Raw genomic sequence first — 66,047 nt, 5'->3', positions numbered from 1 at the left:
CATCTAAATTTGCTGTCCCTTCAAAATAACACATCACACGGCCACTAATGTCTAAACCGCAGAACTGAAATATTTTTATAGAGTTTATGTTCATTCTTTGACACTTTTAACAGGTAGCATTGAACACAAAAACAACGATACCAGGCACGGCTTAGGGTAGAGCAAAACCTGGCCAGCTAACAGACAAGTAAGACTATGAGTGGATTCACAGCTAGAGGTTTGTTTCCTGAATCGAGCGAATGCCAGGATGATACATTGTTTCAATTTTCCAACTGGTCCAGTTTGAGTTCACAAAGGTAAAAACTCCAGTGGTCCAGAAAAGTGAAAACAAAAGCCATGTGGTGGAAATGTCATTTGATTATTGGTCATACAGTCAGCAGGTAAAAAGACAACAAACCCCTCCCAATGTTTTTAACACATCGTGGAGCACATATCGGCAGACTTTAGAGGGAAGTGCATATGTCTAAGACAGCGGGTATTAAATAGGCTTGTTTAATAATACAGGAAGGAACTCGATTTTGCTATCTCTATATATCCATACTGAAGTGAGTTTTTTTTCCTTAATGCATTACTTTTAAAATGTACAAGTGTTCACATGTGAAATGAACACATCGGCAGTTAACATGTAAAAAGCCGACTTAAAACATGTCAAAATGTTGTTGGCTGATCAAATTTCAACTTTAAGCACATGTTCTTTTTGGACACATGATTTAGGTTTTTCAACATGTGAACTGAAAACATCGTGTTGGTAGTCCTACATGTGAACTGAAAACACATGAAATAACGTGTTTACATGTGAAATAATCATGTTACAGTTCACATGTGTTAAAACCAACATGAAAATATGTCCAAAAAAAGTTCACATGCTGGGCGTCAACATGGTTCAAAATATGGGGGGATTAAGATTTGCACCCCCCCAAAAGAGGCAGAAACAACATTACAAGGTGGTCTTTCTTATCTGAAATTGTAAATATTACAATAAAATCTTTCCCATATTCATGCCTCAACAATCTTGAAATATGATTTCAGACATCCCTAAAATGGACAATACCATTTCCTAACCTTGATGTTAGTTGAACATCGATCCGCCTGTATCACCCCCACAGTCTATGATCACTCTCAGTGGCTTATTGTCCAGTGTATAAGTCCACGCTAATGGAGACACTGTAGGGTAATGTAAGTAGTTAGATTCCAAGGCATTAGATTGACTAAGGGACATTGGAGGGGGGAAAGTAAATTAGATGACTAGATGAAAAATAATATGAATACATACAATATTGAATATCAAATGATACAACAATATAGTGGAACAATATATATATAAAGTAGCAATTTCAAAAATAGAAAAAGTAAAATTTAAATTGAAAAGAATTATGCAAAGTTAATACAAAGGAGGAGAAAAGTGTTCAAATAAGTATCAATGCATAGGTAAATCCATTATTTTTTAAGTGTTCTCAACTCCAAAAATTGTCCTTTGTGAATTAATTTCTCTTTCTTTCTTTAATCCCTCACAAGCTCAAATGTAAAGAACAGTTTGAATACTGAATAAAAATGAAAAATGAAAAATGAATCGGTAAAGTGCAGAGAATCTACTAGGGGGAGCAATTGCTCTCTCTCTGAAGTTCCAAAGCTGCACAGATGCAGCATGAAGCATGAATGATAGAACATCTCTGAATTTAATTTTCATGCTCTAAAAATGGAGACATCTTTTTTTACCTCTGTTGATATAGAATATTTTTCCATATTTGCTCTCTGAGGGGAAAAAAAAAATCACGAGCCACAGGAGCTTTAGGCCAATAAGAGATATCACAGGCATACAATGGTGCTCTCCCCAGTGCACCGTGCTGAACTCTATATTGCCATCTCCATTCATCTACTCCTTCCTCTCCACATTTCCTCCTTATCTTCTCCCTGCATCCTCCCTATTTCTATGATATCTGCATCCAAAAACACACACCCCTACCCCCACCTTATTTTCCATATCACCATTCTGCTATTCTTGTTTTTGTGTGTGGGTGGGAAGAAGAAAGGGAGGGTGACTGGAACTGGAGCTTGAGATGGCCCTTAAATAAATGCAGGATCTCTTTAAAAATAAACAGTGTGCAGTGTTTTATATTTCTTATTATTATATTAATGTTATTGGTGACGGCAGTGATGCAGGTGGCACTGGGGGCCTAGCTGCTGTTGTAAGGGTGATCACAGCAGTTGTAGCAGAGCAGGAGGCTGGCAGGATGATAAGCAGCAGATAAAATCCAGGGCTTCCATGAATATTTAATTTCTGGAGAGATGCAGGCAAGAGAGGGTGAGAAGGAGTTTGGGGGGGAAAGTGGCAGATTGACTCGTCTGTCTGTTACTGCTTCTTCATAGCTTTCTCTCACCGTGTCACATGGACTAATTTTCATTTTCTGATTGGCTTTTGTAATTAGTAAGATGAGCCCAACTGTAATGTAATAAATTTAGAAGCAGATGTGGGAATGTCACTCTTTTCTCTGCCTCATTACATGTAAAAACTGCCAAAACACACATGCAGATGTGCTGAAAATAAAACCAAAACCAAAAGTACTTGCATTGGTAGATAGAGGTAAATGATAAATATGGCCCTTTGGGTGAACCGGCCCCTTGAAGGAATAAAAGCTAGTGCTTTTATTAAAAAGGTAGTGCAAAGCTGTTGTGCAACCAAGTAGGAAAAAGCCATAGACCTCAGTTTTTGTTTGTTCATTGTTCATTGTGTGTGCTGTAAATAAGTCTTGTGCTGTGTGTCATCCTATAGGTGAAGCTAAGGCACACACCCTGCTCCCTGTGATCCTGATCATTATGTACTCACTCTAGAACATTTTATCTTGAATAGGTTACATATGAACCAGCTCAGTCAAATGGAATAAAGTATGTACTGCGTGTTGAAATATTTGTAAAATCAGGGCTAGTCCTTCTGATGGTTGAAAGAGTGACATGCTCCTAAAATACTTAAAACAAACTTTGGAAAACAAGGAAAACTAAACTAAAAAATTGCTGTGAAGCTAAAAATAGTTCCCTCCTGGCTCCAGAAATTAAAATAAATACATAATAGGTTAGGCATATTAAAAATAGTTTATGTACAGCTCAGTGGTTTTGCCATGTTAGCATGCCAACATATTTTTATCCTTACCCAGACTGATGCTGTGCATGTCTTTAACCTTGATTTATCCAGGGAAGCTTCATCCAACTTCCCACTTTAATCATCTGACACTTTCACACATGGAAGCTGCCCAGAAAAACTTCCATTTTCTTCCATTTGCCAAAGAGAAACACCACTGGAGCAGTTAATTAATTTGCTAAAGGACACTTTGATGGATGTAATTTGCTGAATAGGGAAGTCATGAGCAGCTGTTGATGCTAGTTTTCGTTTCACTTCAGTTATCTTGAACTGTAACTTTATTTCCTTGTGATCTTGTAAGTAGCAGAAATTGGTTTCAGTGTCTGCCTCTTGTTGACTGCTGTAAAATATGATGTGTTGGTCAATCAGATTGCTTCCGTTGCTTTAACTCTAAACTTCTGGTAATTGCCATAAGTGGCTCTAAAAATCTGAATTGCAGCTGCACACAAAACCAACAGAGTAACTAACACCAGACAGAAGCCTCATAACATAGAGGTTGACCTTGAGCATGATCATCAAAAGAGCAGGTTTCTCCAATGAAAAATCGCAGCCACCTCATTCATTTCAATGAAACTGTTGGCGCAGCAGCTGTGATGACACTTACATTACATGGTTGTTAAGCAAAAACAGTTGAACCTAACTCAACTTTTGCTGTACCACAATGTGACATGATCCGGCAATGTATTACTCTGCAATGCTTTACAGCGATGTGGAATACAATTTGTAATTCAGTAATTGCATTACAGTTACCAATCCCAGTAACAACTGTGACTTTAAATTGTTTATTTTTTTAAGTTATCAGTTGAATGAGAGGGTTCGATTTCAATTATATTAGCTGTGTAGGGTTACAGTAGGTTGGCGCATAAGGTGTGGGGGTGCAGATAACCTCAGCCAAAACAGGAGAAATGCGCATACCTTTAACTCCAAAGTTGTCGTATTTACATGTTGTGTGTTTTCTTAGCTGCTAGCTACCCACGAGTAGCTTTGTAACATTTGCCAAATAAGCCTATGTTAAGGAATCAGCGGTATTTGTTATGTGACTTGTGGAGCACTGCCTACAGTCATTGGGACTAGCAGTAAATCTGCACAGGAGGTATTTCAGCCATGTTTTTCAGTATCATAGACACTTGGTACCACAGATACGCTCCTAAAAATGCAGCATGAAGCATATTTTTATGATTCAAGTATATTTTCTTCCCTTTTCTGTGCGTAGCTATTGTGATTGTGTGCTGTCTAATACTGCATAATGCATGTTGGCTCAGCTTATAGTGCAATGTCTACATTTTCTGGAGATGATGTGTCGTGTGGGTGTTAAAACTTTGGATTGGTGTTGTGGCCTAACTGAGCTACTGAAGGTGTAATGAAACCCCTATATTGTGCTGAATATAATGCTGCTTTTTTCTGGATATTGCGTTTGAAAAAGCAGGTTGAGGATTAGCATTTAATTCACAACAGTAGGTGTTCTCTTTATATAGAAAGTACTGGTCCCTGCATTAAAATACATTATGAGACTGTCGCATTTTGTGTTGTTTCTAGCCTTAATGTTTCTAGGCATGCAAGTTTCTTTAGGTCTTTTAGCACTAAAAGTTAGTTACTTAATTTGTTGCGGAGCTCACTTTAACCTGCAGGAGTTTCTGATTGCTTCAGTGTGCATGTTCAGGACTAATTAATTTCTGATGACTGCGTCTTCACTGCAGAAAATGATCTGGGAGTTATCTATCAAGGCTTCTCACCGTTATGTGTAGCAACATACCACCATCAATGATCCACTGTTTGTTTTTGCCGTAGGGCTTTTTTTTGTTTGGCCACATGGTAAAAATGACGTTCCTTGCTCCTCCTGGCTATAGCTGGATTGATTGACAAAAACAGTGCCACGTCCTCTGACATCTTCGTATTGGTCAGATCCATATCCATATATGTGCATTTCACACTTTCACTTTCTATTACTTATTTTTAGGGGTGTGACGGTACACAAGAAAGCTCCAGTCCTACAAGCAGTGTGTCTTATCTGAAGAAGAAGTCTACCAGCATGTCCGGCAACCAGATGTACAGAAGGTGTGTTTTTTCTTGCCCTTGGTACATCACGGATGGAGATTCTCATGAGATGTGTGTCTCATGTTTGGGGATGGAGCACGCCCGGGCAGCTCTCGAGGGGGCTGCCTGCGCCCGTTGCGAAGCCCTTTCCGTGCGGGTACTGAGGTACAGCATGGCTCACTTTTCCGAGGATGGCCGGATGTGTTCTCCCTGTGGCGTGGGCCCTGCGGCCGCTGAGGCGGCCCGGCGGCTTCACTCATGGGGTTCACAGCGTGATCTGTCGTAGGATTTCGGGACGGCTAAGGCTTTTTCCCGACCTTCATCTGCTGGCTCCGACGCTTCCTTTCCTCGTTCAGGAGCCCGTTCTCGGCTTCTCCCGCTCGCGGTTTGGATCCGGAGACGCTGCAGCAACGTGCTCAGCGTAGTGGACGATGACTTCCGGGTGTCGGGGCGGCGTCATCAGGCGGCGCCCGACTATGACGTGCTGCTGGAGGTGGTGACTAGAGCTGTGGCTAAGCTCAACATCAACTGGCCACAGGAGGAGCAGACACCACAGGCTAGTGGTAAGCTTGATAAAAGATTTCTTAAGCACCACGCGCCACCTCCACGCCGGTCTCTGCCATTCTTTCCTGATTTACATGATGAACTGAGTAATCATGGGGCAGATCCTTCTCTACACGGCTTTCCACACCCCTATCACTGAACTACAGTAATGTGATGGGGGTTAGGGACCGTGGTTATGGGAGGATGCCTCAGGTGGAGGATGCGCTTGCGAGCTATCTCTCCCCTCGACTTGCGTCCTCCCTGGAGAAGCCGGCGTTACCCTCCAAGCCATGTCGCACCACATCTACGCTCGTGGGGAAGGCGTACATGGCAGCAGGCCAGGAAGGTGCGAGCTTGCACACCATGGCGGTGCTTCAAGCCTACCAAGCCGACCTGCTACAGGAGATGGTTCAGAGGGGGGGTCCCTCTGAGGAAGATCTGGCGGAGCTTCGCAGAACCACGGAGCGTTAGACGCAGGGCGAAGCGTTCCGCCAGTACCTCCCTCGCCGGTCTGGACCCAAGGCAGCTGAGGCTGCCAGGCGTAGGTCCCTTCCCTCTACGAGCTCCTATGGAGAGGAGAGGAAGCAGAGTGTCGCTTCTCGGCCCCCCCCCCCCGAGCAGCTGGGGCAGCGAGACGGCGCTCTCACCCTCAGCCTTCTGAGAGACGCGATCTGAGGACCGTCATCCAGAGGTTACTATCGCTCAGGGCGATGTATCTCCAGGGGACGCAGAATCAGGGAGCAGACCTGCTGTCGAGGCAGGGGCTGAGGCCCGGGGAATGGAGACTTCACCCCAAAGTGGTGGCGCTCTTGTGCGAAGAGTTCGGCCCCATAGACGTGGATCTGTTTGCGTCTCAAGAGACTATGCACTGCCCGCTATGGTTTTCTCTCGTTCCTCCAGCCCCGTTGGGTCTGGACGCCATGGTACATTCGTGGCCGAGGCTACATCTGTACGCTTTTCCCCCAGTCGCTCTGCTCCCGGGGGTTCTGGAGCGGGTCCGCCAGGACAATGTCAGCCTACTGCTCGTAGCCCCGTTCTGGTCAACCCGGGTGTGGTTCTAGGACATCATGATCGCTCCTGGACGGTCCGCCGTGGCGGGTCCCTCTGAGGAGAGACCTGCTGTCCCAGGCGCAGGGCCGGGTTCTTCACCCTTGCCCCGCCATATGGCGACTGTGGGTCTGGCCCCTGAGGGGGCACAGTACCTAGAGGCGGGTCTAACAGCCGGAGCAGTTGAGACCCTCCTCAGCTCCAGGGCCCCATCCACACGGATCCTCTGTGGTGCCCGGAGGATGACACCTGCGACTCGGTCCAAGGTTCCCACTTGGGATCTGGCGGTGGTTCTTGGGGCGTTGGCTGAGGCCCCCTTCGAACCCCTGGAGTCAGCTGAGGCTAAGCACTTGACCCTCAAGATGGCCTTTCTCCTTGCTATCACCTCTCTGAGGAGGGTGGGGGATCTCCAAGCGCTTTCTGTTTCCCCGCAAGCCTGGAGTTTGCTATCCTGCACCCTCGTCCAAAGTGCCTTCTTGTGTGGCAGGGTCTATTTCACTAGGAAACCAAAGTGTTCCCAGACAGGAGACCTTAATAGTAAGGGATGGTCTTCAAGCTCTGGCTTTTCTGCACTGGCTATGATGCTCAAGTCGCTAGTTAGCGAGAGGCTGGGCTGTAGCGCCCATAGACTGTATATAACCCCTAAGGTCCACTGACTCCGGCTATGGCACGTTACAGCTGTGCTGTTGCTGGTTGCCGGAGCTAATCGCGGCCATTCGAGTCAATGCTTGTGGGTCCACCAGATGCAGCCGCGGCGCATCCCAGAAGCAGCTCCCCTAGGCAGCAGGCAAGCCGCGTCAAGCAGCACCGAGCAGAGAGAGAATCCAGGCACCCTGTGAAGACTCCCAATCGTAAAACAACAATATACACAGTTAAAACAGACACAAAGAAATCATTTACCTACGTAGCCTACTTAATGATAGTAGAAGCAAAAAATGCTGACACTGATTACCAAATCAACAAAATCTAAATCTGTCAGCAAAATCAGGCAGGCAAAACGCTCTGATTCTGAAATACTTCTTGTGGAATATACAGCCTGCAGACAACGGAACGAAATGGGGTCACTCACAGTTGTGAAGAAGGTAGCAGCACAAATAGAAGACGCTTCCAGTGGACTTTGACGTCGGGCTATGGACGCATCAAAACTGCGGCACAGCCGTAACGCGCTGTAGTCGAAGTCAGTGGATTCCTAGCGTAAGAAGGTAGCGCCGCAAGCCGGAGATTCGGTCCTCCACTTAATCTGTCTGTGTGGAAACTATGAATTTACGGATGTTCCGCACACAAAACAAGGCTTATAGATGATGTTAAAGATTATTATGCATTATTTGCATTAGTCACGGATGAAAACAATGTTCTTTGCATCTCAGACTGTGACTTTTCCACCATTGTTTTTGAGGGCGTGACTGACCAGCTGCTAAGCTTTTGATGCGTGTTACAAAGTGATGCAACTTGTTAACGGAAGTAAAGGCTGGACTACAAATGAGCTGTTTCAGGCAGTTCAGAGCAGCAGTTGGGAGGAATTTGGACTTTTTCACTTTGCAAACCTATTACATGCACAAAAAAAGCTATATAACTCAATAAAGGAGAGGGAAAAAGCCAAAAAAAAGACCTCTTTAAAATCAAATTGACATCAAAAATAACAGAAGTCACTCACAATTGTTTCATTTCAAAAGCTCTTTAATGAAAACCATGTTATTTTCTGTAAGTAAAAAAGATTGATCATATGCATACTATTTATAGCTTCAATATAGCAGGCAGTAGAAAAAGAAAAAGTTTACATTTAAAATATTCAGAGCATTCAAAAGCAATCATCATAAATTGACACTGAGACATTCCCATTCATCATCGACTCACTATGGTTCTACTTTTGCCTGGTCTGATTGGTGGTGGTTAGCGCCTTCGGTACAACTGTATGCAGCATGCAAGCCTGGACTCAACTTCTATCCAAAATTCATCCAGAGCATTGCCAGAATCGGGCTGTTATGAAGAGGCTGTAATGTGCTGGTTGAGTTCAATCAATCACTATGAAAAGTTTTAGAAAAAAGATATTGACTCAGGTGATTTCACCCTCTTTTTGTCAGCTGAAATGGCTAAGCTTGGACGTCCAAGAGGTATTTGATGCCAATGCATTATCACCTGGTATCTGCATTTATGGAAGACTTTTGTTTGTGCATTAGCTGCTGTTTTGAAGGTTTGTGTTCTCTTAATGCTCTCTTTATCCTCACTGGATCTCATGTGTGTTTATTTCAGTGTTTATTTCAGACCACTTGCACTTATTTTGTTCAACAGGGCCAATTCACGTCAGCGTATTGACATGCTGTTGGTGTTGCAACTATATCATGCATAAGGTATTTTGTTATATGCTGTAGGCTATATGAGCTATTGCAGAGGATGAATTTAAATTTGGTGTACACAGTAATGGGTTCGGCAATGTGGCACTAAAGAGCTGGAGATGATTCTATGTTATGATAAATATTGTTGTGTTTGATATTATACTTGAAGGAAATGTGCCTCTTCTCTTTTAATTCTCTGACAGAATTATTTTGTGCTATTTCATTATTATAGAGACTTGCAAATGATAGTCCTTATCTTTCCAGACTACAGACGAGCGCAGGCGGTTTTGTCACCATCTGGCACTGCGTCCACACTAAGCCAGCTCATTTTTAAAATGCTGTTTATGTGCATACTGGTGTTTTCTGATCATTTTCATAAAAAGTCTCTTCCTTTTTGTCCCATACATTTGTCATTTAGTTGCAATACCAGCTGAATTAAAGCACAGACTAATAACCGGTGTTAGAAAAATTTCATATGCTGTATTTAATAGACTGAAATCCTGCACAGTGTCTACTTTATAATCAGTTTTGAGTGGCTTTCACTAATATAATTGTACTAACAATAATTTACACATGAGTTACTATTCTGTTTTTTTCTGACATAAGATTATTAATCTGTGCTTTCATTCAGTTGGTATAAAAGATTACATTAAATTACCACTATCTAACCCTTTACGCCTTTTATTCTGTTAATCAGTCCATATCAGAAGTGTCATTGTTCCTATGAGTGCAATCTGACTTAGTACTCAAAGTCCCCTTACAGATAACTAATCCATGAACACTATTTATTAATCAGTTTGCTCAGTTTATCAGTCCATTTTCACAGCTGACAGATTTTCACATTCACAACGTTTTCTTTCTACAGGCTCCATATGAAAGCTACCAATTAACTAGACAAACAGTTCAATCCTGCTAAGACATGGATGAAATTACAATTACAAACACAGCTTAATACCAACATCTGTATTGATTAATCAGCTATATTTAGATTAAAAACTAGTGATCACTGAGGTGTTTATGGGCAACAAAAGCCTTAACTTTATCGCCATACAGCTGCCAGCCAGCCATTTAAAGTAATATACACCACCTGTGTCAGACGTATCCATTCAGGAGACCATTTTTGAAAAGCTCAACTTTCAGGTGAGAAAAACAACAGTGCACACTGTCTATCTACACAGCCCACGTATCGAAAGCAGCACTTTCGCAGGGCAGCAGCTTCAGTGCTCCATCTGTCTACATAGGATGCTTTCAGGCACAGTATTAATTGTAGGTCACCCGCAATCTGTTAATGGGAAGGATTGGTGTATGACACGCACTCACAATTGTGATTTTGGTGTATGCAATGCGCGGAGTTTGAAAGGGTAAAGTAATTTGTCCGTAGATTAAAGAGAACGGGCTGTTGGCTTTGAAGTGGACGGAGGGCCAAAATGCAACAAAAATGGTGCATTTTCAGATTTTGCTGGCTTAGTGTGGACGTACTCTGAAATTTAAAACGGTCAGGGAGCTGCAACATCTGTGCATGCTCTTTAAGATAAACTAAGATGTAGAATTAGAACTTGAGTTACATGGATAACCAACTGAGCCTATTATACACTTTTTTCTTACTTACTTACTTACTAGTTTCACAGTAGTAAAAAAGTACTCTCACTGTTCTCTCACATTAAAACAAAGGCTGGTGGACTTTCAGTCTCTTGTGAAATATACATTTTATATAATTCTCAACTATATTCATTGCCAGACATCTTCAGGATTTTTTAATTTGTAGAGAGAAGAGCAAAAGAGAGAATTATATGTAAGTAATTATCACAGCATTCCTCTATAGGGAATTTAGACTATTTCAATAGGTTTGGAAGAAAAGCAATCTAAATGAAGGGATAGAGAGAAGGGATACATTAAAAGGTAGGAAGGTGATAACAAGATTATTGATTAAGTAATATATTTATTTATATATTTAGATGGTATGGGGAGAACTGCATATATTATATTAACCTAATGAATGAATACATTATAGAACTGATTGGTCAAAAGCCTGGGAGCACACTCAAGCAGGCACAAAAATGATGAAATAATGAGTACATATGTGAAATACTAAAAGGGGAAGACTGGTTGTGGTGTTAAAAGAAGTCGCTTAGGATGTGGGGGTGGAGAAGTGTAGAAGGAAGGAGAGAGAAGGTGAGAAAGAGAGGAGGTGGGGTGAGAGGGGAAGAAGGTGGGATAAGCAGGTGGGGTTGGGGAGGAGGGGAGAGTGAAAGCATGAATAATCCATTGGAGAATCACGACAGGATTAAGACAAGGTGGGAGCCAAAAATATCCCCAGCCAAGGCAGCTTGGTGCAATAACGTTGCAACAGAGCACAACATGACAGCAGCCACTCCTGCTGCCAGTGTCCATCAGCTCAGGAAGTAAAATGCTATGGGGATTATAAAAAGCCACTATGATGTCGCTATGTACAGTAAAACTTCCAGTGTCATGCAGTAAAAAGCCTAGACTCACACTAGTCTTCCTGTATATAAAACACAGAACTTACTCTGAATCCAAACTTTGCAACAAAAAAGTTTAAATTTCAAAAAGTATTTTAATGATCTTTAGATAGGTACTCCAGCAATATTCAGTGTACTTGTCATGAGGAGTACTACTCACTATTAAACAGCTATATAATATATTTTGAGGCTCTAGAGCTGCAACTAACCTAAACCCTGATAATGTAATTTTGGTCCTCTAATTTTACACACTTAAGGCCTGGTAGCGTGACGGCTGAGATGGTGGCAGAGTGGTAGAAGCTTTCGTGGATCTATCCTCCAATTTACTCAAAGACGTAGCATCAGAGATTTAATCTGCTGTAATGTCACACACTTCTTCAGCTTAACGCAAAAATGAAGGTTGCCCGCACATTAGCCTTTCGCAAAAGAAGGGAAAGATTGAACAAGAAATGGCAGACACCATAGTAGCAGCTGCGCTCAAGCTAGCTATTGAGAAGCGAGGCTTTTTGACTGGAAAGTCTATTCAGGAGCAACTTTCTTCAACTGTCTCCCCGTTGAAATGCAAGACATAAAAGGTACAATACAAAACACGGTTAATAGAGTCCGGAAAAGATCCAGTCTTTGTTCTGGAGCTGGCAAAAATATGGAATCCACGCCTACCAGGTCTACCTGAAGAAGAAGAAGATGAGTGGAAAATGAATGCATTCGGATTCAGCTAGGATGATAAATTGTGCTTTCTGTATATAACCACCTTTGAGGTTTCGGTCACAGTTCTGTTTCTTTTATAAAATGCTTTACATTACTAAATGAAAGGAATTATTTCTTTTTGCAAAAACCTTTGTCTGATCTGTTGATGAAACTTTTGGACATCGCAATGGGGAAAGGACTTGTGGATGTTGCATGGTAGATCATCCTCACTTAAGCTGACTCCTATGGAGTATGGACACTACATTCTTATATTTCTTTCTTACAATAACCAGATTTTCTAATTAGTAGTGTTTATGGCTATAACAATGCAAAGGAAAGGAAAGAATTGTTGGAAACTTTAAGCAGTAATATAGATGATCTTTTAGAAATACTGATCTGAAGATTATTTTGGGTGGAGATTTCATTGTTACTGATGATGTGGCCAAGTAGACGTAAAGAAAATTCTCTTATGATTTATTTTATGAATGAAAGAGGCTGAATTGATGGAGAGTCAGCAATCCCAGCTTTAAAGAATTTACTAGAAAAATCAAATCTGGCTCTTAACAGTGAAGACTAGATTTATGGTTAATCTCTGAATCCTTGTCCTACTCACACTGTAAAGTTTAAATTATTAGACACCTCTAACAGACCATAAAGCCATTCTATTGAATCTGAGTACCTGAGAATGGCAGAAAGTGAAAAAGCTTATGGGATATATTGGGGTCTTTTAAATTTAGAGTTAAGGATACCTTTATTGGAAACAGGTGCAAAAATTTATGACGATAAGAAGGAAGGAATTAATTTCCGTCTCTTGTTGCCTGAAAATATGTCAGTGCCTCAAAAGCACATTTACAAACACTACAATTGAACCGACATCAGTTCTGAACAAAGTAAAATGTGCTTTTATACTTTTATGGGCTGAATGGATCGAATGTTATTATTATTTTGTCAAGCTAGAGAAACAAAGGCAAAACAAATATGGCACAACAAGACTTTCCCTAAATGGCACAGTTATTGACCAAATTAAATTATTATAAAACTCTATATAGATCTAACCTGTCAACAGTTTTACTGGAGGATTTGAATTGAAGAAATGGCCTTAAATAAATGGGTTGACTTCTGAATTTTACAAAATGTTCCCAACAGAGCTTGTCCCCTTTTTGCTTGATGTTTTTATCAACAATGAAGAACTCCCTTCCTCACTTTGCCAGGGTTTCTTAATCCCCAAACCCCAGAAAGATGTCTTAATGTTGGATAATTGGCATCTTATCACATTCCTAAACACTAATTATAGACTCATCCTTGATATCTTGGTACTACATAAGAGTTTCATTCTCAAGGCCTTTGACTCTATAGAGCTTCAATTTATGTTTAAAGCTCTTGATTTATTTTGATTTGGAGAACACTTCAAAAAATCAACATGCACCTTATATGCTTTTGGGAATAATTTGATTGAATTGCTCTATCAAACTTTGAAGAGATTTAGAATGGACCGTGAGATGCGTCAGGTGTCAGGGCTGTCCCATCTCCCAATATTTATTTTTACTTCCCATGCAAATGTAAAAAGTAGCTCAAACGGAATTTCGACAGGATAATACAACTTTATTTTTACAATCTAGACTTATTTATGCTCAGCTCTCGATGTCCAAGAAGAAGTCTGCACAAAAATTGACAAGGCATTGTTTAATTAAGATCCAACCGCTGATCTTCTGAACCCCCTCTACCTCCTGAACCACAGCCACTCCTGAATGGATAATGCAGTGGTTGGCAATAGGCGACCCGCTGGCCAAAACTGGCCCACCAGCAATAATATTACTATATTATTACTATAAATATACTTTGTTAGCGGCAAAAAATATCAAAATACTTTGATAGCGGCTGGTGCTGAAATATATCCCTCTCATGCCAGCAACAGTTGCCTACAAATTAAAATCGTGTGAAAACATTTTTTTGTTTTATTTTGAGTATTCAAAAGAGTCTGACATAGCCGTCAGGAAACGTGAGATTGGATTGGTGGAATTTCTTCTGCTTGGGGATGCTGGGCAAATGAAAATCAAACGAATGAAAGCATCCATAGGTTGATGGATGTTGACCAATCTCTTTCATTTACATTTACTTTTATCCAAAGCGACTTACAATTGCAATACATGTCAGATGTCGCATGCCTCTGGAGCAACTATGGGTTAAGTGTCCTGCTCAGGGACACATTGGTGTCTCACAGTGGATTCAAACCCAGGTCCTTCACACCAAAGGCATTATGTCTTATCCACTGCACCATCACCACCACCACTCTTTTGCATGATGTGGGTCTCGAACACAGGACCCTTCAATTTAGAGGCCTCTGCTTTTCTGACTGAATTTACCAGGAACTCTGCTAATAAAATTAGAAACTCAACTTAAATTAAATATTTTTTGTGATGAATGCCTGTCAAGAAAAGATTTTATTAATCTTATTTCTTAATAAGCAAAATTCCATATAAACGCGAGCAAGTTTGCAAAACAGAAACCCAACCCTATTGTTTTCATGTCTTACTTAAACTTGATTTGTAATTCAGTTAATTTAAGTTTGTTTGTTTTATTTTTATTTATTTATATTTTAATGTATTAATTTTCATTTTTATGTATTATTTTTATTTTTATGTATGATTATACGCTTTTTAAAAAAGCCATTTTTACTTATATTTTGGAATAGTGTTTACACTCACAAACTCAGCAAATCTGGGTTGGGGGTGATTTGATGAGCAAACATTGATTGATTAAATTTTGCAGAATCTTGACTGGTCCATGGAAGTATGTGACATCACATTTTTCACTGAGTCCTGCCCACTTCAAACCAATAAGAACAGCACAGGCCAAAACAGAAATAAACATGTGACATAACCAAATCTGCTCCAACTTTGGCAGAAAATTGTGTGTCCATGTAGGACCTCATGCTCATAATAAGAAGCTGACAGACAAAATAGTTTTTCAGGGCATTTAATATTTAATTTAATTTTATCCTCAAATGGTGCATTCCCTTACTCAAATTACTCTTTAGTCGAATTCTCACAACCTAAGTGACATACAGCAAACCTCAGGCAGGGTTATATATAAAATAGATTGTAATAAGTGCATCAAGAGGCTCAGTATGGTTAGTTTGTTAATCTGACCCTGCATAGTAGAATCCAAAAGTCAAGCTATCTTTTATTCAGAGCATTCTGAATTCATTCTTTATAGAAGAGCAATACTAATGTGCCGGAGTACCCATTAAAAATGTTCCTTTAAGCATGCTATAAAAAAACAGAGATAATTGTGAGGTAATTCCATTTTCCTCCCAGGAAACTGGATTTGATCCAAGCATGCCTGAAAACTGAGAGTGACATTGTCATTTATGGAGGAATCTGCTCTTTTCAAGATAGTCACTTTCCTCTGAAACAAGCCAATCTGCATTTGTCACAACAGACAGCAACTTTCTACGTGCTGAAAGTAAAATAAGCCGCTAACACTCATTATATCAGCAAAGGGCTCAACATGAACATTTCTCCCAGTATCCCCTATTTATACAACATCTCCCTTTCCTGAAATTTTTTCAATCTTCTCAAATTCAAATAAGGGCTTACCTCCTGTTTTGCCTGCATCGTTTTTCTTTATCTCTTCCTCCCTCTAACACTTCTCTCATCCCTGCCTACTCTTCCTCTCACTCTTTTTCCCCCTGTATTTCTCTCTCTCTCTCTCTCTCTCTCTCTCACTTCAGTCAAATGAGGTTAAATCTTCCTGCTGCGAAGGTAAGAGGCATAGATAAGACAAAACAGAGTTCAAGCTCTGCCAACACCTAAGAACCAGACCAGAAATACAAGCAACACAAAGAGTCAGCCAGCCATTTCCTGTTGTTCTTTGAAGACCATACCTTGGCAACATATGTGCACATGTGTTTGTGTATGATACAAAGCCATGCAGGGCTGTACACAGGTCTAACAGCTGAGTGAAATTAGCATTTACATGACACAGGGAATGTTAACAGTGACTAGAGGTGGAAAGAAGGGGATTACAATCCAAATATGTGAATACCATACCATAACTTCTGGGCACAAACATGCATGCTCTTCTCTCAGTTTTACAGCAACAACATAGGTACAACTTGTGATGTGACTGTGAGTTATTATTGTAAGCTTAATAGTTACGAGAAAGGCATTAAGAATGAACAGCATTTAAAAGTCCACAGTATGGTGACAGTATTAAATGACAAGTTATGCTCCAAGTCAACACTCTTCCACTCACCTATTCAAACAAACAACCAACAATATTTGACAACTTTGTTATCTCATCACAGTGTACTGCACATGGTTCTAAAGACCTCACATTGACATCTCAGTCACAGTGTAAGAAATATACTCAATCTTAAAGATATCTACATCTGTACTGAAATCTTGGGAAATATATGAAGAGCACAGACTTACGTAGCCACCATAATTAACCTTTCTGCCACAAGCGTCACTTGTAGACACTTTTGCTGTTAAGCAACTCACTTTAAAGAATGTACTATGAACAACATAGTTTATTACACTCAGCAGATGGTATCAAACGTTATGTAAGACTAATCTAATGTTGCCCTTGGATTGGTGTAATTGATGTAGTTGCACAAAAATACTGACCAATTTTAAACCTAAAAGATGTGTCTATAAAGTTAGCCTCCCACACGATATGACTAAGCATAACAGTTAAACCTGCTGACAGGAAAACAGCTACATTTTTGGTTTGCTAACAATGTTGCAGAGTGAGTAATAATACGGTACAATTTAAAGATACAGCAGAAACCACTTTGATTTTTTTATTGCTTCACACAAATTAGCAAATTTACGTAGTATACGTCCTTGTAAATGAAAAATTCCTCCACAAGGCACACTTTTTCAGCAGGAGTGACTGGAGTTTAGCAGCTTGAAGCCGTAGCTCACTGTTTGTAGTATGATTTTAACTTACCCTGACTTGAACAGAAAATGAGTTAAGATATTCCAGAATTAGAGAGGTCTGCACAATAGATGAACTTCTATCTGAAGTGTCTTTGTTCAAGATTGTTAGTTTGTGTCTCTGTGAATGCTGCAGATACATTACATACTTTTTTTAGGGATATGTATGGAAACATTAAGTAGTATGTAAACATTCTCCCAACCTCAAAGAGGCATTCTCTGAACATTTCGGTAACAATTATTTTTGGGGGTATTGTGTGATTTGAGGGAGAGCTCATCATGCTAATAAGACTGACTGGACTTTCCATAGAGACCACAAAGCAAATGTACCTTCTTAAATTTAGTGGTATACCCTTTTAAGGCTCAGACTTTGGGACAAAAATCAAACTGAACAGAACCCTCCAAATACATAGGTATAATAGGAGCAAACAACACAGTGTACTCTTACTAGCGTTACACTCATGTATTAAACTCATGTATATTATCCTAGTTCTAAGTGTTTGGGTCACAATTCAAATCAGACAAGGCATGGGCAAAGATAGGGAGTAGCACAGAAATTGTTTTTTGACAGCAACGCAAACCTATAGATAGATAGATAGATAGATAAGAATTTGACTAAGGTAGGACTGGTTACTAAAATAACCTTACTTCCTTTTGAGCTTGTTACCTTCTGCACAATGTTGAAACTGAAAATGAAAAATGCTGAACTAGATGCCATTAAATAGTAGGTTTGATAAATGAGGCCAACATGAGCCTATGTTTTGGCTCAGTTATTTGACATACAAGATAGATGACTTACAATAAAACAGTAATTTGTCCTCTGAGGCTGTGGTTGAAATGTAGATTATTCAACAAGCGAAGTGGTGATTGCATAATTTTATTGCCCTGTATTGTGGAAATATTGTGCTGTCCCTGGTTGTACAAACTGGAAATGTGCTGGTGCATGGTCAAAGGACTCCATGAGACTTACGGAACACACATCTGCCTGCTCAAACATGGATTTTCAAAGTACCACTAACAATTTTCACATTTATTTCTATTTTGATTCTGTTTTTTCATTAGTGAAAAACAGATTCCGAGGTAACCACCGCTAACATCCCTTTTGAAGCCCATCTGTCACATGGATATTTTAGCTGTATTGTCACAGTATCACATACACTTGAGTTATAATATCCCTACAGAAGACAAATTGTAGCAAAAGGGCTACAACACACCATATAGCAGAGCTTACAGAATGGACCCAATTAAATAATTGTTTAAAACTGCAACACTTGAAGAGGTATGATGATAAAATGGTCACCATTATTTTGTTTTTGAGAAGAATGCATTCATGCATTTATGTTAGTTTTGATGACAAAGTGGGTGAATAAATGTGACTCAACTTTTACTATAAATGTATAGTAGTCAAATTATATTTGTACACAGCAATACCTCTGATGAAAATATGAAAAAAAAACATACAAAGCTTCGGTTTTTAGAGCAGAAATCATGTAAACTACCTCATCAAATTTAGATACAAAACACTCCAGGCCTATCTACTTTTAAAGAATAAGATTGGCAATATTCTGTATCTCACTGTCAACAAATCCCACGAAAACACTAATATCACCAATTTATAAGTATAGAGTGTGTATCCAAAGCATGCCTTATTGTACTACTTTGTGCCATAGAGTTCCATTGTTGTCCAGAAACTTTTAGACACTAAGCCACACCTTTGCTCTGGGTGACATGTTCCTTCATTATCATTTACAATTTTAATTTAAAATTTACTATGAACACACACACACTGTAGTTTATTTTAAATGTGTCCAGCTGTTTTAGGAAATCATTCAGCCTATTTAAAAACAAAACAATATATTTGTGCCCCTGTTTTTACAAATGAATTAATTCAGTGGGAACCAATGGTCTTTAGTGACTTGGAGCTGAGCGCCACAGACAGAGTTAAGTCTGCTTTAGCCTTTTCAAGGGATTTGCTTACACTAGGAAAAATGTTTAATAACGCTAAACTCTTAACTTTAGGCTGAATTTTCGTCAAAAGAAGACACTATAAATATGTGTTAAATATTGTATATAACATAGTGTTTCAATAACCCATTGGTAAGACTCAGTGGGTTGCCATAGAAGAATACTTTCTAGTAATTTCTAATGATGCTATTTAAATATGCAGTAGCCTAATCACATGGCATTCGGCATAGGGAATGATGCTTCCTGTAAGACAGCTGAATAGTGGTGAATGTGGTTAGATAACAGCAATAGCTTTCTAGGCAGCAATGATAGGTTGTCTAAGAGGACACCAAGTATATTTAGGAATGATGGCCCAGAAGGGTTAACAATAATGCTAAATATTCTTTGCTGCTAAACTTGATCTGCCGTATACTAAACAGTAATAGATGTATTTCAGACCTAAATTGGAGATTCCATTTATATTCTGTACATTTTCAACCTAAAGCTTTTGTAATAAGTGATCATTACAATGTCTGATAGACTGTTCTATTGAGTAATGAACGATTTCCTTAACTCCCTCCACTGAAATGTAAGAATAGAAAGGCATCAAGACACACAAACATACAATAAAATGGTGGCCACAATTTCCCATATAAAAACATAAATCATCAGCAAACGTTGACACTGCAGTGTGCAAGGAATACGATCTAGTATACTGGTAACATTCCACTGTTTATTACTGGCCTACTGTGTTCAACTTTTTTCCCCTTTTTAGTCTTTTTTTAAGAAAATTCTGTCATTAAAAATCTTTCTATAGTATATTCTTTTCTTAGAAAATATAGAAAAGAGTCATTTACAGTTATTTTACACATGAAACATCCTCTGGCTTTCATTTTGGAACAGATATGACTCATTTTGTTCTTTTGCAGCACATGGTGTTACAGAATATGCATTGAAACAACAAACATAAGTCTCTATAGAGTAGCAAAAACTAAAAATACGCAGACTTCATACAGAAAAGTAAATACATGCATACATACAATACAGTACCATGCAAACACAGTCCATGTAAATTATTTAAGATTTGCATTTCTTTCCCATGTTTCAAACATTTCATGCCATCTTACTATACATACATGATGTGGTGACATGGCTTTTACATAATGTGATGTTCATTGCAGCTGCTGCAGGAAGTAGCTTGCCAAAAACTCCTCATTTCTAAGTAGAGCAATGTTTGGTTTCTCAAAGTTATATGGTTCTCATCATTGACATTTAAGCACTTAAAATGACTTTCTAATTCCACAAAAGCAGGAAATGTGTTTGTGGTAAAGTATGACAGGTAAAAGATGATTTTTTCCACCTTTGTCTCTCATTTGTTCATTGATATTAATTTACACAAGCTGGTTTAATAGCCTTTTTTAAAACTAGTGACTTGTCACTGAATGACAATCTTCTTCCCTCAAATTACTGTCAAATATCAACAGCTATTTCTCAATGAAATATGGTACAACATGAACAATCTAATCTCCCCCAAACTGCCAGATTAGTTGTCCAGTGTGAGAGCTATTCACTCTCAGTGGTAGCACAAAGAAACAAGACAGTAGTTTCACTACAATGACAGCCCCTTAAGAGCTAACAATCCCCAAAGAAGGTATTGACTGGTCTGCAATCAGCCACATCTGCTCACATATGGGGCCTCTCTATCACATGCCACCAGCCAAGATCTGCCTGCCAGAGGTCAGGGAGAGATTTGTATCTGTAGGTGCTGCTGACCTTGAATCTGTTTGTTTTGGGACAGCAAGAGAGATTCTTATCAGGCTATGGCACACATAGATAATACCGTTTACCATCTGGGGAGATGGCAGCCATTTTGGATTTCTAAAAGTGACTGTTGAAGAAAGAAATTTGTGGAGTAAAACTCCACAAATCATATATAAATTATTATTATTATTAATATTTTGATGGAATGTTATTTTTAGTATTCAGGCAATATACACAGTTACAACATAGACAAGTCCAGCTCAAGGCCTACAGGAGGCAGTAGAGATCTAGTAGTGGTCTGCACCTTAACTTTTTTCTAATAGAGCGCCGAAATCTTGATGTCAATTCAGGCTAGGTGCTGTTCACTTACTTCTGTTGCTCAATGGAATCTATTAGGGTGTCTTCAATTGGCCTTTCTGAAAAAGTGAAACACTTTCCTGGGGTTTACTTTCCATATTGTGATCAATAAGCGTCTTTTACAGTACTTGCTTTTAGCATTTAAACCCTTTTGTGATTGTGACAAGGGATCACAGTGGAACATGCTTGAAAAATTACCACCTTGTTCTGGCATATGAGTTAGTGGATACGTAACCAGTGGTGCAACATTAGCATTTACTTCCCAATTTGTTTCTGATTGCCTGACTAATAGAAGTCAAATATTTCCTCTTTTTCTAACTGTGTTTTGGTCTCCACCAGTTCTGGAAGGACATATCTAGCTCTTTACCCTCTAAATGGCTGGTAATAAAAGATATTAAAGAAGACCTATTATGCTTTTCCACATTTTATGACTTATCTACAATATTATAATGTTGCATGTTCATGTTAAACATGGCCAACGTTTCAAAAATGAGGTTAAAGCATTTATAAGACATCCCTATGAGCAAAAACCTCAGATTTCCTCCTGTTCTGAACGATCTGTTTTGAACTGCTTTTTCTACCAAGGGCTCTGTTCTACGTAGTCAGATGAAGCGGGTGTTCCATATATGGTCATGTGCTGCCACACGCTCAGTCTGAGCTTGGTAACATGCTTCAAGTCTTGGCCAATCAGAAGACAGTGGGCTTTCACAAGGGGTACCTTAAAGAGACAGGAGCACCTACAGCTTTTTTGTCTGAAACGAAGTCTGAAACGAAGGCCTACATGAAGAGTCAGTATAACAAAAAAAAATGGTTTTTTGAACTTTGAATCATGCAAAGCTGCCATACAAGCGTCACAGTGCTACAATATAGGACTGGAAAAGCAGCTAATAGGTCTCCTTTAAATACATAGAAAAATATTTATGTATTATTTGTTTATTTTTTGGAAATGTACTATCCCTGTCTAGACAAATGAAGTGAATGACATGCTCATGAGCAAGGTTATGTTGTTAGGCTAGATTTTCTGTAATTTGTTTTATGACAAACCTTCAATGTGATTTTGAGTTATTTTACTTCTGGACCAAATCTCGAAGTTCTAGTTTCCCTTCGGCTCTCTATTAGCTTTTCACACTATTCAGAGACAGTGTACTTTACAAAAAGTGCCTCATTTAAAGCCTGCTTCATGATCTGTGTCACAAGCCTGAACACCACTATAGAGCAATCATTCAATTAGCTTGAATAATTCATGATTCATGGCTCATGTTTGTGAAAGTTCAAACTTACTTAGACTTGTTTGTTTTTATAGAAATTTGTCAAGCAAAAAAAAAATCTGTACACTATTTGGCACCACTGCTAGTTTTGAATCACATTCAGACCTTCCAATTACCAATCCCATGCCAGTAAGCTTTTGTAAGTGGATCAAAGAGACAGTCATACTCTAACAGAAACTTTTCATTGTTATACACCTGCTATAAAGTTCAATATTTCAAGCCTAGGAAACACTCTTCGCTTTTGGTTTTACTGGTCAGGTACAAAAGCAGTTTAGGGTTTACTTAAGTCATACTCAGGCTTACTGCCTTTTTAAATACTGCTGCACTTCAGTCAGTTATCACTTCCTCTTCATACACTGCAGCCCACTGCAGTTCCTTTTGCCATTGCCTAAGACCTTCTATGACCGCTGGAATAAAGCAGGAATGTATGCCTCCTGCTAATTTAAACTTTGACAGTTCTATTCACACAGTGCAATGTGCAAGATAATTCTTCATAATGGACACAGTGTATGCCATCTGCCCAGTTCAGCTGTTCAGCTATTTTTATTGTTACAGAAAAGCATGTGGTGTGCTTTCTGTCCACAGTCTCTCTCTTTCCACTTGGTTTTGTTTCTTGTTTCTGTTATCTAGGTGTGAGGAGGAAGGTGTGTGCACGGCCTGCACAGTTTAATTTGTACAATTTTGTATGATAACACTAACCACTTTCACCAACTTGTCTGAGTGTCCTTGGCTTAAAAGACTGCTATGCTCCTCACTTCTGAGATAACGGCCGCAAGAGATGAATATAGAATTCTTAATATTTAAATGGACTAATACTGTATGTTTAGAATTCACTTACGGATTTAGCAAGCACAAGTTCTGGTAACTAAATTGTTTTTATATACCAAATAGTTGGGAAAGAGCTTCAGAACCATGAGCATGTTGCAGTTTGTGGATACACAAATGAGATACACTGTCCAGACTGAAGGACTGAATGACTGACCAGTGGGGCTGCGCTCTACTCTGGTCAGCTTAGCTGCTATTGGTTGAGAGTGACCAGTTCCCACTCCTTAGGGGCCATCTCGGACTCCCTTGCACCTCAAGAGGTGCCTGCCCATTAGAACACTTCTAATCCGCCAATAACTGACGGATACCCGCTGATATTCAGTGCTAAAATTACAAATTACTCAGACGTTTGTGACATGATCTGGATTCTCCCTGACTTCGATGCACTCTATCTCCTCCCTTTCTCGTTCCCTCTCCCTTTCCCGCTCCCTCTCCCGCTCTTTACGTTTGGCCCGTTTCTTTTTCTTATGTCTCTTTTTGGATGGCGGGAAGAAGGTCAGGAAGACGGGCAGGATGACAAAGCAGTGCAGTACAGTGCAGCCCGCAGTGAGGAGGGAGCACTTGAACAGTGTGTAGGTCAGATTGGAAGGCACAAACACTAGGGGCATGATCCCGATCACAAAGCAGGATGTGTTCTGTAGGATGGCTGCTCCGTGCTCCTCCAGTGCCAACTTGATGCACTGCGTCCTAGTGTGCTCGGTGGCTAGCACAAAAGTGTACAGGTGTGGTGCACAGTGATCCATGGCAAAGTTGAGGGTATAAATAAGGCACAGGATTGAGATGCTGTCCATGCCAACGTTCCAGAGGGTCATCAAACCCAAGACGCCCAGCTCCACAGATGTTACCGTGAGGATGAGCCAGAAGTTTCCCAAGGGGTTGATGACCAGGAAGAAAGTGAGGATGAGGATTGTGAGCACGCTGAAGCCTGAGGTCAGGATGGGCGAGATGACAGAGGAGCTGTAGCGGTCCATGAACACAAACGTAGGATTGAAGGCAATGAACTTGATGCTGTTAATCAGCATCAACGGGCGAAGCTTTTCCAGAAGCTCCACCACCTCTTCACGCTTCTTCTCGGTTGTCCTTGCCACCAAGTACATGCGTGAGGCGATAATGTCGTACTCATCAGTCTCACGGTTTTTGGAAAATATGATGTCCTCAGTGAAGTGCTGGTACTCCGGGCTGCGAAGGAAGGAGCCTTTGAGGATGGTGATGAAGTCACTTTTGGTTGACGCACTCACATTCACCACTCGTAGGTAATGGAAAAAGTTGTCCATCCAGGAGATCTTGTTGAAGCCATGACTCAGAGTCTTCAGGTGCTCCTGCACCGTGGAGTTCCAGTACTCGATGGGCTCGTAGATGTAAAAACCAATTACGGGACTGTAGTTACTGAAGTATTTCTGCTGGGTCAGAGCGTAAGAAACACTCGGAGAGTTACTTGCCAGCAGGTTCACAATATTTGATCCGTCACTGATTTGTAAACATCCCATGAATGAGAAAGAGGCGTAGATGAGATACAGGATAACCACAAAGGGTTTGACATAGGTGTTGGTAATCCATTCTGTGTAGTGCTCACGCAGGAAGTGCTGGATGAAGTGGTTCTGGTACGGGATGCTGTCATGGTGAGTGGACAAGTCATGGCCGTCACTCATCATGGTTTTAAACCATGTGGGCTGGCGGTCCAGGTACTCCACAGAGGGGATTTTACAACAGAAAACACTGTGGTAGCGGTTCTGCTCCAGCTGTCCAGCAAACACCAGGCAGGAGCCGTAGAAAGAGAAAACGTAGAAGTAGTTGACCAGGATGGCCACGCACATGCTCTGGCAGAAAATTTTCACAGACTCGATGTTGGTGAAAGGACTAGCTCCCATGCCAAAGGTGATGATGTAGAGTGAACTGGTCATGGTGTAGCACACCATCACGTCAGCAAAAGCATCCGCCACGCGCTCCTTGAAGGGGAGATTTTCCCTTGTTCTCCTCCAGCCTGCCAGCAGCTCGAACACCCCTTTAGTTCCATGGCCTAGAAGTAAAGAGAGAACAAATTCAGTAAGACTTGTGTTAGCGCTGTGGACATAAAAAATGGTATGGAAAATCACTCTATTTTCATTTTAATAATTCTTAAGAAGGAAAATGTTCCATTTCTCAGAAGGATTTCAAAAGCTGTTTTTTTTCAAAAGCAATTCCACTGTTTGCAAGAAGCACTGCTAGATACAAAAAGCAAGCTACAAAAGTTGACCCCAAAAAGCAGGAAATTACATCCATAAATTAAATGAGACAGAGAGCGACAAGCCATGCCACTTCCACTGGACTAATAAACTCTTCAGAATTTGGGCAACGTGGGTGTTTTTAAAAGAGAAGTTAACTGACAACTATGGCACTATGTTTTCGCTGCAGCTTTGATTTAAATGTCTGACTGGCTTCTTATCCAGGATCCTTCTTTGTTTCTATGTTAAAGAACATTGAAAAATTAAGAAATTGAAAGAAAATTGAAAGAGATATTTAGTTTTATCAGTCAGCAACTGCATGATAGAGCTGGTAAAAAATTCTAAAGGTTTTATGTGTTATGTTAACTTATATGTTTTTATGAGATTCTTATATACATTTTGGAGGGCTGTGTAACCAACCAGCTGGCATCACAATTTACTGTAGTGTGTAAATAATACAGGAAAATATGTATTTCACTGATTCTACATCCTTTCGCAGGTCCTAGAGGCTGCCATGTTAAGCGCAGCAATGCAGTGATATATAGGTATTTTTAGTAGCACTGGAAAGGCTGCTAAACAATTTCAGCATGACAAGAGAGATTAAATATTCAATTAAAAACATTCATTTTACACCTAAACAGCCTTGGTTTGTCTCCTTTAATAGAGACAGGGGCTTTCCTTTTCTTTTCATATCTGAGATAGAGTTCTACACAGTCCTCACTACCATGCATCAGTAAACATCATCCATATCTGTCTGCAGCAAGCCCATTCATGTGAGTCAAATCTGTGGGATTTTCACCAGTCAAAAATATAGACATGAATACACAACGTTCAAAGGCATATGCTCCATAGTGCAAAATCTCCCACACAGGAACACCCGCCCACCCACTCACACTGTTCATTTACTTGTAAAATGCTGGAGCTGCATTTCTGATGGGAGGGGGAACTGCTGCGATGGAATGTGTTATGGATTTCTGAACACTAGAACCAATTTAATGTTTCTCAAACATATATATTTCAGTACAAGTGAACACTGGATTTGGCCCATCCATAAGTTTCTCTGCCAACACCAGGGTGGAAAAATTCCTTTCAAATCAAGCAGGTGGACAGTAAAGTGAGAGCGATTGCTAACCTTGACAGCATTATAAATTTCCCCTTGTCTGACACGGAGAAAAAAAGTTAATTAACTCTAAAGGATATGTCCTATATAATGAGTCAGCTAGATGGCTTTTCCTGCTTTTAGTTTTATTAAGCTGTGCTGCAAGTCAATTAGTTAGTGTCAGTTGGTTTAAAGGGTGTGGAAAGAGAGGAAATTCATGCCCACGGTTTTCCCAACAATACGCCAGAGGCATCCGCTTGCGTTCCCCTTCGCCAGTTACCAAGTACGATGTTTAGTACTGTAATTTTCTAGACATGATTGGAATTGCTCTGGGATTCATTACAGTGATTGATTACTAGCAGGTGGAGGTGGATAATAATGAGCCCATCTGTTAATGCGTCCCTGGTCAGTATCATTACTAACACCACTGAAGAAGAACAAAAATCAGATTAACAGCATATATTTACTAGGATTTGTGTTAAAAAAAATCTATATTTTTTGATTTTTAAACTCACCTGCATTACAATCTATATAGTTGTATCTACTGTATCTAAAATGCATAAAGAATTGGTGATTATCAGGATGTACATGCTGAGTGTTTTTTAAAAATATATTTTATTTATTTATTTGGAGCGAGAGAGAGGGCTACAAGATGCAACACAGGTCACTGGCTGGAAGCAATCCAGGGCCGCCAGGACACCCTGAGAGTTTTTATGATCAATGGCAGAAGAATTTTCTGTAAACCAAAATTGATTATGTTTCAGGACTACATAGGTTGACCCTTATTATTCCCGAAACTAGTGTTTTTTTATGTTTAGCTTTTATTTCAAATCAGTTATACTTTATGTTACTGCCAACAATCACAACATGCTGCACCAACGGAAGCCAGCGCCATACTGAAGGCTGGATGTTAACATTCCTAAGCTTCCAACTTAAAGAAACTGCTCGAGTCTGCTACAACCCCTGCGCCCTATTGATACCACCGTTAGGAGCAGAAAGAACTAAGTCATCACATGGTACACGCTATGCTTGTGTTGACACCGCCACCAAACAACTAGGTGGTAAAGAAAACCTCGCTATCCTACAGTCCCGCTGACAGCGAGAGGAACGGAGAACACGAGAAAACTCTCAGCGCTTTAAGATGAACCATAAAGGTTACCTCTACTTATTAATGCATCTAAAAGAGGTGGTGTCATGCTTTTTGGCTTTTTCCCTCTCCTTTATTGAGTTATATATCTTTTTTGTGTATGTAATAGGTTTGCACGCAGTCAGACTGCTCTTTTCTTTCATCTCTGGAAGTTTTAATCAATGACAAAGAGAAAATAACAGGAAAGAGGGGAGCACATGGCGGACAGCATGATTGACACTCAGTGCTAATCAGCTTTAGAGGAAACAATTCTCTCAATGTCTGAATGGAGATAGAAAAAACTGAATGCCCATATTTTTACTAGGGCCTCACTGACTGATACAAAGGAAGGCCAGCGTGAGTTAACATAGCAGCAGATTCAGAGATTCAATTCCCGATTATTGCAGTGGTAAAACTAATTCAGTGTTACCGAGATGTTCCCTAAACAATGGCACAAACACATAGTTTGACTACCCTCTTTACAGCCACAACTATGAGCGTGCAGGAAATATCAGACTCTCATTTGCTGTTGCTCTCGCCAACAAACACACACACACAGTTACACAGTCTTGTTTCTATCACTTTCAAGGACATTACATTGACTGACATTAATTCGCTTGAGACTTACCCTAACCTTAAACCTAATTACTACTTGCCTAACCCTAACCCTGCCCCTAACCCTTAACCAAGTCTTCACCCTAAATCTTTATAATTTGCATTTTGGGGACATTTTGTTCCCCTAGGGAAGGCAAGTCCCTGCAATGTAGTGTAAACAGCCTTATATCCCTAAAACATGAGTTATGAGTATAATACACGCACACACACACAGCCAGCAAATGAACAAGTCTGACTACTTTCCCTTCACTTTTTCCTTTATGTATGACACTGCAGATGGTGAAATACACTGGCAACTGCAGTGAAGGCCTTCAGCACTTGGTCCTCAAAACTGTTCTGAGTGCACTAACTGGGGATTGTTACCAGCAAGGCAACCTGCAAAAACAATCATCATGTGGATTTAGCTTTTTTCAGAGTGCAGCTGCTATTGAGGACAATGGGATCATGTCATTCTTTTTTTTTTTTTACAAATGTTTTGGTTTTAGCATCCGTGAGTAGTAGGTTAGTAGTAGTTCTGTAACTTAAAAACATCAACTCTAAATTTGAATTACGGCCTGCTTATTCAATGTCAATTCTACTTGTGACCCAAGCTTAGTCTTTGACACAGTGGTCAATACTGTTTAAGTATGCAGACGATGCAGGTGTGTGTGTGTGTGTACCTTCGCCCAAATAGCAAAAGATTCATAAGCGGGCTGTTTGTTTATAGCGTTGATCTCTTATCTGGAGCGTAACTTGTGCGGAATGGCTAACCTGCTCTAGACCGTAAGTTACCAAGGCGAAGTTTCCCGGTAAGAAGTGAACCACCGTTACCTCACTGAACTGCAAATGGGAATTAGCTTTTAGCTAAATCTGGTACAGTATATATATTGTGCATTGTCCCTGTTAAATAAATAAATAAATGAAAATAAATGAAATCCTGCTTTGTAGTACAGGCCCCTGGTCTGATTCATTCCACTAGAAATCTAACTGAGTTCATTATTGAGCAAAAACCTTGACAACCCAGAGTTCTGACCAAGAGACAAGAATCGCAGTCCTACACGCTGACCCCATAATGATGGCGTCTGCCCCCTGACCACTTTGATTAATTAAATCATTTTATCAAATCCTTTAGTCCTTTAAACACATAATGAAATGATTGTAGTTGATTTTAATATTCATGTGGACGTTGACAATAATTACCTTTAGTACTATATTTATCGCACTGTTAGATTCATTTGGTTTCTGTCAGTGTTTATAATCCCAAATACTGTTTAGACCACACCCTCAACCTTATTCTGGCATATGGCATTGAAACTGAACATTTAGTTGTCAACATAGACAAAACAAGAATAATGCTCCTACTTTATTTGTATGTCTTCTACATAGATCATGACTTTTTGGCTGGGACATGCATCTTAAGCCTCAGTCTCTTTCATAATTACATAATTATACCATGTATGTAGCCATCACATTTATATTTAACCCTTTGACCTCTGCAATAGCAATGGTCCACCAGTTGTAGCATTGGTAGTTTTGCTTATTGAGATGTCATTTCTTGGAGTATCTTCAAAAGATTCATATCCCTAAGATCTAAACTAAGAGGTTATGTATGTCAATAAACCATAATAATTAATAGAATTATTGAAATTGTGTCATAAATTAAGAAAATAAAAAATTGGACATGTTTTTCCATCAGATTTTCCTAAATAAACTCATAAAACAGTTCATGTCAACTACTACTAGTATGTAATAGCAACTATATTAACTATAAACTATGTTAAACTATGCTAACTATGCTAAACTACTGACTCTTAGTATTTTTATCAATCTCTCATTTACATTCCTATAGACCTTCATCATTGCTCCTCTGGCGGCACCACACGTTCTCACTATAGACTGGCTGTCATGCGATTTTTCAAAGCTTGCAATGTAACGACGTCATCATTAGTGCAAAAAGAATTTTATTTTATATTTAACCAGGATCTTGCAGATCGGGGCCGCCCATGGGGTGGTAGGATCCATTTTCAAAGGGTTTTCACAGTTTCATTCAATTCAGCTGGAAACATTAAAAAGTCGGCTAGAGATGGATGTTCTTATAAACTCAAACAGTTAGCTACCAAACTACAGCTGATAGAATCTTTGAGCAACAGTTGTTAAGTCAGACGGAAACAGTCGGCACTAAAAATGAGAAGCCTGCTTTTGTCTACCTCTGCCTTAAATCATTCTAAAATAAATTTTTAATGGTAAATCTGCCCCTTGCTGCTGGATTTGATCTCTGACCGATCTTAAGTGCTGAATCTCCAGTTGAATAACTCTAAATCAAATTACTCCTACGACTGGTACCAGTACTTGCATTATAACCAGTCTGTTTTTTTCTCCTAATTTTTTAAGCATTATCTTTTTATACTTTCTCTTGCATGTTCGAAAAAAGATTTCAATTTAAATTCAAATAATTTGTTGGCTCCGAGCAGTAAAGTGATGCTCAGGTCACTAAAGTACTGCAGTCTTGTTTCATTTGAGGCATATCACCAAAATTACGTCATTTGCAGACTCATTTGCAGAACTGGAGATGGTCATGTATACTTGTATCCCCTCCAGGCTTGAGTATTGTTAACACCTTATTTGAGTCTCAGCCGGCACTTAGACAGTATTTCTAAAAATCCTGGCTATGCTCCAGTTATCACCTAATTCTGGTAATTCTCTGACCATAAATACAGTTTTAGCTGGTTGTAACAGTTCATCATTTACCTACAACACTGATGAACTATTGCGCCAAAACAACAGCTACAAAGCACAACTTCAAAGCTTCTGTACACTCTCTGCAAACCTTTACTGAATCACGTGTTCCCCTTCCGTCCATTGAGGGACAAATGTGGAAAAAAACAATAGTCTCACAGCCTGACCACGTTAGGTCTGGGCTGCTTTTGCCCTCCTGTCTTCACCTTGCCCACACTAAAAAGCCACAGAGTCATTAAACTAAATTACTGCTCTAAAACTTCTGTGGCATGCAGACCCTAAAACACATTCATCACATGGCGAGAGAGCGTGTCAGTTACTTCCGCCCACCGGTCAGGATGACAGAATAGCCAATATCGCAAGGAGTGATCCGAAAGTGATGACGAACACAGGGAAGTCCATAAGCAAGCTTCACATCCAAATCAATATTTTGGTTCCCTTTTATAAACCATAGCATTTTGTGCAATCAAGAAGGACATTTGTCCAATTTAATTTCAAATACACATTTCCACAGTGCTGCTTACATTTGTTGGTCTGGCTAATTGCAGCTGTTAGCTCATATACCATTTTAGCTAGCTGTGAGCTTAAACCTTAGGCCCTCCTCAAATTTTGCACGATCTGGACACCTTTGTGGCAAAAATGTACATGCACATAAAAATTGCTATATAATTATTATATATCAATATATCTGTTTCTGTTTTCTTTTTCATAATTCACAACTTCTACACTGCTCTAAAACTAACTAACTCTGATCTTTAACCCAATCAATGCCAGTTTATTTGAATTATTTCATTATTTATTACAAAAAAAACAAACAATTTTTTTTTTCCATAAAATAAATTGTAGGGGGATGGAGCTTTGGTGGTAATAAGAGTCTTGGATATGTCAAAGATAACCAACAAAATCTGATGGCATTGGTATTTTTTTGTAGTGTCAGATTTAAAATTAGGCACCCTCTGGACACCTTCGTGGCAAAATGTGCATGCATAAGAAAACTAAAATCATTATACATCAATATTTCTTTTGCTTTTTTCCCCATAAATCACTTAAACAACTTCTACCCTGCATTGAATAATTTTGCCAGAACCAAATACTTACTCTAACCATAACCATACCATAACTGGGGAAGATATTGCAGAAAGCAGAAAAAAAATGAAATTCAGTTCAGAGTTTTGAATAATTCTCCTACATCTGTGTTCTTGTCTGGCTATAGGTCACATATTAGACAAAATGCATTTTTTCATGTCTTTTCAACATAAAAATGTATTCCGCTTGTGACCTCCAAAGTATGAAAAAAAATAAAAATAAAACAGTATCTTTCAGTCAGCTTTCAGTAAATGTGTGTGCAAACGCACAAATTTGGCTGCCTTTGAAACTTCATGAACAGATCTGTCTAGCATAGGACCTCTCCAGCCCTCGCTGAACACGTACTGAATACACCGCTCTCAGACATGCCAACACAACAAGCAGCACATTCCATCGCTGAGCTAGAGCTGGAGATTGTTTAGTATGTCTCGCAGAAAATGTTTTAATAGTTGTGAAGGAAAGTTAAATATTTTCTGGTTTCCCGTCTGATGTCCTCCAGCTGCTCTGCCTCACCTCTCTATGATATACAGAGTTTCTTGATGGACAAATAACTTTACTTGTTGCTGACACTACAGTAAATGTAAATCACTGAAAGTATAGGCCGAGTAACCCGGAGGACATAAGAGGGAAAGCCAGAAAAACATTTCTCTATAAAATATGATCCAGTTTCACCAGAATCAGTGAATAAAGTTATAAAGTTGTGTGTTGTAAAGTAGTTGTAGTTTGGTAAAGTTGTGTTGAAACACTGCGCTCCAGTGGCTTTTTATCCTTTTTGTAAATTATTTCTTGTCTCATTTGTGGTTTGATAAAAAGTAAATTGATCAAATTCAGTGCACAATATCACCATTTTCCAAGCTAAGCTACTGTAGCTGTCGTGTCCATCAAGCACACCAGCAAGAGGATGAGGTGGTGCGTAGACATGTTTCGACAGAGGCAATTTTGGAAAAATATGTTTTTGGAACATTAAAGCATGTTAAAATTTTCTAGTAGACCCCCAAAATAAAAGTATGAACCTGAAACTGTGCATGATAATGTTAAACATTGAATTTCCATGCTGAATAACAATGTACCTGCCTGTGTCATGACATATATATAGGTTTAAATGATTGTTCATTAAATAAGAGTCACTTCAATGCAGTCCATATGAAAATTCAATGTGCACCCAAGATAAAACCTCTATACTGCTCTGGTTTTAATATCTGCAAGTTTTGCCACATTGCAAAGATTGCCATTCTTGTATTTGTCTGGTATGAGACACCCTCACCCACATACACTCACACTTCCCCCTAAAACAGTTCAGCAGCAACATTATCCTGGATTTTGAGTAGGAGTCTGGCTGGGTTTGAAACAGATTTTCTGGAATTGTCCCCAGGTGAGAAACAGCAAATTTGTCATTTGCATTTTCAAGTCCTCTTCTTCTGGAATAAATGTACTGTTTTTCTGTAGAAAAAGATGGAAAACACATCTATGTTTCTTTCTTTGTATCCACTTCCATTTACTTATATGCTCCATTTATTTATAGTCTTTTGTTTATGCTTTTGTCTTTCTGCAAATGCATAATTCAAAGCGTTGTCCATAAGTCACATGATACCACACTAAAACAGCACCTAAAGCATTAGCTTTAGGACAGTTAGGACAAGTAAACCATCCAAGCTGTTTAAAAAGACATGTCATTATTTGGATGGTGTTACGCTTCGAATCAATAAAATAAGAACCTGTTTGTTTCGAACTGCTGATGCCACTTGCCACTGCTGATGCTGTAGCTGTGCCCAAAACTACCAGGTCTCCAGCTTGAGACATTAATCTGTCTATACAGAATGAGATTTATGATTCCCCTTGACTCTAGAATAAAGCGCTACCTTACAAGTTAATTAATTCACTGGAGATCTTTAATAATACACTGAAGTGTCTTTTTTTGCTGTACAGCTTTTTGTTGGAGTTGTGTAGAAGTTTGGGGTCATGATTTTCTGAAAAAAGAAAATAAGGAGTGAAAATGGGCTTTGGGACGGAATAATTTATTTGATGCATTCTTTCTTCAAGATGACAACCGATGTCAAAGCACAGAGATCACAGGGAGAACTTATTGTTACACCCAGCAATCCAACAGATCAAATGCCTTTTATATTACAAGATTATAATTAATTAATTAATTAATATTTCACAATGTCAAGTAAAACCCACATCTATCAACATGAGTCTGAAATAACATAAGAGAAAAGCACTGCTGTCACTCTTTAATCTTTGATGTGAAATGAATTCACAAGCAATTAGTGACATGCAATGCACAAAAATAACACAGCAGACTAAAATATACAATTACAGGAAGCGTGATGCACAGGATACAAAAGTTAGACTTTTTTTTTCCTGTTGATCCATTAAAAATGCAAGCCTTCACCGCTCTTTCATGCTATATTTAGCATTGTTAAGAAGGGTCCTTTTGAAACCCCACTTCCTGCTGAATGTTCCATTAAAAATGGATTAGCCCCAACACACCTGCTCATTGAATCTCATCAGAAAAAAAGTACCTCTCATCCCTGTCAATATTCACTCACAAATGGAGCATCTAATGAGAAGGTGAAATGTAAGGAGCAGCATAATGTGGCTTGATCTAATTAATTATTGTTGTGAGTTTTTTCATACTGTTCATCATCAACAATATACTGATTATAGCATGCATGCAAATAAAAAAGTGCATTGGCCAAACCCTAAATAAGAATCAAAATTTTCTTACTTTACAGAGCTACAAGGATTTAATGTATATATATATTTCTTTGACCAATACTGAATACATAAATGAAATGACAAGGGACAGGGCACATTAAAATATCACTTTCTACATGTTTGTTGAACAGCTGTATTGATAAAGTATTTACCTTTTCTTGCAAAGGTTTTATTGCACGTACTTATAGTAACGAGCATAGTTGTTGTCAACTTGAGTAATCTCCACCACGGCCTCTCTGATCTGCTGTCTGGTGACTTGGCATTGTGTGTGGGGACAGGGGAGAGCAGGGCTGCCAACTTTTCAATTAAGTTTCAGTATTGCTGAGGTTGGTGCAGTTTATGAGTGGGCCTTCTGTGACATTACCCACTGCAGGGGTCCTCCACTCCTCAGTCCTCAGGAATTTTGCTTAAAAAGTTCAGCAGCCGAATCTATATAAAATATATTATCTATATAAAGGGAAATATAAAGAAAAAAATTCAAGTGGCAGGTGACAATTGAAAATCTAAATGTATAATAGAATATAATGCACTAAGGCTCTCGGGCATTCTGTATTTCTTTCAGATATGTATTCAGCTGCAGATCAACTTTTCTCATTTAATATCATCCATGCTGAGTCAACACACATGTAGGCATGACTGACTGAAGTAACGTCTTTAAATGTGCATGTGGCACCTATTTACGTCAATAATAAATTGATTCATTTTAATTAATTTATAAACCCCTGGACTTTTCTGCTCATGTTCAAAACTTGTTGCACATTCAAAACACATACCTGTGTTGAAAAGTTAAGAAAAAAAGTCGTAATATTAGGAGAGGTCAACCTGCCCTAAACTGTGCAGTGGATTATCCTGTGTTATTGCTCTGCCAGTGCTGGCCCTGATGGTTTTGGAGCCCTAGGCAAGATTTTAGATTGGCGAAAATGTATACGCAGGATAAGCAGGTGATGATGGATAATGCAGTAGGCTCTCAGGTATTCTTTATTGCTTTCAGATATGCTTCTCATCTAGTTTAACTTTTCTCAATGCGTTCTCCCTGCTGAGTCAACACGTGAACAGGATTTAGTCTTCCTTCCCCTTTTGTGTCTCTTTCTGCTGTGCATTACGTTATTCGTGTTCATTTTGAGTTATGAGTTGAAAAAAAAACAAGCTCCTGGTATTGCTTAAACCATTTGGGACCCAAATGGATTTTGATGATTAGATGTTGGTTGCAAAAATAATGCTTCAATAATGGTCCATTCATGGCTGGGCTCTCATAAAATATAAAAAGGAAAGTTGTATTTTGGGGAATTTGCACATTTGTGACAAATGTAAATAATGCAACCATATTCACATTTCCTAAATGTTCATTCTTTAAAAATACAATTTTATTTTCATAGCTTTTGTTCATCTGTACAATTGAGTCCATGAGGGCAACCAAAAAAAGCAGTGAGGTGATGAGATGAGAATAATCCTAAGTCCCAATTTACAAAAGCACATCCATTACACCTGTCTGTTTATTGTAAACCTGCTCTTAAGATACAATAGGTAAACTGGGGGCTTGTTTAAAGCATGATTGCTACTCTGACCACTTTTGCTGCATGATATACTGTAAACAGTATAGCTTTGTCTTCTCATTTACTTCAAAGAGAAGCAAAACTATACTAAAGTGTCAAGAGCTGGAGTCCAGAGCAAGACGGAACAATTTACGCCCTTTATGGGGTCAAAGAGGGAAAGGAAATAATAATCAGATTCATTTCATAACCAACTTAATGTGCTCTTCACTAGAGTTACCAGAAGATTTGGATTTGTGTATAGAGGGAGCACATCATGACCATGAAATCCAAAGGAGTCTGCCCCTCTAAGATCTATTTTTTTGTCAGGTTTTCTGACTACAGAGTCGAATAAATGATACTTCAGCAAGCCTGGCAAAAATGAGGTGTATTACAGCACACCTTCAGAGGCCTAGTGGAGTCCATGCCTCGACAGGTCAGGGCTGTTTTGGTGTCAAAAGTGGGACCAACATAATATTTAGCAGGTGGTCATAATGTTATGGCTGATTGGTGTACCTGCATTCACCTGTTGATGCACATACATGTTACTGTTAAGACCTTGCATATAGATAGCTTATACAGATCGCTTCTTTGATAATCAGCAGGTGGATTTAATAGTAGTTAAGCTTTTGGAATTCATGCTAAAATCACTGCACTCTCATGGTTGACAGTTGTCTCACCATCTCACAGAAACAAAAGTGAAGCCTTACATATACCACACTAATGTTACAGAGAGTAATCTGAGGAATGTGAGGAACAGAATTAAGCCTCTTTCCAGGGAACAAAGTGACCTCCTGTGGGCTAGATCACCATGGGAACACGGAGAGTTGGTGCAGTCACAAAAAATGTTGTACTTCATGTCTGCTTTGATTAAACTGTGACTTTTGAATACCATCAGTTTCACCTGCAAGAAACACGCCTTGGAAGAAAGGAGTGTAAAAGCTAAATAATGAGAGCATAATACAGGGAATGGGACCAATCTAGTTCCCAGAATAGGAACCTGTTGTCTATGGAAACATAACATGCTAATGGAAACACTGAGAGGAGTATATTGTATAGACTCCAAGTGGCTTGCTCTTCAAGAATTTTTTTTTTCCCAATCTGGGACCGTATCATCATGGAGCTATATTAATTTATGTATAGACCTGTTTTTGATTCCTCCCTGCAGTCCTTAACAACGACCCTGAAGCTGTCATACCACCATCATCCCAGAGCCACTCATGGCAATAACATTCATAGATCGATCATCAGTCATCCAGCCCTATTCATAGAAACAGGCAAGAATTCCCAGGAGGCTTTTCACCATCAGCAGAAATGGCCACTGCACGCAAATGTCACTATTTATCTTGCCCTCACAGGATAAAAAACATCAGTCCGTAAAAACATTGAGGTCCACAAAGAGAACATTCCAAATAGCTTGTAAATCATGCAGCAATATCAAGAACATCACAGGCTCATACTGAGGACACAGGAAACAGGTGTGAGGTCGAGAACATTTCATAAATAAATTTTTGATATTGACCCTTCCTTCACCCAAATCTAACTATGTCTATGGTAGAAACAGCAGATCACCAGTTATATTATTATATATTATACATATATTCTGACAACCTGGTACATTAATCCCATGTGAACAACCATTAAGTACATATTATAGACATTTTTCAAAGCAGACATTTTGACTTGTCAAAGCAAGAAAAGCAAAGGTGTAAATAAATTAGAGATGGCTCCATTCCATTAGTGGTAAGAGGTAAGAAGAATTGTGTAAATAAAATCTGCCCCTCAAAAGAGGTGAAAACTCCCTCGTACCTCTACTAGAGTGTTTAAAAGATATTAAGGCCTGGATGGCTTCTAACTTTTTAAATCTAAATGAAGATAAAACTGAGGTCATTGTGTTTGGACCCAGTCGGGCTGGTTTATCCTTTCTGTTGACCTGGGCTACCTGCAACAATATGCGAAACCCGTGGTGACAAATCTGGGTGTGAAAACAGACAATGGTTTTAAACTTGATAAACAGATAAATAATGTTGTTAAATCCAGTTTTTATCACCTGAGGCTTTTATCTAAAATCAAACCTGTAATGCACTTTACATTAGAGTTAACCAAACCTCTCTCTCACATTTACAGTTAGTACAAAACTCGGCGCTCGTCTTTTAAATGGAACTTGAAAGCATGAACACATTACACCAGTGCTGGCCTCGCTTCACTGGCTCCCGGTCCATTTTAGAATACATTGTAAGATCTTATTGTTTGTTTTTAAGTCACTGTACGGGTTGGCACCTCACTACATCTCAGACCTCTTACAAGTCTAGACCCCCCCACAGTCACTTAGGTCTGACCAACTTCGGCTGGTCGCTCCAAAAACCAGGTTAAAAACCAGGGGTGACCGTGCTTTTTCAGCAGCAGCCCATAAACTGTGCAATGAGCTACCTGCATAGGTAAAATTGGCCCCGACCCTCGAATGTTTTAAAGCCTGTCTTAAAACCCACTTGTATTGCTTTTTTATGAGTTTTTATGTTTTATTTCTTGTTCAGCACTTTGTAAACTTTTGTTTTTTTAAATGTGCTATATAAATAAAATGGATTAGATTGGATTGGAAATTGTAATTTGGTGATTACGTATGAGCAAGGGCGGACTGGCCATCTAGAGTACCAGCAGTTTTTCTGGTGGGCCGCTCGACAAATGGCCAATCAACCACATAGTATTAAAAATTTACAAAGAACTGCAAATTGATAGGTATGTGGTAGGGCTGAACGATTAATCGTTTTCAAATCGAAATGGAGATTTGAAAGAACGCGATTAGCTAATAAAATTTAGGTTAATTATACAGCGCATCTGACCCGTTTCGAACAGTCTGGCAGTTACAGATTCCTTCCATTGTCATCCTTGTGTGACAGACCTGCTTGCCAATCAGAGCGGGCACAGGGCGTGTACATTTTACAACCACAAACGAAAGTAGAGGGAAACGTGGGAACAGACACAGGCAGGGGCTGTGTCGCGGTTTTGTCTGGCATCACACAGCAGCGGAGCTTTTAGCCTGCCCTACGTTCTAAATGTGTTGTTAATTTGTCCTTTTGTGTGCTAACGTTACACATCCACATGGAGCATTTCAGAATAAGAGCGTTTTGCCTGCCTGATTTTGCTGAATTGTTCAGACTTTGCTTATTTGTTCAGTTGTCCTTGATTTCTGTGTTTCTACTATGGCTAAGTAGGCTACATAGTTAAATAGTTTCTTTTTTTGTCTGTTTAACTGTGTTTATTGTTGATGTACGATCGGGAGTCTGCAACGGGTGTTTTATTTGCAAAATCAACTGGATTTTCTATGCTGTTCTGAGTCTGACTTCCTGCCTGGTTCATCTGCTCTGTGTTGCTTGACCTGGCTTCCGTCAAAAATAGACTGGCAGTGAACGCTGAACTTAAGCAAAACTTAAATAAAAAAAAATCGTAATGGCAATATCTGGCAGGATAATCGCAATTAGATTTTGTCCCCAAATCGTTCAGCCCTGGTATGTGGCTTGATTGACTGGCCCATAGTGTGTGGTTACAGGCCCACTTACACCTAGTTTATCTTTCTTTATGCTTTCTTTATAATAGGCAATAGAAGTTTAATGTGGTCCCAGCAGTCTGTGAAGCACAATTTACAGATGGCTGTAAATTCAGATTGCTGTGTTTGCAGATTACAAAAATTCATATATTTTTTATGTTTCTATCTGCTACAGAGGCTGACAAATATAGGTTTAACTCTTAACTCAAATTAAGATAATTACGTTTAAAAATAATCTTTGGGTTTCTGCTGATATTTATCCACCGACAAATGTTGAGTAGCAATTCTGAAGGGAGGTTATCAAGAAAACCAGAGTCAAGGCCATCAGACAGAGGCATGAACATTTTTTACCAGTTAATATTTAATCTGGAAAGCCGTTCAAAGTTATTTATGAAAGAAGGGGAGAAAGGGATATCCTCATGTGTGAAAGGGTCAGGATCACATTCTCTGCATACAGGCCAAGGGAACATTCAGATGTGCCACACCTTATCCCAGTAATATGAAAGCAAACACATAACAAAGGGCAAACACATAACCGTGGTCAGCATTTCCTCTGTGGAATTGGTGGACATGACCATATCTGACCACAGATGTATTGTTTTTAGCTGCGATTCTCCTGTTACTCATGCAGCCTCACCAAGCTCTGTGTGTTCTCGCTTCTTTAATGAACAAAGTGTTTCAAACTTTTGCGCATTCTTTCAGAGCCAAAGCCAACACCTGTCTGATTCCAACACCAACAATCTGGTCGATCACTTCAATCATATCGGCTTGTTGTCACTAAATATTATTGCTCCTCTAAAGGTTAGGCCTACGTCTAATGCTAGTAAGCAACCCTGGATAAATGACAGCATTCGCAGCCTAAAAAGGGAATGCAGGAAAGCAGAGCGCAGTTGGAAAAAATCCAGTCTCCAAGTCCATTACCTCAGTCTGAAGGATTTATTAATTAACTACAATAACATGGTTAAGGATGCGAGAACACACTATTTTTCTGAACTCATTATTACACATAAACACAATCCCAGGTTTCTGTTTAAGACTGTGGATCAGCTGGTAAACCCAACCCCTCCTTGTGCCTCAACTGGAAGTAATGATGACTGTGAATTGTTTTTATCTTATTTTTACCAATAAGGTGGTGTCAATCCAGTGTCCTCCAGCCCACTTAATGTAATACCTACAAAGTTTTTACTGAAAGTAATGGATTCTGTTGGGCCCCATTTGATCTCTGTTTTTAACAGCTCCCTATCTAATGGTTGTGTCCCTGATTATTTTAAAACGGCTTGCGTGAACCCACTTTTAAAGAAACCTGGTTTAGATCACAGAATTTTAGACCAATTTCAAAACTGCCTTTTATTGCAAAGATTCTAGAAATAATTGTGTCCAAACAGCTGCTCAATGTACTGGAAAATAACAAAATATTTGAAAAGGTTCAATCTGGTTTCAGGAAGTACCACAGCACTGAGACTGCCCTGCTTAAAGTAACCAATGACCTTTTAATGTCTGCTGATGAAGGCATGTGCTCAGTCCTGGTACTCCTGGACCTTAGCGCTGCTTTTGACACCATTGATCACAACATCATGTTAGACAGACTGAGGCACTGGGTGGGGATCTCTGGTACTGCCCTAGAATGGTTTTCATCCTACCTGTCAAATAGGAAGTTTTGCGTGTCTGTAAACAACTATGTCTCTTCGTTCTGTCTAGTTAAATATGGTGTGCCTCAGGGGTCGGTCTTAGGACCCATTTTGTTTTCCTTTATCTGCTTCCCCTTGGACATATTATCCATAAACATGGTATTTCTTTTCATATTTATGCTGATGACACACAAATGTACTTGCCCATCAGATCCACAGACCCTGGAATGCTGAGTTCACTTAACTGCCTTTGTGAAGTTAAAAAATGGATGTCAAATAATTTCCTCCAGCTGAGCTCAGACAAAACAGAAATCTTGGTCATCGGGTCCCAGCAGATGGCAAAACAAATACTGCCATCTGCTTGTTCCCTAGTAAATCACATTAAGCCAGTTGCAAAGAACCTTGGTGTTTGGTTTGATAGTAATTTAAATTTCGAGCAGCACACCACAAAGCTTGTTCAATCATGTTTTTATCAACTTAGAAATATAGCAAAAATTTGATCTATGTTAACTTTTAAGGACACCGAAACCATTTTACATGCCTTCATCTCATCATGCCTGGATTATTGCAACAGCCTTTTCACCTGTTTAACCCAAAAATCTACTGATCGACTCCAGTCTGTCCAGAACTCAGCTGCCAGGCTTTTAACCAGAAAAAAGAAATATGACCACATTACTCCTATTTTAGCTTCATTACACTGGCTCCCAGTATGTTTTAGAATTGACTTTAAAATTCTATTGATTACTTTTAAAGCTCTTCATGGCCTCTCGCCTTGTTATATTTCTGACCTTTTAGTCCCATACACACCAGCACGTACCTTGAGATCCTCGGGCAGAGGTCTGCTGTCTGTTCCAGAGTCTCGACTGAAAACTAAAGGGGACAAAGCTGTCAGGGCCGTGTTGAAGCACTTTGTAACTTGTTTTTGAAAAGTGCTCTACAAATAAAGATTATTATTATTATTACTGGCTTTAATAGAGGTGGTGACGGTGCAGTGGATAAGCTACCTTTAGTGTGAGAGACCCGGGTTCAACTCCCCACTGTGACCATCCACCATTGTGTCCCTGAGCAAGACACTTAACCCCTCCAGAGGCGTGCGACTGCTGACATGTATATGGCAATTGTAAGTTGCTTTGGATAAAAGCGTCAGCTAAAGGAATGAATGTAGATAATAGAAATAGCAAAAGGTTTGAGAACCACAAATAAGAGCATGGGGGAGAGTCAGCAACCCTGTCTGGTTCCACGGTTAATTAGTAAAACAGAGGATTTTGGACATGTACCTCAGTTTAATTTGGTCAGTGTTGAAGAAGGGGAACCTATCTGGAATGAACCCCATGTTGTCAAAACTTTTGCAATGATCTTTCGATCACTGTTTGGCAAGCTCAAAGGGTGATAGGATGCAACATTAGTGTCAGCCCTGTCTTTTTTCAAGAGAAGACAGTTATGAGCGTCATACGCAGTGGTAGGAAAAATTCCACCTTTCACTAAGCAATTTACTATAATAAGTCAAAGGGGGAAACCTGTGCCTACATGGGCTTTATAAATTCTATTGCAAACCCATCATGGCCACTGGACTTTCCTTTAGGAAAACGAACGAATGCAAATGGAGGACAGGACAGTGTGGCTGGAAAGAACGCAATGAAAAAATTTAAGGAGGGAAGGATTTTACTTTTTATTCTAATCCACACCATTATTCAATGATAGATATTTTTATGCGTCATAACAACATATAAACTAAAGTCTTGAATTGTGGTATAGAGCCCATCATTTTAAGTGATTACACCCCTATTACACTAACTATAGCTATGGATAAAGAATCTTTTTTTTTAAATACTGGAGACTTAACATGTCGATTCTATCGTACGAAAGGGTGGCGGAAGAAATAAAACAAAATGTTAAGGAATATTTGCAATTAAATGACAATGGTGAGGTATAAATTCCTACAACTAAGACATTACCTTCAGAGAAGATGTCAAAGAAAAATGGGAACTGGAAGCATGTATTATAATAAGAGATGAAAAATGGGAGGAAACGTTTAAACCAAGACATAAACTAACTAAAGTTTATGTCATGGACGGAATTTGCATTATTTTGCAACAATTCCTCTAACTTAACCGACGAAATTGGTCGTCTATCCATGCCTTCCAAAACACATTTAAGCATTTCCCATACGAGTCCAGCAACAAGTGACTGGACATTAACAATGTTACGTAAGTTACTTGAAGCAAGTCACACCAAAGGCACCAAAACTACTTGGTTAGGAGAACATTGTGGTTTGGAAAATTAATAAGTTCACATAAGTCATGTGACTTGTATATATCACATGACTTCACACGTGTGACAGAACTCATGTGACTATTAGTGCCGATAACATTTCCCAGTACATCTTTATTCCCCCTTAACCTAAATACAGTTGGGACCACAAATGGGATTTTTAGTTTAAAAGTAAGAAGGTTTATGTCTGATTTTGGTGGAATGCATCTGTGGTTTGACTTTCCACCTAAAATAAAACAAATTCACCTGCACACAGTTTATGCTAGGTCGGCATTTTGAAAGAATTTATGCGCTCACTGTGTCAGTCAAATATGGCTGAGGTGAAAAACATTGGATTACAGCCATCGTGTCCCAGTGGGATGTACAGTAGCTGCGTGTTTTGGTAGGTAAATAAAATACAGTTTGGGAAAATCAGTATACTGAGCTGAAATAGACCTGACAGAACCGTCACCTTCTCTGTAATGTCACAGTATTTTTCATGATTCCGGCGCTACTTTTGTCTCTTTTCCTCCTATCCCTGCATGTTTTCACTCTTCAAAAACCCATCACATATCCAGAGAGGGAAGGAAGTGACAAGCTCAGCTCAGCAGTAATTGGCCATCTCGCAGATGACACGGCAGATAGACACAGGGGAGACAGACAGAAGGAGAAGTTGATCCATATAAAACAAAGGTCCACCCGCTCTTGGAGGTATCTGCCCCTCTACATGATTCAAAGGCCAGAGATGACATTAGGTTGATTGTTCAGAGACTAATAGATAGTTTTGCTACAATGTTAAAGGGGTCTTTGATGAAACTGATAAAGGGAAACCATGACACAGTTACATTTATCAAACCACATTCAGCTTCAGAAGGGGCTTTCTCTTGGGGCTCTCTCTTTGTCACAGTGTTGTTCTTGGTTCTATTAGTTGTACATTTCTGTAAAGTTTGTTGTTGTGTGGCTCGTAGGGCTTTCTGTGAAAAATGTTTACTTTTTTGGTACCAACGGAAATTTGTCCAGATAGGGAATCTTAGCCATTTAAAGGGATTGTAAGTGATTGCAATCCAATACACATGCTGTTAAATTGAGCAAATATTCGCTAAAAATATCCGGTTCCTTCACAGCCCTGGCTTTACAAACAAAGGAAGTGGTGGACCTTGCCACACATTGTTCCAGCCAATCAGCAACAGGTGGCATTAGTGATCATGCGCAGAAGTGATGGGGGGAGTGGGAGAGTTCTGTACACCATGCACTGGGAAAAAGGAGACATAGCAGAGAAACAGCCAAAGGAAAAACAGGAAATGGTCTGAAGAGTATAAACAGAGAAGAAAGATATAACCATGCCAGGTCAAAGGCATTTTCACCTTTTCAGAAATCATCTTAAAGGTTTCTCCGTCATTTATCAGAATAATCTTCAAATACGCAGCACCAGTCTGGACCACAACATCACATCACCAGTTCAAGAAACTACAGATCATCCAAAACAAGGCAGTACGAACGGCGTACAGACTCCCACAATATATCAGCACCCAATATATCCTCAGTATGTCTGGACTCACAACCATCCAGGAGAGAAATACCTTTCTCAAAGAGAGCAATTCACAACCCAAAAAACATCATAACTAACAACATTCTGCCACCGCCACAGACAATACCGCTATGATTTAATTTAATTTTACTGAAACCTATTTTAATTTCACTTCACACACACCTCATACCAATCTAGTGGATCACCATTAGTTGTCCCCATCATGTGTTTTATACACATACATATTTTCTTTACTATTATTCTTATTATAACATACTTGTTGTATTTATTTTTTTTAATTACAGAAATAGTAAAATGATAAAAATAAATAATATTATACATATATTATTTCCTCTCATTCATTTATCTATTTTTATTCATTTACCAATTTTACTATTTTATACTTTTAAACAAAACCTTGGACTCATACTCCTTCCAGCCTCCCAAGTGCCCACCACTGTCTCCTCCACACGGAGTTTCACACTTTTTTAATGTGGGTCTCTTTTAAATCGGATTTGTTTTTCTGGACAGAAAAGGGCATAAGCCCTGAGCTATCCTTAAACCAAGTCCAGTTACCATTGATTTTAACCTTCCTTGGATAACTATGACCTGGATGACTGAAATCTTCACAGACATCACAGCACTTTACAGTGAAGAGCAGCACCAAACCACACATAGCACTTGGCATTTAGGTCAGAGTTTAATTCCTGTCTCATCAGACTGAAGAGTTGTTTGGCTTTAAGTGCTAGCAAATATACACCAGTTGGGCCGTTGAGCTTTTACTCAGGAGTGGATTTCAGCTGGCCACTTTGGCACACAGCGCTAAGAGATATGGAGGTGCAGAGATGGACAGAAGTTTTGGTTGTTCCCAACCTCTTCCACTTCAAAGTGATAGGGCCCTGTGAGCTCTTGGTAACTTTCAGTGCTAATCCATTAGGTTCCAACTCTATACCTCTACCCAATACTGTGTTACAGGTCTATGAAGAATAAAAAAAGTAAAAAAGTCACTTGGGTCAATTAAGAGACTTTGTGTTCTTTACGCAATACCACTTCTACCAGCTCACTGCCTGCCCATGGCTTGTAAGCTGCAGTTGCCAGCAACAAGTCTTTTTGGCATTGTCTCTCTGTTTCCCTGCCAGCTGCTGTCAAACACTGACACGCCCCTTAAGAGGCTGAGAGAAAATGATCATATTTGATATATCTTTCAAAAATACTGAAAGGCTCACTGACTGTGATTTCAGTTGGACTTCAATATCACAGCACCTAGTTCAGTCAGGGAATTAAGCAAATCTGACTTTGGTACCTCAAAGTGGTAGTATCAAGAAAAATACTGTGGCAATTAACAACGCACAACGACAACCCCAAAGTTTTCTACTAAGAAATTGAGAGAGCTTGTGTAACTTGAACTCGCAACATCCAGCACACATCTAAGAGCTGAAACTATGAGGGGGAGGCCTGAGCTACACTATCGGACTTTTACCTGTTGAAGCACAAGTGTTAATACAACACAGAACAGGCCGGGGCCAGTTAGCATTCCAGCTTCAGTAGATATCTCTGCAACAAAATATATAGATGTCTTTGAAATAACCTCAGAACTGTTACTAATAATGATAATGTTAGTTCATTTTTTGAATGTTTTAAATCAACATTCAGGCCAAATGTTACTCATTGTACCTGTTAAAAGCACACTACAATCCCAAGTGTTTTTGTTGTTTCCACAGAGCAGATGAAGGGAACAAGAACCAACTAAGAAGCCCTGGGACTATATTCAGATAATTAGGTCTATGGTGTATATCACCAGGCCTGTGTAGAATGAGACTCAGCAGTGTCTGATTACTTCTGCTACAGCAAAGGTGTTTATTAACATGTGGCCAACAGATACCAGTAGCTAAGCACGCAAATATTCTTCACAAAACTATTTTGCCATCAGATACTTCACTATATTACTGTACTACCACTAAACAGCAAGATTTCAAACAACCAATATGTGTGCAGTTCTTAAAACAGATATACGACACAATACATTGTGGAAGTAGAGACTATAGACCTGATTCATGGATTACACTGAAACTACCACAGGTATTTCCAGGTAACAAATCATAGCATTTAACATATCATTTGAATTACCTTGAAACAAAAGGGCATGTTTGGAACATAAGGAAGGATAGATTTCGGGATTATACTATGGTAGTTACAAATTTTGACTTCCAAGAGTTTAATGTGATTTTGAAGATTGAAGGCCTCTAATATTGTGAAAACATCAACCTATGTTACCTCTTTAGTATCAGGTTATTACTCCATTTATGTTACCATATTACCATTTTTTTAATAATGATTTGTCCATCAATTGGTAGGGTGGTACTTCCTCAGGCTGGGGCGATGTTGTGCTAATGTTGTACTATTCAGGGTCAAAAGAAACTGTGTGAACGTTTGGCTCATTTTAAGCCAACGTTTGGCTCATTTTAAGCCAACTAAATAACAAGAGAAGTAGGTTGGATGCCAACAGTTTTTATACGTAGCTTTTTGTGAAAATTTATACTGCAGTGCTAGCTCAGCTACATTGCATCCTGGTACATGGAGCTACTGCCACAGTGTTAATGAGGTTTAAAATGCACATGTATATGATAGGCCACAAATCTGCCCAGTGGAAAAATAAGGGCTAGTGGCTAGAAACTGAGGTGTGAGGAGAAAGGCAGGTTTCTTGGCGAGTGACCAGCGTTAGCTAACGATACCTAATCCTTCACAATGTTGTAAAGCTATCACATACCAGGCAGTACCAAAACAAGTGGCAAGTGGATACTACAGATGCTAATGTGCAAGGATCAGCTTGCTAGGCTAGTCATAGCCTGTCTGTCTTGTCTGTCTCTCTCCTTCATTCAAACACCATTGCCTAAATGTAGTGAGTTAGCAACACACTCTACATAAGCCTTCAGAAACTCCTGGAGGTTAAACTGAGCTAAGGAAACATTTTTATGGCTAACTCTAAAAGACTCCCTATAAGCAAATGTGGAGACACACACTAATATAGCAACAATAAGGTTACACACAAAAATTCATAATGAAACACCCTCTCTAGGAGACAAAAATAATATCTGATGTAGCGAACAATACATACATGTCTATACCTAAAATATAATAGACGCCCTGCTTTTTTAAACCACATTTTCAAGTAACAATATCATTTATTTTATTCAGGCTAGAAATCCATCTCAATCTTGTACAGACTGACAGGTAACTCGTTGATTGGACAGCTTTGGTGACTGTCATCCTGCATCGTCAGCGGATCATCAGGACCCACGTGGGGAAATCAAATTCCCGTGACTGACAGAAGTTCATGCAGCACTTCAATGCTTCTGATGCGTATCGCAAAGAGCTCACAAAGAAATAAAACATTATAAGCATTATTAGTAATATTAGACTGCAAATCAACCACATGTTGTGAATAATGACGTAGAAACAGGACGAAAAGGAGCTGTCTTGTATAGTAATGATTCGGGGCTATTACTGTGGGATCGCTGTCACAAAATGTTTTATGGACTTAATGAACTGACAAAGTACACGGAGCACTGGCCCATTTTTAGCCGCTTTTGACCTATTAATCAGGAAAAATATCCGCACTGACATGTATCCGTGGTTACCAAATGATTTGCATAAAATGTGCCTATAAATGGCTTATACAGATCAATTATAAGATCGCTTCCTGAACACATTTCACGATCAGCAGATGGATTAATTAGTGGTTTAGAAATTAGTTTTGAAATAATACACAGATCACATATCTGCTATCAATAAACCCCGTCGTTGGTTCATTTGCTTTTACCAGAGTCAGCTTGGAAGCGGACTGAGACCAAAAAGGTGGCAGTTGTTTGGTCCCCACCAGAGTTCAATTGGCAGCTTTCACATCAGCCCAAACAAACCGTACTGACTGGGAAAACGCACCAGGATTTGTTTTAACCAAACAGGTTAGGTGTGAAAGCACACATAGTAATATGGGTATGTCTCAGGCAGGACCTCCCAAGAGTGGACATCTACTGCCTCTGAAGTCGTGTTATATAAAATTACGCGCTTAATCAAGTCCTCTCCAGCTCCTTTGCCCTTCTCCAGCTTCATTGCCCTTCTCCACCTCCTTCCTCTCTATGTGACATTCTCTCTACCTCTTCCCTCTGTCTGCCTGTCCCCTCCTCCTCTACACCCTCCTTTTGTTCTTTCCTATACATCACATACATTTTTCTCCTTGCTGTTTTCTCGCTGACTTTCCTTTTTAGCCTCTCTCACCACCCCACCCCCCCCTCCCCTGCCTCCAGGTCACAAGGAGCCTCCTGTTCCGGAGTCTTACTTAAACTTTAGTTATGTCAGCCAGCCTGCAGCAGAGCTGTGCCAAACCCCTAGGGATCCAGTGACCTTAGGAGCGCACAGAGAGGAAATGCAATATATACTGTAGTGGGGAAAATGGACAAAGTATATCTGAAGAAACAAAGAGAGTAAGAAAAGGAGGCCGAAGAAGAGAAACGGCGTAAGCGATACTAAGTACCGAATGCAGTATGTCTGTTTTTAGGTGTTGTTTCCTGGGGTAAGGACTCGGGCTTAAGAGGTAAAAAAAAAGTGAAATTCCTGATTAAGGCCAAATTAAATCCACTTCGATTAGCAATGTATCGTATTGTTACAAAAGAATCTCTATCTACATTAACAACCTGAGAGACAAAAATAGACACCCCTACTAGATAGATAGATAGAAGTATGCACTGACTAGAGTGTGCTTGTACCTGTGTTTTGTTGATCAGTTCTGTTATTTTCCTTTGGTTTCTTTCCTTCTTGTCTTTGTGTGTTCAGAAATCATAATGTTTCACTCAAGTGGAACCATTTTTAATTAAAACAGACAAATATTTTTCTCCATTTGTACCCCCTACAGCTAATTCACTAATTTTTGCATCTGCTCTTTGTATTGACTTTGTTATGAGACGACGGAAACCTCAATGTTCTGGTGGCCTAGTGGTTACCATACAACCGCAACGCCCCCAATATGATTCTAGTCATACCCTTTCATCTCACCCCACGTTTCCCATGTTTATGCACAAAGCACATTTTTTCTGGCCTAGCCTACCATATACACAGCACTTAACATTATGTCTTTGCAAAACAACCAGTTTCTACACAAACTGTGTCCAATCTTAGTGGGTAAATTTGAAACAAATCTAAATTCATGTAGATCCATGATTAATTCCAGCTGTTGTTTTTCTACACAGAACTCATGTGTCCTGATGTGTGTTAGCCTTTTGTTGCTCCTAATGGTTGATACAGTACACTGTTATAGAGTTTATTGTTAAAACCTCTAGACTGAGGACAACCTCATTTGAAGCGCAGTGAAATAATGAAAAACTGCGCACAACAATTGAATGTTGGAACATGTCAATTTGCCTGATATACATAAGAAGGTGTGTGGACATGCATGCACCACTCTGCCTTTTTTGCAACAATTAGGAGAAGTTTGTAACAATCCCTTCCCCAATCAACCTGATCTGAGGGTCAATCCGGTTACCTCCCTGACCAACCACTACAGACACACACATACAAAACAGTCCCACTCACCCATGGCAAAGAATGGGATCCCCAGCAGCGTAGAGTTGAACTTCCCATCCGATATAAAGAAGATCCCTGCAGCTGTGACGTTGGCGATGCAGATGGTTAGCACGCCTAAGAGGCCCAGGAACGGCTTCCCCCTCAGGCAGTCCCGCATGGAGCTGGAGATGGTTGCGGCAAGGAGCACTAGCACCAGGCTGACCAGCACTTCCCCTTTAGCCAGCACGCCCGTCTGGTGAAAGTCCCGCCACAGGCTGAAGGAGGTGAGTGACAAGATGTGGAGCTGGTCAGACGCATGGGGTGCCTCGGCCGTGGACAGCCGTCTGACCAGGGCGCAGAACTCATTCTCCCAACGTTCTGCGATGGCATCCTGCACCACGGGTCCGTGGTTGCGGAGGTAGTAGGTGATCTGGACAGCACGGGCGAATTTGACCTGCTGGTCACGGCTGTTGGCCGAGAAAGACACGCCACCCAGCTGGTGGCCGATAAAGGACACACGGCCATCCTGTAGAGGATTCAGAGATATCTGACATTAGATCTAATGAATCGCAATTTTCATAAAAAACACCATTCGACCCCTTTTCAATTCTCCTGACCAGACCCCAGTGACTTGCGAACATGTTCCATGTGACAGTGCAACACTTTCTTTGACACCATCAGGGAGCGGCCAGCTGTACAACATACTAGAACGCTCTGTCCCACAGAGAGCAGTGCATCAGCAGGTTTCTGCCCTATTTGCTTCAGTGTTGATTTACCTCTAACTCACATTACAGCTGCGGACAGAAGTGGTTGTGAAAGTTGTAGTGCTACTCCATTGTAATGACCAATTATAGTGCACATGCAAGACATTACAGTGACAAGAATGAAAAGATTATGTAATTGTGCAATAACAGTTGTGAAGAGCCATGAAGCGTTCAGTGAGGCAGCTGGGACAATAAAAATCTGTCAATCTGTCAGGAAGAAAGACAGAACTATAGCAATATCACGTTGCTGGCACAACCTTTCTCATATTTAAGCTGAAAGTGTTGCAGAGATAGCCCTGTAGATGTACATTATGCCACACGTTTAAATTATTCATATTTCGAAGTGGTCTGTTAGCAGCAATAAAAAAAAAAGGAGTACAGCAGAAGAAGACGGTGACCAATGGATGTCTTATGTAAGGTCTGACACAAACTAAAACACTAAAAAATGCATAAGAATTTCTTGTACCTTTCAAAGACTGGAATTAAGGATTACGACTTGCCACCGTATATATGTCACCCAGCTGCACCCAGAAAACAGGTGAAGATGCAGTGAAGTTAAGCAAATGGACCCGTTAAACAAAGATCAGTCCACAGTTCATTTGACAGGCATTTTTCCCTCTTGGATTTTAAGTAAGTTTCTTTCTGCTTCGAAAGCTTCACTGTTGGCTAATCGCAGTTAGGGCCTTCACTGTTAAATACTTTAATCTTAAACAACCCCCCATTGTGTTCTATGTCTGTTCCTGGGACCAAACTGTAACAATATAAATCCAAAGCACTGTTTATAAATGTGATAGCTAATTAACTGCATGTCTGTAAAAAAGTTTTTCTGGTTTTTTGTACATGGGGTAAATGTTAAACCAGGAATCAATTAAGCTACTGGATCATGGCTAAGCTGAAAATTGCACACATAAAAACCCATCCTGAAATGCAGTGATACAGTTCAGCTTGAGGATTCATGGTTAAACATTTGTTCGGTCACCTACTGAACACACAACCAAGGCATTTACAGAATTAGTCCTTTATTTTAATGTAATTCCACAAGCTTTAGCTTTATGTGTAATACTAATTTAAAAATACTGTGCGTTTTCTGGATTTCCTGATTAATGCAAACATGCTCATATATCAAAGCTAAATGCTTATTCACCAGGTCTAATTTTAGAATATCTTAAAACACTGACATATGAATATTTCCCCAGTCCATTTAATCAGAAAAGCAAGACACACACCCACACAACATTGTGATGTAAACTGAACTCCTGCGTGACACTGGTTTGTTGTTGCAACCAAAGTAATGTGCAGCTTATTGTAGATGTGATTTATCGTATGAACACAATAATCCAACACAACCAAACATCCACAATATGCTGTTTCACAGCAGGGAGCTCGACAGAAATCTCACACTTCTGGATATGAAGAAGCGTGATTGTACATAAATAAATCCAGTGATTCTTTGCTTCAGTTTCTTTAAACAATTTACTTCTGTGATAAAAAATAAACAGATGGGTTATTCTGTTATGACATTATGTGGACAGCAGGAAAACATTAGTGGTGGTGTACACTGCACCTTAAAGTCACATCATTGATAACATTCAGACCGTTTTTCTTTCCAGATACATTATTTTTGTGCCACGTTGTTACTCTCAAAGCAATCCTACTCACGGCTTCAAATTTGTTATTTCATGCCAGTGTACAAGTGTGTTTATGTAATGTAATCACTCAGTAATTGCTAAGGGAACTGGGAAAGCTTTAGCTCTAATTTCACTTGTGTAAATGCACAAAGCACAAATCAATCTATCACACTGACTTTTCAACTTCACTAAAGCATTTCAAGATAATCTCAATAGTCACAACACACTTAATTATATCATCCCACACTAATCCAGTACATGACTCTGTTGAAACTCATACATGCCCTTCAATGCTGAATAATTATAATAATAATATTGGCAGCAAAGCGATCCCTTCCTAATGCAACTTCAATGTAAGTGAAGGAGGACCTGAAACTAAAATGAGACTTCAGCTGTCTGAACGTTAAAATATATCTACTTGATTTGTCTAACTCCGATTGCTGAAGCTTCACATTCATTTCTGCTGATCTTTCGAATATGTTTTTGCACAAAATTACCATTTCATCGTTTTCATCATGTAATGATACTTCAGCGGGAGAAGCCTTAGCTAAATATTTAAAAACCCTTGCAATAGAGTTTTACTGCGGCAGTAGAGGTAATGCCGTGCATCAAATATAAATCCAGCTTAACAATCAGGATTTGCAGCATTCACTGCTTCGATTTGACTGTGTCGCCAAAAAAAATCTGTCTCTTGCAAGTCTGCCAATTTAATGGAAGTACAACAAATGATAGGAGTACCCTGCTAAATCTTGAAACCTAAAACCTAGTAGATACACATGTTTGATGTTGATGATCAGCATGTAAAATCAGGTTTCTTACACATAGAATAGGACGCATCCTCACATCCATCCATCAACCAATCTATCTACTGGGCAATAATTCAATCTTATTCAATTATTTCAGTGATATTGTATTACAATGATATGATCATACTTTTCATTTTTACAAATTCAGGTGTAGTCTTAATGACTCCAAGCAAATTATAACTATCAAAAAATCAGTTTTATGCTAAAAGACTTCATTAAGGATTTTAATGCAGTTTCAGGAGACATCTGAGAACAGTACTGACTGTTTTTTTATTGCCATGTTTCTAAACGTACCCTAGGGCAAGCCAATTATTGGCACACCTATAGCTAACCCCATCAGCTAATTCCTGTCCCTAGTCTGCTCTCCCATCCTCCTATCGCATCCCCTCTCCTGCTGCATTTCAACTGTTACAGGCCTCCTTCTGCTTTACTGCCGCGCTCACCTCCAGTTTTATGATATATTAAAAACACTGGGGGTGTTAAACAAACACTGACCTTAGCTCGACATTGCCATGCCTACAACCCAAACTACCCAATAACTTAATTCAATCCAGTGCTCAAATTCACTGTCCTCTAAGCTTGATCTTGTCAAACACAATATTATTAGTGTTAGAATAAATGTAACACAGTAATAGCACACCTCTGCCTTGTTCCATTGTGACCATCGGAGCTTTTATTTATGGCAGCCCAGAGCAGCCAGACTTGCTCTTTTATAAGGTCCCTCATTATCACAAGATGACAACTTAAGTATCTCATTATCTTAAGATATCAAACGGGTATCTAAAGACAATGGGCTGAAACATTACCTTAAGATATTGATTAAATCATTCTATTTTAAGATATTCTTACCCCTGCATGTGTGGCTCTAAACAGAAGATATCAAACATTCTCCACCTGTCAGGTAAATATGTTTGTTTTCTGGTTTTGAGGTGATTCAAATAGGTCTGTATCTACTTGTCCCAGAACAGAAAATGTACATGAAAATGGCAAGTAAGCATATATCTGAGATCAATGTGAAATTATTGGGTGTTCCAAGCAACAGCTACAGCTTCTCTGTTGACCGAAAGTGACTTTGAAGGGAAAGGTATTAGGGAAAAATAACAATCCCAAAAATAACGAACCTAAAACCAAACAGCTCACATGAACAAAATAATCAGACTACTAATAGATTACTAATAACACTAGACTAATAATGTAAACTGGAAATTCAGTCTGATTATTAGTCAAGTCCAAAATGGAATGTCTTTTTAATGTTGCTTAAATGTCCACACAGGTTTGGCTTAACCTGATAGAAAAGATGATATCAGAAGAGCCCAGGAAATCAGACACAAATAAAGGTCTGACACAGGCAGAATTAGATTGTACCTCTTTGTTTTAATATTGAAATAAATTACCATTTGCTCTTCATTTGACAAGAGAAACTTAAGAGTAGGGCTGTGTAATTATTTCAATTTTATTTTCAGTTACAATTTTGGCTTCCAACAATTATGACAACAGGATTATCAAGATATAATGCTCATTGTGCCACATTTCGTGTCTTAATGCTGCTCTCGTGTTGTCTTGTGTAATAAATCCAGTGCTCTCTACCCTCCCTAAAAGCTCAAACTCTCTAATGACGGGATTTTAGGGCGGGTTCCCAACTCAAGTTCTGTTTTCTGAATCGAACCAATACAAGGATGATACATTGTTTAAATTTTTCCGACTGGTCCGGTTTGCATTTAAAAATGAAAAACTCAAACGGTCCAGAAATTGTTTAAAAAAGGCCATGTGGTGGAAAGGTCATTTGACTATTGGTGATACAGTTGGTGGATAGAAAAGACAACAAATCCCTTCAAATTTCTACCTGGATATCTTACATCATGGAGCAACGAAAGGTTCATGTTGGTGTTGGTCTGGACCGCATAATCCACAGATTTTAGAGGGCCATACATATGAACGTCTCATAAGACATCCATTGTGTGTCTATAGCCATGGTAACCGTTTAAGTCCGCTTCATGGCAATCCATTGAATAATTGACTCTTACTAAAAGCTAAAAATATGAAGACGAATGTCTGTGCCAAGTTTCATGGCTGTCCATCATATAGTTGTTGAGATATTTCAAGTTTGTCCAAAGTGGTGGACTGACCAACCAACACTGCCGCTAGCATGGTTAAAAAGTCCACTGAAGGATCCTTATTAAGATGTTTGTTTATATTGTGTGTAATACATTATTATTGAACACTTTTAAACTCAATTTTAACTGTTCTTAAACAGCTGATGCAGTTGATTTTTCGGCGAGAACAGCCTTAAAACTGAAACTGTAATTAGCTCATGGACTTGACCATGAGCTAATTACAGTTGAGATCTTGTAATAACAGTTGTGGATTCTGGTCCATAACATTTGGGCAACTGGAAAACAGATGTATATTTGTCAGAGTTGTATAACCTGGGACAAACTGTGCTATCAGCAGATAATCACATACCAGCATTGCCGTATGTCCAATAAGTTGTTCTAACAATATGGGCATTCTAACCAGCAATCAACAAGCTCAGACATTAGCATGGTGATGTGGTTGCTGGTGATGTAAATGCATGATGAAACCACATCACCACCAGAGCTGACTGATTTCTCACAGTTTTACTTTTCCTTTGTTGGAATTGTCCAATTGTTCACGTAGCCCCATTTGCTTTATCTTTTTTAATGTACTCCTTGATGTATTTTTATTTCTGTAATACCTGACAGTGTAAAAAGATTACACAACTGAAAATACAGCAGAGCAAAACAAAGACTATATATTTAAAGCACTTTCTCCTGGGAAAAGAGCTAAAGTTCAGCTCAGCAAAAAGTCTTTTTACAAAGACTACGTCTGTATAACAAGCACAGAAATAAACCCTGGTTGTGACATCAAAGAGGGGGATGAGGCACAAGAAGTCAGGCAAATAAATTACCACAGACAGCTCGTCAAACAGGCAGACAGAGAGGAGAAGGATCCAGGAACATGGAGAGTGCCTGATAGAGTGAGGAGAGCTGGGGAGGAAGGAGGTCAAATCAACCTTCAAGAACAGGAAAACTGTAATTCATGTTAATGATAATGTGAGTGTGCCTGAGTATGTGCATGCGTACTGCATACTGTATGAAAAGTGCATATTAGCATGTACATACATCAAGACTTAAAGGGACAGTTCACCCAAATTACAAAAAAAAAACCTCACTTGTAGGCTATTGATTATTGGAGCAGAGAACACTACAGCTACAGCTTGGTAATGCAATATTTTCCATGGCAATACTGTACTATACACAGAGCCCAAGTATCAGTCTTTTATTATACAAATTGTACATGAAAAATGTAACTTTTTTGGAACTATAATAATAAAATCTATTGCTTTTTCAGTCCACTAGAAAAAGAGTTGGGGACACAATTCAAAGCTGGAAAAAAGTAATGTTATACCAATACATCGCAATATGTTTAAAATCGAAATAATATCGTATCGTGACATAAGTATCGTGATAATATCGTATCATGGAGTCTCGGGGGGTGGGGGGGGGGTCTTTTCAAGAAATTTTGATAGTTTTTAGCAAAATTGTATTTCTGATTCATTTTCTGTCTATCAAGTAATCAATAAACTCACTTCCATCCATTATATAACCATGCAGGTAGTTTCCGTTTTTCTAACTGTGTTTTCAAATAGTTTATTTATGTTAAGAGGTAGAATGTTCTCAACACATGAACACTTAATCTTTTACTTTATCTGGAAAACTTCCAAATTTGAAGTTACATGGTTTTCACTGGTTAGCAATGTTTTTCATATATTTAGTATAAAATGAATAAACAGGCTCTTTAGGGACCCATATTTGACTCACACTCATCATCCAAAACGAGAATATACCACGTGTCCCTTATCCTTAATATTAGGAGCCAAACAGTTGGCAACAGGACGATAAATGTCCTCCTACTCCATGCAGACACTGATGCTGCCTGGATAGCTCACACTGCTGTGGCAGCTCTCACTGAAAGTTACAATCTGCTATTCTGGAGACCAGGCTTAAGATACATTAAAGATGTGCTTTGTCAGTTTGAGCCTACAGTATGTGTTTGGAATATACAGAAAAGGCAGCGTGCTGTGGCGTTTATCTCACAATCTAATTGTGTTGAATAAGCTGGTTGTTACAGTGACTTTATGTGTCCATTTTCTATCAGACCTGTACGCACCTCAAGGCCATAGGTTCATTCAAAATGATGCAAATTCCTTATCCCTTCACAATTAACCCACATCATGAGCAAATTCAAAATAAACCCATAACCTTGTACTGTACTTGCCTTGTGTGTGACAATGGGTGTAAACACGTGAAAAACATATTTTCATTCTAAAAGCCTCACATGCTCCCGAACACCTGATCAGACAAATAGCACTAGGTTCCATCTGCAGAGTACATCTGTACTTGATGTATTTGCGGGCCTACTGAAAGTGCCCCTGTATGTCTACATGCAGCATCTTGGCGTGTCTTGTTGAATGTTAACTGCTGCCAGCAACTTGCATGTGACTGATCCGTTCTCACTGAGCAACTGAGCGGAAGAGCCAGGCAAACAGCACACCTGGAAGCCTATTAGCTGCTGTAGCCACATCATGCCGCACGTGCAGCCAGGAGAAGGCAAGAGGGAAACACTGCATCAAAAAGGCAGGGTATCCCTGTGTATGTGAGAGAGAGAGAGAGTTTGTGTGTAAGAATAGAGAGCAGGGCAGTGAGGGGCTACATGCAACCAATCAATTCACCTGCACCAGCAAGGGAGGGGGAAAACTGCAAACCCGGCTGTATTATGGAGAGGATTCCCTCTCTGGCTGATTTATGTAGCAATCTGCAGCCCCACATCACAGCCTGAGTGAATACAAGCCCGCTGCGTTCATTCAGAAATTATGGCAAGCTCTGAGGGCCAGCCTGCCACAAGCTATTCACATGCTCATTGCTGCTGCTGCACTGTCACCACACTGTGCTCTGACTGGGAGGTTTTGGGGGATAGGCTAGTGTGTGCAGGCCTGGCTGACATGCGTGTTAGGACGAGCTGCAGTGTGCGGTCAAATCTCACCTTTAAGGTTGTGTTTGGATAGCTCACGGGCACCTTATGGAAGGTGCTGTTGGAAAGCACGGCCAGTCTGATTTCTTCGAAGATGGTGATGATATCATCCAAGAGGCAGCGCTTGTCCCTGTGGCTCAAGACGCAGAGGTGCGCGAACGTGTAATTGAATCCCTTGTAATTGACGCGAAAATCCAACACCTGCTTGTGAACCTGTAGGACCTGATCGGCCAGCTCCAGGATGTTCCCCCCGGACTTGGCCAGCAGGATCAGCCTGCCATATCTGCCCGGGGTGTGCAAATCCGAGTACAGCTTGTGCTTCGACTGGTCGATGGGAAACAGGCTGTTGGCGAGACTCCGCTCGATCTTGGCGAGGCTGTGAGTAGGGGCGACCAGCACCTCCAGGTCCGTCTCCGGCTTGAATCGGCTCAGCACGGTAGATCCGAAAATGATGGTGAGGACCGCGGGGACAGTGAGGAAAAAAACGGGGTGCCTGCTAACGAATAAGCCCAGCCAGTAGAACGAAGCCTTGAGCCATCTGTGTATCACTTGCCGCAGCATCCTCCACAAAATCCAGCTTGCAGATGCCCCGTCTCCTCCTATGAAGCACATGTGACATCAGACTCCGTTCTCCGGCTTAGTCCAATTCGTAAGAGAATTACACCGGGCTACAACATCACCACCATGCACCCACACGCACACACACACGCGCGCACACACACACACGCACGCATACACACACACACACTCACACACACACACACACACACACACACACACACACACACCTCAACACCTGGAGGAAAAAAAAAACAGCACTGCAGCAATTCGTGGCAAGACGGATGAACACACACAGACAGGCCCACAGTCAAAAAATCATCGTGCATCAGCCGATCGAAACGAGTCCGTGTTGTCTGCTCTCAAGCCATTCCGCCTCTGTGTGATGGAAAAAAGCCGTGAGTCTCCTTCGCTGCACCGGCTGCAGTAGCAGCGACGAGCCGCGGCGGTGTGAGGTGCATGTGTGCCTCCCGTCTGCCTCTACAAGCTCACACCAGCGGTGGCGCCTGATTTATGTAGCCTACTTAACTGTAACCATGTGGCGGCGGAAGGGGGGGGGCTGATGATGATGGTGCTTGGTTATTTTGGGAACAGAGGCAACAGGCAAGATGATGGTTGTAAAATGTTCCTGCAGGTGGCTGAATGACCAAAAGCAAAGATGATACAGTGCTGGAGTGCTGGCGTCATCATGAATGGGGAAAACCCACCTTGTGTTGTGTTTCACGCTGAGTGGTTTATAAGGGCCAGGCAGGGTGCTGTGACAGACCCAGGCAATACAGACCTCCCACATTTCTTTTAAACATAACTTGCCTGTTTAAGTGGCTTGTCATTTGGTGATTATTCCTCACACACACACACACACATCTACAACCCTTGTCATCTTCTGTTAATCAAGTATATTGTTTTTGGATGCTGGCCTTCAAGTAATGCTTCATCTATCTGTCCCTTAATGAATAGAGCAGGTGCATGAATATGGCTGCCTCCAGGCTATTTTGGACACATTGCCCTGACTTATGTATTGTCTGTGTGAAAATGTTATATGGTAGGTCATGATAATTGAATGATGTTCATTTGACGTCCATTCTGAGGGTCTTATGATAATACATTTCTTTTTATTGATTTTATTTCATTTGACCTTGAGCAGTCTGCACTCTATAGGAGCATAGAAGCTTCAGCAACACTAGTACTTTGAAAAGCAATGGATTTCACCCTGACTCATCTCAGTGGCTCTGATCCCGCCACCAGGGGCAGCATGCTGGTCAGGGGGTGAGGAAGAAATCCTGCACCATCTTTAAATACACATGGTTTACATGAACTTTACTGTAATAAACCTCGTTCTGTTGAAATAAATGCTTAAATCACTTTACAGCACATGTTTTTTCACCTTAAGAACCAACAAGTCCTCCATATTAAATGGCAAAATGAATACGTCGTGAACGTCTAATAGACAAGAGTCATCATTCACATGGCTGCTGGAGATCCTTGTCCTTTACATGAAAATATGTTGGGTTTTTTTGAAATTGATGTTTCCTCAGCAAGAACTTCACTCTAATGACGAAAATAATGTAACTTCCACAGGTATGTGAGAAGAGACAAAAGTAATCAATCTCAGGATCTTAAGACCAGAGTGCAGATCGCTGATCAATACTTTTACCTCCCAAAGTTATCAATAAAGAATGAAATAACTGTAATAAACCACTCTTCAGAATTGATAAGATAGAAGGAGCCAGAGGAAGAGAGCGAGAGAGAAGAAGCCCAACGTAATATCAACACAGTAAAAGCAAAACAGTAAAGGTATTAGTGGTAGAGACATGAATAAAAATGAATAATAATTATAACAATAACAATTTTAATGATAATATTAATCTGACTAATAATGATAATTGTAGCAACAGGTGTTGAGCAGGAACATGGGGGCAGCTGGAAGCCCGCAACCACAGACCCAGACCCCACAGCTCCTGATCCAGACACACCCGCGGAAAGGGATCGAAGAAGAGGAGAAGGACGAGAAAGCACAAAACTATAGGAGAAGCAAAAAGATCAGTTAGTTACATGCATTACGGGTATAAGAATCCATACAGATGGAGAGGGAGAGGAGGAGAAAGGAGCTAAGTGCATCATTGGAGGTCTAGGGTTATGAATGTACTGTATTATCTTTTAACATCACATCACAACCAGCTGATTTTACGTGGAGGACAGTCTCTTAGAACAACACACACTGACAAGGTCAACACCTATGCCTATTGTTTTCTGTGTAAGCCCTGCACACCAGCATCATCTTGATGGTGTAGGTTTTCAGGATATACCACTGTCCCATTTCCCCTTTGTCGATGTGTGTTAACCCTCCAGAAAAGCAGCAATTTGTTCACATCTGCTGCCTGGATCAGGATGTCCCCTGTACTGTACCTCAACTGATTTTTCTGTTTGATAAATCTGGTGTGTGCTATGGGCCAACCCATCCCTTAGTGGGGGAAAGGGGAAAGCTGAGGGCCCATGTCGCTGGACAGAGGGCCAGGCCTTGGAAGCAAGCAATAATCATGTTCATCCCAAACATAATATAAGCAATGATAACCAAATATTCTTTTAAACCAAATACTCACTCTTAAAACAACAAAAAGAAACATTGTATGTATTGTTGTCTAAGTAAAAGTCTATTTCATAATGAAAACTCCCTCTCCTTGAATTGAATGCAATAAAATGTGCTCAAATAGTAGTTTCAACCACGTCTCAAGTTCCTAACATTTTATGAAAACTCATCTGTGTCCAAATAGTAAAAACACTACATGAAAACCATTTATTTTAACAGCTGCAACAGGATGTGTGAAACGTACTTGGAAGCAAATAAACGCTAAGTAGGCTTACTTTCATATCGTAAAAGTACAAGTACAAGGCATTAGTGCTTCAGTCAGTCCCTGTTGTAGGATGATACCAGCATACAACCATACATAAAAGTAACTTATAAAATAGTCTGCAGGATCTTCTAGGAATCGTGAAGCCATTTTCCAAAGGAAATAATTGGTCAGGAGGCAGTGCTTTTATAGCGTTCATCTCTTATCTCAAACATAATCTCAAACAGCTCCAGTGCAGGTTAGACAATAGGCATAAGTTACCATGGCTGTGTACCAGGTAAGAAGTGAACCACCAGCGTAGGACTGAAAACGCAGGGTTAAATCTGGTTACCTTTCTAACCTTAAATCCTGCTACGTAGTACAGACACCTGGTCTTACTGGAGTCTTGCATTCTGTCGACTTTCAGTTGTGGTGTAGCCAAATCTGAATAAAGATGAGGGCACAGCAGTCTCTGATTTCTCGCTGCTGAGTTAGCCTAAATCGTATTTCATCCATTATATTTTCCTGTTAGCGGACATTAGCCAGGAGTTAGCTCGTTAGTGGAATAGCCTTAGGGCTGACCTGGGTTAGTTTACCTCTTATCTCCACTCCCTTTACTCTGTTCCTGGTTCAGTCTCATCATTTGCAATGACTTTTGGTCTTGTCTGGATGGGAGATGCCGTGAGCAGTGACTGTCTCAAGGTCAGCTTCCACTCTTATGGTAAAGCTCTCTACAATCAAATGATCGTATCAACCTGGATTATTTTAATCCAGATTAAAAGGTAAACTGCTGTCCAGCCTCCAGTACAGACAAGAAGTTTTTTTTTTTTTCATAATGATCATTATGTGAGAAAATAATTTGTGTTTGAATTTCTGTCATTAAAAAACATTTCTTTTTCTTTTTTGTTATGGTAAAAAGAGCAAGAGAGACAGAGAAATCCCCACAGCCTCCCTGGAATGATGCTAACTGGCCTGTCATTCACACACTGTTGCTCATCTTCACTGGGACAGGGAGACTGGGGTGCTGCTGACTCATCTGTTAGTCTGCTAAAAGGGGCAGGGACAATGATTTAATATGAACTTCTTGTTAAACGTTTCCCTGCACTGATTAAATGTTAAATAGTCTGTAGCTAGCTATCTTATTTCACTGTGGACATTAAGCCAACAGGTTAACACCACTTACAGACTAAAGGCTGCCCACCTGTCTTGGGGAAAAACTGGGTTACAGATTGACATCCTTTCCTTTGTCTTTCCTCTCTCTCTTTTCTCTCTTTCCTTTTTTGAAAACCAGAGTTTGGTTTACTAGGCAACATTGTGAGCACTGTGTTTCTGGCGCATCTACTGACTGCAACTAAACACCATCACTGATGAGTGCGCTAAGGCAGGACCAAACCATTTCTTGCAGATACAGGGGGGTGGTCGGTCAATATTTAGGTTTACTTTTTGGTCAGTTGGGATTTTTTTTTTTTACTTTTACTGCCAAAAACAAGTAAAAACAAAGAGATGATTTATTTTATTATTATTATTTTAAATATATTTATACTCAGCGATGATGGTTTATCTAATGTATAATATAATATAATTTGATATTAGTTTATAATTATTTTTTGGGGCCTCTGACAGTCAGGGCGAGGTTCACAAAGTGGTGAACCTCGCCCCATCCTTGCTTGTGAATGACTGCGCCTTTCGGAGATGCTCCTTTTATACCCAATCATGACACTCACCTGTTTTCAATTAACCAGTTCACCTGTGGAATGTTCCAAACAGGTTTTTTTGAGCATTCCTCAACTTTCCCAGTCTTTTGTTGCCCCTGTCCCAGCTTTTTTGGAATGTGTTGCAGGCATCAAATTCAAAGTGAGTGAATATTTGCAAACGACACTTTCCTCACGTGAGTACATTCGCTGCATATGAGAAGGCTATTTTAACGTGATAATGTGACTAAACAACTCGCCATTACTACAACTGTATGAACCCAAAGTAAACATTTTGCTGTGATTAAATAGCAATAAACGGATTAAACTGATGCTGAAATAACTACAACATGATGCAGATTTGTTAAACATATGAATTCATGCTTTGTCAGATCAGGGCTATTCTATGCTAACTTGGTGACAGTAAAGTACAATGATAGCTGGAATAAAGTTACAGACACATGTTTTCTGAACTCACCAGGTAGGACAATCTCAACACTGATAGGCTATTGCGACTCAACTCACACGAATTCCTTCGCGTTGCCTTCACGTCGCCAGCCCCACCCCTTCGCGCCGCCCGACAGGAAATCGCGGCTCTACGGGTCTTTGCATTGACTTTGTATGTAAACTCACCGCCCCAAACGCTCGCTTCGCTTTTTGTCTGAAAGCACCATTAAGTATCGTTTCTCTCGTCAAAAGGAAGGAGACAAAAAGTGTTGCTTTGGGAGAGACGGCCTTTAATGTCCAACTTGCAGTAGTTACACAGACATACCAAATATAAATAGATAAATATACCAAACGATTCATCTGCTCAATACGAACAGAAAGAGTCCACTTACAGCCCTGTAGGATATCAACTTGTAGGCCTGTAAAGCATGTGAGTGCTTTTGGTCACAGGAATGTTCATCCATATTCACTGTTTTCATCAATATTTCAATGTTTTGGAAGGTTTATGTTATTTGGAACGTAATTGTATGGACAGAAATAGTGTTTTGAAGAAAACTCCCAATAAAAGTGAACATTTTGTGTAATAACTATTGTTTATTAGTTTATTTTCATCAGATTTACAGTTACAGATGTATTCCAGGTCTATTAGAAGTTTGTTTCGGTTGCATTAAAATGAGTTGGATGATGGTTTTAATGGTGATATTGCCATTAAAATATAGAGGATGAAAATATCATATTTTCCTTTGTTGCATCTCCATTTACTCTTAAATAGAAAAATAAATAGATTCGTTACATACAGTTAATTCATATTCCTTAGCTTCTGACCTATCAAAGGAGAATTATGCATCTAGGCCTAATGGTTGAGGAGTTATTACTGATTCATTTTGGGTATGTTATTTTAGGTGTTTTTCCTGGAAATAAGTGTGTGTTTCCAAGAGGTTAAACTTATGGTATTTTTTATTCTATGCAATTAAACAGGTGATGGCAGTAGTCTGTACATCACAGATGACGCAAACATTATAACATTTTTAGAGCCAACGGGATGTTTTTGCACCCTATATCTTTCACATTTACTTAGCTCAGAACTTCCAGGAAAGCGGTCATTCACTTTTTGGAAGTTGATGCAATGAATAACAGCAAAGGTGAAGGATGCATTAGGCTGTGATGAGCCAATTACCCTGACAGACAGCCACAGAAATTAAGTTGTGGACCCGAGTTTTATGATCAACCAGCTGTCTGCGCTTGAGCATTGCATTTCAAGCAAACACTGCAGCCGTTAATTTCGTTGATCAATTTTCTCAGAGGAAGAGGAACCTGTCA

The 66,047-nt window shown here is 39.7% G+C and overlaps 1 protein-coding gene across 1 annotated transcript; it reads right to left on the bottom strand.

Moving 5' to 3' along the window:
• Nucleotides 1-14,975: 14,975 nt before the first annotated feature.
• Nucleotides 14,976-60,377, bottom strand: ptchd4 (patched domain containing 4). The gene is made up of 3 exons (XM_038726064.1): nt 59,216-60,377; nt 50,984-51,479; nt 14,976-25,372 (listed from the first exon to the last, which is right to left on the bottom strand). The coding sequence occupies exons 1-3, from the start codon at nt 59,813-59,815 to the stop codon at nt 23,697-23,699; spliced, it is 2,772 nt and encodes a 923-aa protein (XP_038581992.1). The 5' UTR covers nt 59,816-60,377; the 3' UTR covers nt 14,976-23,696.
• Between the last annotated feature and the right edge of the window lie 5,670 nt (nt 60,378-66,047).

Source organism: Micropterus salmoides, unplaced genomic scaffold, assembly GCF_014851395.1.
Source record: "Micropterus salmoides isolate LMB-PRFRI ecotype aquatic unplaced genomic scaffold, ASM1485139v1 Ms_hic_scaffold_18, whole genome shotgun sequence".
NCBI classification, from domain to species: Eukaryota; Metazoa; Chordata; class Actinopteri; order Centrarchiformes; family Centrarchidae; genus Micropterus; species Micropterus salmoides.
Note: the sequence above shows the minus strand (reverse complement) of the source record. Positions and strands in the feature narration are given on the sequence as shown.

Coding starts and splice junctions, on each gene's coding strand:
- ptchd4 (XM_038726064.1), bottom strand. CDS start 59,815: ATGTGCTTCATAGGAGGAGACGGGGCATCTGCAAGCTGGATTTTGTGG. Junction 51,480..59,215: donor ATCCAAACACAACCTTAAAG/GTGAGATTTGAC, acceptor AATCCTCTACAG/GATGGCCGTGTGTCCTTTAT. Junction 25,373..50,983: donor GATCCCATTCTTTGCCATGG/GTGAGTGGGACT, acceptor CTTTACTTCTAG/GCCATGGAACTAAAGGGGTG.